Below are 52,455 nucleotides of genomic sequence, written 5' to 3' on the forward strand. Positions count from 1 at the left end.
TGACATGCGTTGTTAGTGTTGGCACAAAATTTTAATTTATTTTTCTAAATTTTCTAAAAAAGAACAAAAATAGTTAATAGCATCACAGAAATTTCAAAGTATTAATAACCCTTTTATGGAAATAGCATTAGTATAACTTTAAATAACATCCATACCCCTATTTTCTTTCTAAAAAATAAAATAATAAAAATAAAACTGCTAAAAGAAAAACTAAAACAAACAAAATCTAAACGATTTAAAAAATTAAAATCCTTTCTACTTTAAATCCTTTCTACTCTATCTAATAAAAATTTTAATCCTTTCTACTTTATCTGACAAAAATGTGTATATAACTATTTCGTATACTTACTTCAATTATAATATGATATATAATTGATTAAGATGATTCTTTATGTAATATATCTAAACTAATAATTAAATTCCAAAAGGAAAAAAGCTTTAACTCGCTCAAAAGATCTTTCTCCAATGGCCGCGTGCATTTGAAGAACGCGCTCTTTCAAAGCCTAGTAACTAATTCAAAGCCTAGTAACTAATGACGAAACGACGTTAAACGTTAAACGTTTCTGTACTAATTATATTATAGATTAAGCTAAAACTTTAATTAAATTTTACTTTTAAAAAAAAAATCAAAAACTTTCTTCCAACGTTTAAACTTGGAGATAGAACAAAATAATTCTAACCTCGCGATATATCGAATTCAGAGATTTTATTTCTAACGTTGCATTTTAGCCAGAATGAGTCTGCTTATCGTTAATGAAATATGGAAGCTAACCGATAATGAGTTACGATATGATTCAATATGTTTTGATACGATATTTCGATTTAAAGTTTTGATACGCTAATGCTTACCAATTTTCACAGAGCTGCAGTAGAGAAATTTTCTTTTTTCTTTTACGTATCAGAAAGCGTAATAAGTTTAAAGATGTCCAAAAATAACCCATAAAGTTGCGCAAGTAAGCGTTACGGGATTCAGATTTACTTATTTTTACTCTTGAAGTTGAACATCGTGTTTTAAGTTTTTATGAATTATCTTTTATAGGCAAAAACAATTTGAAATTTTTTTTTTTTTTTTACATTGTATAGAATTTTTCGCTTTATCATACGAAATAAAACTCTATTGGTTTTAATTAAAAAAATTTTAAGACGAGTTATAATGCGTTACTATGAGTTAATTATTTTAAATTTTACTCAATATCAAACTTCGTAAATAAAAATTTTAAACAGAAAATGTTGTTTTGCAGTAAAAAATTCTGCTAATGATGATCCTTTTTTTTTCAGAACTGAGTTTGTTAGTTCTGGAAGAAAGTTATGAAGTAAAAAACTAAAATAAAAAGGTTTTTTTTTTTTGTTTAATTAAACACACTTTTTATCTTATATGTTTATGTAATTGTTTGATAATTATTTGTTAATCAAACTTAATTGCTTATTAAGTCCTGATATAGATATGAGTCAGTCACATAAAGTAATAACTTAAAGAAACAATCTCAGCCAGTAAAAAAAGATGCCCACAAAGACGTCTGGAATTTTGACGAAACCGACTTCAATAGTGACTGCAGAATCAAAAAATACTCTGCAAATGTGGTTCCAAACGTCTTCTTAAAGTTAAACTGTTAAGGCTGGGTGTGTTTAGTATGCTTGCAAAAAAAATTTATTAAAGCAAAAATCAATTAATACTCTAGTAACTAGTAATCACGCACAAAAATAACTTTCAAAGTACAATTTTCTTTTTGTTCAACTTTTTTGAAATTAAATTGAATGTTCCATCAATTCATTTACAAACTTGAAAAATCAAAAAAAATACAAAGAAGAATATTTACTTAAAATTGAGCAGTTGAAAAACGAACAAATTAACTTTACCGAAGCTGTTTGCAAGCAAAAGGAAGAGGACAATTAATTCTCATTGAAAGATAAAAAGTTAGCCATTACTTCCGTTGATTCTTGAAGGCATATTGCAACACCTTACTTAGCGAATGGTGTGTCTTAATACAAAAGATTGTGGGGCCTTCACCTTAACTCTCTATGAGACAAGATTTAATCACCCTTATAAGCTAAAAGTATTATTACTGTTTCTTATAAGTAAAAATTTCTAATGGATGTATCACACAGAAGGATGCGTTATAAAGAAGTAATAAAAATTGCTTTCTTAATGGATGTTGTCCAGCTCAAACAAGAAGCATGTTTGTCAGCGTTATCTTTCCTTATGTTGTGTTAAATTCCATTAAAAAAACCATGCTTTAGCTATTTATCATGAACTCTGCTTTCATTATAAAAGCTAATAAAAAAAAAACCTGTATTCCCAATTGAAACTTCAAGGAACTTTCAACTGGGAATACCGGTTGAGACGAAATGAAACGAAACAGAGGATTTGTCGTGGGGGCAAAACTCAAGACATTCAAAACAACCTAGGACTGCAGCCCTTTACAAACAAAACACTTCCTCATTCGAAAATATAATTGAAGAACCGGACTTCTTTGATGCAATTTCTTAGTAGTTCTAGCAAGATATGCTATACCACATTCGAGAACAATTTTGATTGCACTTCACATGCAGACGTACTTGTATCGGATTCCGAGTTTGTTGATGATAAGAATTTGTTTTTTTATTTAAGAAAATATAAAGTGCTCGTACCTTACTTGAATTTTTTCACCTAAAGAGTTTGCAAATAAAAATAACTTTCGACTAAGGGAATTATATTTTTATCAATAATGCCAACATCTGAAACAAATACTTTATCAATAATGCCAACATGCATCTGAAACAAATACTTTTAATGTTCATTTATTTTAGTTTTCTGATGTTACTAACGTCTAATTGTTCGTTACATTAGAAAACCAACACATAAAATCTCTTTAAGAGATCACATCACTGGTTTGCAATTCAATTGTAGGAAGCAGAAGAAATCTTAAAACAGTTGTAGCTGCAAATGGAGATTTAAGAAATGATACTTCAGTTGCTTCAAGTGTTCTAATGGTTGTCGGTTTGTGATATTCTGAGCATCAAATTTGTGATATTCTGCGCATCAAATTTGTGATATTCTGCACATCAAATTTGTGGTATTCTGCGCATTCCATTCTGAGTAAACATGGTTTACTCATTTGACGAAAAAAAACGTGGGAAGATATTTTCTCACAGTTTTTTCTTGGAGTCACAAAGCCATAAGTAGCTTATGTGATTGAGTTCAAAGCACTATCTGGTTTAATATGTTTAAATTATTTCGCGTAGCAATTCTTGAGAACTTTCTATTTAATTACTAATACTATTTGTTGAACTGGACAGTTGGTTTTCAAAATAGTATATTGGGTTTTCTTTTATACTGGAAATGCTTTTGCTTCGAAAACTTTGCTGTTTAGCTATAAGAAACATTAAGTTTTGAGGGCAAATCACGACGTACACAACAGAATCAATCCACATTGCCACAATATAGCTACAATTTAAATAAGAAAACATGGCGAAGCTCCAATTTTCCATGTCTTCATAAGTAAAAATAATAATAATATCAGGAATCGTCATAAGCACAATAAATGCTAATAATACTACAGTTGTGAGTAACAATCCCTTAAAAACTGATCTGCAAGTTCTGGGAGAGGGCCGAATTTCTTTTGAATTAATGGATATTATTAACGCTGTGCTGTAAACGTAGATCGAGCACGTAATTATTACAGCATCAAAAACAATCAGTAAGATATATATCGCTTTTTCGTAAAAATGCCGAAGCAGAGTTCCGCTCAATATGCTAAATACCCATAAAACCAGAGTAAAAGCTGTTGTTTTTGCTTTCGTCCAGTAGATATTGTACTTAAAAGATAGTTTAATTCGTAAATATCGGTCGAACACCAGCCATAATGTTGCTCCGTAATTCCCAATCATGAAAATATCAGCAAACGCTTCTGCAATCTTAACAGAGTTTTTAGTTTTTGTAATGATTAGCGATGAATTTACAGTGAGAGTTAAACAGGAACAAAAGTTAAATATGCAGAGATTCATGATAATGTACCATTGAGTTTTGTCCATGTTTTTTTTTCTTAAGTTTAACAGAATATACAAGCCAACGCTACAAATAAAAACTCCAACAGATGAAAACGCTAATTCATTCACTGATGTTTTCCAAACCATTCTAAAAAAGATAGTATTTAATATATTCTTAAAGTAATCTTTTTTTTAAGAAATGATAGTTTAACTTGAAAAAGAAAGATTGGAAAAAACAGATGGATAAACCGGAAAACTATTGTTTTGAGGCGGAGTTCTCCAGAATTGTGTCCCGTATTTAAAGAACTGAATTTTTCTCTTTTTTACTTTCAAAACTAAAGAGGAAAAAAATAATAAAAATAAAGAATTATTTTCTCCACGTTTTTCTTTTTCCAATGCACTAATTTCCTAGTGTGATTTAAGCAAACAGAAGTTTAAATCAATTACTAAAAACGCAAGAAATTATTACATTTTTTCATAAGGTTTAACAAAATAAGCAGAGTTTAAAAAATCAAGCAAAGTTCCTGATCACTAATCTAATAAGTAAGTCTGTGGTCTAAATATCCAGGTTTAAAACAAAAGCTCTAAATTAGAGTTTGAGAAAAGGTGATGGCATTTGTTTCAATTTTGGATTCTAAACCATTGATTTTTATTTAACTATCCCAATTTATCTATTCATGTGACTATTGCACTACAACACATAGTGTAATATAACTACAACAAAAACTGCAGCATAAAAAATAAACAGTTAGCAATTAAAAAAAAACCCTTAAAACAATGAACAATCAAACAATTATACTTTATAGAAATTCATAAACACTTTTTAATATAGAAGTTTGCACTACAAATTGGTTTTCGTTTTAAAAAAAGAGTGAGTCGTAAGTCCCCAAAATTACACGAGATTGCAATCCCTATATTTATTTTTTACATTCTGTGCATCAAAATATTGCATTCTGTGCATTAAAATATTGTCAATGAGCATTTGAATTTGTGTTATTAACGTTATATTTTTCAAAGGATTAAAAAAATGCGAAATATATTCTTTTAATTTACCAAGAGTAGAAGATAACTACCATGTTTGAGGTCTCTAAACCTATGAGATGCGCTAAGTGTAAATTTTCATTTTTTACTTAAGCATTCAATTTTCTAATCATTTTTAAGTAGCTATGAAAAATTTTTTTTACCAAACAGTAGCTTTTATTTTTATTGCTTGGAACTCACAACTTGTTTAAACCCTTCTGCATTATCTGCTGAAGAAGGGTTTAATTTGCCTATAATCTATTAGTCTGCCAAAAGGTCTTGAGCTAAACGGATATTTCTCTCTTAGTCATTGTTTATACACTTGATATTTAAGACAAAATCCTTGAAAAACTTGAAACTAGGGTGAAGATCCAAAAATGTATCATCATGATCTCAAGACAATTTATCTTCCTTGCTATTATTTCAGATGAAAACCAGGGAATAGATGTTTTTGCCAACCAACTCAGGCTGTGTTTATCAAAGATGATATCATCTTTGATGCATGGTTTCTTTACTTTAAAGTAAGAAGTATTCTGTTGATGGGGATACTTCATCAGTTTCTGTTTAATTAACTTTTTTCCTCATCATCTCCATTTGGGTCAGCAAAAGACACAATAATTTTCTGACAACTATCATGTATGTTTAAGAAGGCAGTGCTTAAGACTTTTATCTAACATTTTATTGACTTCTTCTACTCTTTCAGTAACTTTAACAACCTTACGACTATTAGATGATCTCTGTATTAATTTTATGCCTTAATGTCAACATTTTTTGTAATCTTTGTTGTCAAGGTATGGTTTTTGTCGGTGAGTTGCAGCATCAGAAAATATTTCCCGTTTGCCATAAAACTACCATCACAGAAAGCAGGAGCTGCTGCGATATGTTCGGAACATCATCGTTTAAATAGAATGATCCTAGCTCACACAAACTTCTGTAGTCACTTGTTCTGGCTTATTTCATTGGACCTCCTACCCTGCTTCCATCTTTTATTTTCTATATGAAAAACGGGTAAAAGTTACAATTTAGGATATTTATTTACTAATGATTACAATGCATTATAATTTGTGTTGACACAGATTAACTGGACATTTTTACATGATAGGGTGGGGTTAGAGTAAAAGGTTTAGCTTTTAATTCAATTATTTTTAGAAGAAATATTTTTAGCTTTTTGAAAATTAATTCAAATATGATTTTTTACGCGTTTTAAATATTAAAATGTCAAACTTTACAAAAAATGTTTGAAAACTTCTTTATAATTGTTATTATTATCATCATCAAAAAATCAATTTTTATTATTACTATTATTACTATTAGTATTATTGCTGTTAACATTATATTATTATCAATATTATTATTATTATTTTTATTATTATTATTATTGTTATTATTATTATCATTATTATTACTATCAGTATTATTATTATTATTATTACTATTATTATTATTATTATTATTATTATTATTTTTATTATTATTATTATTATTATTATTATTATTATTATTATTATTATTATTATTATTATTATTATTATTATTATTATTATTATTATTATTATCATTATTATCATTATTATCATTATTATTATTATTATTATTATTATAATTATTATTATTATTATTATTATTATTATTATTATTACTATCAACATCATTTTTATTATTGTTGTTGTTGTTGTTGGTAGTGATGGTGTTGTTGTTGGTGGTGGTGGTGGTGGTGATGGTGGTGATGGTGGTGATGGTGGTGGTGATAGCATCTTAGGCATATAACCCACAATCCCAGATTTCCTTCGTACTTTCTCAATATGATCACCTACATCACATAGATGTGAGGTGATCTTTTTGAAAAAGTATGAAGAATATCTGAAATAGTGGGTTACTTGCCTCGAATATTTGTAGCACTTTCTTATGGACACCTCCATTATTATTAGTATTCTTCTTAAAATAAGCAAGCATTCGAACCTTTAGTCTGAGTTTGATTAAAATAATTATATAAGTTTTTATTCAATGTTGTTAAGGGAAATTGAAGTTGTTTTATATTTTATCTACCCTAGGAATCTTTTTGGCTTTCATTTTTACGACGACTTCTGTACCCTTTTTTAAATTGTGATAATAATTAAGTTTGTGTTAAAAGATTGTTTCGAAAACAATATGAATATTTTCAGGAATCATAAGGGCTTTATATTTTTGAAGAATTTCGTTAAAAGTGAAGAAAATCTCTGCCCAAAACTCTTTACTTTAAAGTATATAACTCTCCAAATTTGAGCATGTGCTCATTTTAGCTTAGTTTTTAGCGTCAATGGTGGTGCGGGCGATCTTTCTCAGCACAATAGTCTCTTTGAAACACCTTGGGGACACAAGTATCACAGTGACGAGTAGATCAAATGAACCACTACGCTAGTATTTGGAACAAAGCACCAATTTTTTTTTCTTTCTATCCATTTAATCCTTATTTATTTATCAGTATTAACGGATATTCAGCTAAACTATTTTTTTAAACATATATATGGTTTGTATAAATGCGTTTTAATATGCTTTGAACATATGATTGCATAAATGCAGTATAGTTAATCAATACTATATTAATCAAAAGTATAATTTACAAGTATTTAAATACTTAAATTAAATGTGTATGTTTATATTATGTAGGAAATGCGTATTCCACACATCAACGTAGTATGGTGGAAGCTAATAAGTAATTATTAGAGAGAACAATCTGGTTTAACGTGAGCCTTCCCTCTAATCATGTTTTCTTTTTGTGAACTTTCTCTTTTTTTTTTTGAGTTAAATTTTTAATATTCTATATTGCGCACCTCAGCCTTTTATAGGCTTTGGTGCACTGAAAAACATTTTTTTATCTACTTAAGTCTTTAATTTTAAACTTAAGGTCTGTCCAGTTGATTCCTGATATTAAGGCTTATGCTATACCTTTCTATGGCATTCATCTAGACCAACCAAACCAAACATATTTGTAAATAAAGTTATATCCATGGGCGCCGGCAGGCAGGGGCAAGTGGGGGCAGTTGCCCCCACCTGGAAAAGCAAAATAACAAATTTTAATATTCACATAATTTCTTTTAACTGTTAAAAGATTTTATTTCGATATCTCATCAATTTAACTCATTTAAAGTTTACTCACCGTAATGTAAATGACTACAGTTTAAATGAAATATTACTATCAAATGCAATAACTTCCACGATGGCGGAAGCTTTTTTATAAAGGCATATTTTATATTTTAAAAAAAAGATGTTTGAATAAAAGTGTTAAAAAAAATGATAGAAATACATCATAAAAAAATAAAAAAGGAATAAATAGAAAAAAATAATAGATAAAGGAGAAGTATAGAAACCAAAAAGAAGAGAAGAAAAAAAAAAAGGAAAATAAAGGAAATAATTATAATAAAAAAAAGAAATCGAATTACAATTACAAAGTTCTTACGCAAACAAATAAATTTCGAACTAACGAAGAAAGAATTGGATGCAGTAATCAAATTTTTTAAATTATTTTTTAATGTGTCAGTTTCATTTACTTTTTTATGCTGTTGTTTTTCTGTTTGTTGGCAAAATGTTTCTTGTTTGTATTGTATTTCTATTCATTTTTTTTCTAATATATTGTGTTATATTCATTTTAGTAATACTATTACCTTGTGTTTTTTGCTACCTAAATGTTAATTATTATAAATATATACATGGCCACCGAAAGGAGGAGGAGGGGGGGGGGGGGGGAGTGGACGGGGAAGATTCCCGAGGCCCCGTGAAACTTTTAAAAGATTTAAACAGTTTTAACTTTTAAAAGATTTAACTTTTATTTTTAATTTTCAATGACCAGAGCACGCTTCTTTTGGTCCTGGGTATATAATTGATCATAATGAGGGCCCCTTGAGAAAACTTCCCCAGGACCCAAAATTTCTCTCGGCTGCTATGATTGTATATATTTAATTTGATTAATTTGCATTAACCTGCTGTATTTTAATTTTTGTTTTGTTTTTTGGAATATGTCTAATTTGTATTTCATAAATCATTTAATATTTTTTAACTAATCATTATATTACTATATAATTTAGCATTATTAAGTATAATTTAGCATTAGCATTATGAGCGTTTGTCTGGGCTTTGCATGCTGAGCGTGCATCGTGAAAAAATACGCTCCAGAAAATCTGAATTTATGGAACAAATTGTAAATAAGTTTGGCAGTGAACGCAGACAACTACAATTTCTATTTACTGAATAACAATGATTTAATACTTGTGTTTTTTTTTTTACATTTTCTTTAATTTTCTTTTGTCACTGGTCTAATAAAATGACTTGATTAATTGATGCATTTATGTAGTTTTTGAAATATCACTGTTGAATTTTATTTTGCCCCCCCCTTGTAAAAAATCCTGCCGGCGCCCATGGTTATATCATACAGAGAAAATCAAGCTAAGTTCATTAAAAATGAAATGAAAACTAATGTTATCAGAAATTACGTCTACAAAAAAAAATCAAGCAAATCAAGCAAAAAATCTCTTCACCAACTTTTTATGTTTTAAATACGATTGGCAAAATATATTTTTTTATGTCATATCTGTAAAGTGATCTTTTAAAGCATTGTAGACCATATTGCTTGTAAATCTTCTGAAAAGATTTATATGCAGGCAGTTGTTTATGTAAAAAATGGCTTTGATGAAGCATCAACCAAAAGTAAATATGAGCAGAAGTATGGCACAAGCAATTTAGTTATAAAACTTAAGCATGAAGGAGGCTTTTTCAGTACAGCATTTGTGCCTTAATTTCTTAAGGTAGGAGATGCTGAAATCCGGAAAGATATAAAACGTTCAAGTAATCACTTTTGTAGACTTCTCAATTAACAATATACAAAAGAGAGTCCTATATTACACAGAGAAGAAGAAAAAGATCTAAAAAGTTTAAAAACTAGGTTAGAGACACTTGACAGAGTTATGAATAATGATGGAAGTTTGGTGACCTTTATAATCAGGTATATGATTGATTTAAAAATGTTTCATAATAATGTGGTTAATGCACTTACAGACACAAAATCCACTCAATCTTGCAATGTGTGCAATACTAAACCCAGCGAAATGAACAATATTGATTTAATAAATGCTAAAAATAAAAAAAGTCAGCCTAGCTCTTGGAATTTTAGTTTTGGACTGCTGGGTAAAGGGTTTGTAATTTATTCTTCATTTGAGTTATAAAGTGGAAATTTAAAAGTATAAGGCAAAAACAATGGAGGAACTTATTTGTAATCTCAAGATAGAAAGAGATTTAGTTACACTTACACAACTGAGATGACAGTTAAACCTATTTGTTGATATGCCTAACGCTGGGTTTTGCAATAGCTATTATGATGGCAATGCTGTCTAAAGAATTATGAAGTTTTTTTCAGAAGTTATTGAAGTTGTTTGTGATATATTTAAAAGATTGCATAATATTTACAATATCTTCTCGACATCCAATTAAAACTAACGACTTAGATTTTTACTGTACTGAAATAGCTTAACTTAGAGTGACTTTGAACGTCTGGTATGTTATGCCTCTTATTGTTCATAAATTACTACAGCATAGTTCTTCCATATCACATATCTTGCCTATTCGGGTATATTTGGAGAAGGTATTGGAGAGTTTCGATAAATAGATAAAAACTTCTAGACTTAACACAGAGTAAAAACATCGAGGCTAAATACCATAATGAGTCATATGTACTACCCCCATGTTAGGCCAGAACCAAAAGTATCGGGCATATCTTTTAGAAAACATTAGAAGTAGCAAGGAAAACCATTACCTGATAATTTTTTAAAATGATTATTTAATGCCTAACGCTCATTACCTTGTATGCACATAATGTATGCCTCAAAAGTGCATATTAAAAACACATCTGTAAACAAATTTGAGTTCTTTGAAACCTGAGAACTCATTTTTGAGTATAAAAAATGTTTATCTATGATGTTTTTCAAACTTTTTAAGTTATTTGCTGTTCTTTGATTATCCTAAGTCACACTGCAATGCCTACAAAACCGTGGATGACCAAGAAGTACAATGAAGATTTTAGAAAAACTAAGCTATTTAATTAGCGATTTAGAAATAAATGCTCGCACAGTCACGCATTGAGCTGCATCTTAAATATTAATGTAGGCGTTTTGATTTTTCGTTAATAGTTAATTAGCTACAAACCTCTACATATAAGTTGTTTGATGTAAATCGAATTTGAATTAGTTTTTAAATCAAGACCTAAAATGTTAAAAGGTTCTAGAGAAAAATTTGCGAATCCTCACATACATTTATTTTTGCTTCAACTTTTAAAGAAATTGTGCAGGCTTGATATTCGTTAAATCGTTAAATTCGTTAAATCCGTTAGACTTCGTTTTCAAAAATAAGTCTCTTTGAATTTAAACTTTCACACCGTAAAACCTATGCTAATTGAAACATTCAAAAGTTCTATTTTAATAAACTTCAGAACAATCGAATTATTTTGAATGACTAATATAGAAGTCAGTACTTCATTTGTTAATATTTGTTATTATTGGGGAAACCAAATGCCGATGCTTATTTCACATGCTTGGCAATTTCTCCCGTTGTTCTTTAGTTTTGAAAAAAATGCCCTTAAAACCTCGATTTTATCAGGACTGAAAAAAGTGTGGGATTCTCGATGCAAACTTTTTTAATGTTGTACGTAGATTGGTAATATGTACAAAAAATGTTATATAAGAGCGATCGAGAGAAAGAGAGAGAGATCCAGCAAAAATCATAACTGCTCTAAATTAAACAACTTTCCTAAAATAAAAGCGTTATTTTTTAAAAAACTTTTGTATAAACTAATGTCAGTTTTTTTATGAGTCATTCGATAAATTTCTATAAACATGCAATTATTTTAATGAATTTCTTTTCTCTAGTAATCTCACTATCCATAAAATTTTACTTTATTTAAAGTTTCTTTCAATTGATTTTCTTACCTCTTTAGCCTCAATCTACTTCAAACAGCTTAATAAAAAGTGAAATGCTAACACTTCTGTTTATTAACTTGACTGTACGGTAAGTCGTTGGAATTGGTCGTTGAATATAAAATATTTAAATAATGCTGTCAAAAAATCTGCATTAAAAATAAAAATTATTGTTCAATCGGATGGCTTGTCTTTGGTTTAAATACAGGAATTAACTCTCTTAGGGCTGCGGAATCAAATGGCATAAAAAGGCTTAGTTAATATTGCTTGGCAACTATTATACTTATAGTTGTTTTTCATATATTGCTACCATTTTGTTTTTTATTTTATTAGGTTTCAACACTTCTTGAAACATTTCGATTTCAGTATATAATTTGGTTTCGGTTGTGTAACTAAAATTAGTTTATCTAAAGCTATAAGTTTTAGGCGTTATTTTGTCAAACAGCTCTTTAATAAGATCTTTGAATCATCTATTGATTACATTATAGGAGCAACGAATATCTCAAAGAGTTTTTATTTTTACTTATTTTTTTCTTTTAAAGGAGAAACAACTTAAATGTCAAGTGTTAGATGTACACAATGACACATTTATACCGTGACACAAGTATGCAATGACAAGCAATACAGTGAAACAAGTAAACGGTGATTTGTGTATACAGCGATATGTGTATACAGATTATTTTTAAAGCGATATACGGTAGAATAAAATCACATTCTTTTACATAAACATAAGTAAAGTTATGGATTAAAACTGACAAAAGAACCTTAATACTTACCAGATTACAAAATAAACTGACCTTATTTTAATCATTAACAATCTTGTTATAACTGAAAAAGCATGAAGTTATAAAATATCTGCAGAACAGATCAGCTCACATTTAAACTCCATAAACGATATGCACACCATTTGACCCTCTCTCAGTACAAATTGAACTATGCAGTACAGAAAAGGACGGTTATAATAAATATTTTCCATAAAAAACAATTTCAATATCCTTTTAATAAGAAGAATTGATAACCGTTTTGTCGGTCATGTTATGAGTTTCTAGTGAAGAATTTGAAGTTAAAAAATGGTTTACTAAACGGTTTTTTTATGTAATAATTGTAAAAGACTTTTTAAAGAACTCACTTTTGAAAGCTATAAACTGTTCAGTTTCTCGTGAAAGTATCTGTGAATTGAATGATCAATTACCATCACTTTCTTCATTTGGATTTCTATTTGAGAAGTTATATGCTGATTTACATCATATTTTACGTTTCTCAAAGCAAAATCAAATTATATAAAGAATACATATTAGTATAAAAATAGTTCTTAACAAGAGTTTATAATGCTGTTAAATTATGATAAATAGTAGTAATACCACACCTACCTTTGAGAAAAATTATCACTAATACTTTTTCTTTTTAAGTCTTAAGCTAACGCAAGTGCAATATTTATTCAGTATAGGTATCTCATAATCTTCGTAACGATAGCGACAAAGATAAAGATTATAAAAAAATTTTTCTTAACCGTTTCGCATTTCGAATGCTATTAGTCTTAAATAAGATATTTATAGGAGCAAAAAAAATTAATTGTTATCAATATAATCACTTTAAAAATACTTTGTACTATGTTTGCTGCGTTTAACCTTATTGAACTAACTCTGCTTTAATTGAACTTTCTTGAATTAATTTTCCTTATATTACAACTTTGTTTCAGAGTTATTAACCAATAAAATGTTTTCGTATGCATTAAAATTGTGAACCCTACTTCACCTTATTTTTAGATATGTTTTATACGTATCTGGCATATCGCTATCGCTCCCCACGTGCCATTCCTTTCTATCTCTGTATTTTAACATCCATTTTTTTAGAAAAAAAATAATTTACTTGTAATGAAGAGTATAATGAAATATTTAGCATAAAAAAAATTTTTGAATTTTCATATTCCAAGACATTATTTTGGTCAATTTTTCAAAGATACGCACTTTTTCTCTCTCGAGAAACCACTAACCTCATGTAATAAGTACTTTTTCGTTTTTAATCCTCTAATCCCCAAACGGAGGGAATATATAATGAAAATAATTAGTAACTTAGAATTAAGATTAGGGAAATAAAAACGAAATAAATGCATGCTTAACTGTTCGTCGTGTAAACTAAATCTCAGGCATAAATATTTAGAAAGCAAGGGGTAAAAAATCAGATATTTTCAAATGAAAACATAGAACAATTTATGGTACAAAGAATGTGATTAGAGCAAGTGCCCTCTAAAATTTTTCATAAACAATTTAGATTTCATTTGAAGTAGTAATTGTCCTTTTCTATAATATAGAAGGTGTAAAAACGCAATAAAAATTCATATAGACAAGAGACATGTCCCGTCCAAATGTTATATGTCGTGGAGTTTTTATGCAACAACTAAGAAAATACGAATTGCAAGTGTAAACTCTTAAAAATTGATGGACCATTATTTCGTTAAATTCTCACATAATCTTATGTGTTCATGCAGGTGAGGGTTCAATCTAATTACAGGTCTAAAGATGTATAGAAAATCGCTGATAACTATTTGCAGGCATTTCTTTCTGCAACGTTTTACTATCTTCATCTTTTAAATATGCTGTTATGACTTTCTATTTGTTAGGAAATCTTAGAGTAAGTTTAAAAAAGAAAAAAACAGCGCGGATGATTCTTTATTTTATCACATTTAAGTGTGAAATTTTGAATCTTTGTTAAGTTCGGAAGATATTCTTTTTTTTTTTTTTACCTCTTCTTTAAAAGTAGATAATGTAAACCGAGCTTAAAAGGAAATAATCCTGCTAATATTAGGCATCACTTCCTGTATTAATTAAGTATACAAATATACTTAATTAATACAGGAAGTGAATAAATATTTCATTTTTTGTTCTTAAAGCTCAATATTTTTATCAAAATTTCAATGAAAGGAGTTATATAGCTTATATGTTTCTATAGCACGACACATACCATAAAAAAAACCGTCAAGAGAACTTAGTTTTCACACCGATTGTAATGAAACCACTTTCATTATCACAACAAAGTTTAAAATTTGCAGGCTGCACCGCTTATTTTCTCGTTTCCCTATGGCCAAATTTTTGTTTAGTATTGCTAATCTTAAAAACAGCTATTATGAATTACTTTAGAACTTAGAATTCTGCCAAAACTTGATTCTTCGTTACTTTAAGAATATTTAAATAAGAATAAAGTAGTTCGGAAAGGCTCATGACCTAAATTCGGTCTGTTAAAGCATACCCTGTTGCAATTCCCCTTTGTCTATCCTATATACAAATGTATTTAATGGTATTTAAAGAACGAGTGTCTTGTAATTATTAAGTGTTTAAGTTGTAGACGAATCAGTTAATTAAAGGAATGTAAAAACTTTCAGCGTTTTTAACCAAGAATGAATTAGAACTGTTTTAAAAAGGCAACGATAATTGTCTTTTATGTGCAACAGAGACTGATGGTGCAGCTTGTGTGTAAAGCAAATGGTGCAGCTTGTGTGTGAAGCAAATGGTGCAGCTTGTGTGTGAAGCAAATGGTGCAGCTTGTGTGTGAAGCAAATGTTGCAGCTTGTGTGTGAAGCAAATGGTGCAGCTTGTGTGTGAAGCAAATGGCGCAGCTTGTGTGTGAAGCAAATTAGTGCAACTTAATAAAAATTGTTATCGCTTTCGGCTCACAAAAACTAATTTTTGTATTCCCATAGAAAACGAACTTGTTTTAAAAACAAATCAGACAGATAACTGTCATCCCATTCTTTTATAGAACTCATGGCCTACTATATAACACGGCCGGATTTGTTGCCTTGAACGCAAAAAATTAGTGGGCCGATTCTAGGTTTTTAGCTTTTGAATCAGAACCTGAAGGTAATTCTATAAAGACATTAATAATATTTAAATAATTTGCTCTTAGCTATAATTATTACTATTACCAAAATTCTTAACCTTCAAACACTAAAACAGTTAGCTAATAATAAATCATGATTGCATTAAGCCGAATGAACTATCTATTTTAGCCATCAATTTTAATCTACAAAATCTTAGTCTTAAAATTATTGGTTCAAACAACTAAAATTAACAAAAATGTTAGTAAAACTAGCATAATTTTTAAATGTACACATTTACTGAAAGCATTTACATATATTACAAAAAGATTAATCAAGTCAAGTTTCTTTTGTTTCTCAAAAAAACAATATACATATACTATGTTGTTATGGGTTTATTCATTTGTCTTTTTTGGTTTGTCGAACTTTAAAGGCAGCAACTTCATTTTTTCTAATGTTTCCATTTTTAATTTGTTGCTCATTGTTAAAATATATGTTGGTAATAATTGTGTTTACCAAATGCCTTCCCCATTTCTCATGTTCTATACACATAAAATCACTATCACTTGGTTGATATTTTTCTAGCGCTAGCAAGGATGCATTTTTTATATCATGGGAATACTTTAATAACATTTTCTTTACAGTGTCCAGAATTATAAACCCATTACAAACATAGTTAGCTAATTCTTTGGAAAGTTTTGTTAAACCACCACGTGTAAGAATTTCCAGATATTCTGTTGAGACTTTATTGAAACTTAATGATTTCAGACAGTTAGAACAGTTATATTTATCCCCAATCTTTTTCGTGATGTAACCAGATATATTGATTGCAACTTCGTAAGAATCATGACAAAGCTCATTCTCTTGAATTTCATTGCTATATTTTTCCAATTTTATTAAAAGTTCATTTTTGTCAATTTTTGTATCAAGTTTAAGATTGCTCGTCCAACAATTGATATTGGCTTTAATTAAGGATTTCATGCATAATATCTTTTCAGAGCTTTGAACTTCACGTAAACTGACTAAAAATCTTCCACCGCTCATTTGTTTATATTTACTGAAATGTCTTTCTAATGGATCAGTTTGAAACCTGCTAATTAAAACATATTTATATCCTTCTGAAAATAAATCTTCAATCAGACTTGCAGTACCCTTCAGTGTTGTAATTAATGCATTAGTTGTTTGAGCAGATAAAGTATACTTATTACATCTTTGAAACTGCAAGTTTTTCCATTCATTAATCCATGTTGCAAAAACTCGAAAAAATTGTGACTTTTTGTCACCTGGAATAGCTGCATTACCAATCCTATTGTTTGTATTAAACATTACCTTTGAATTAGAAATAGTCCACCAAATATTAATAAGCCTTAGAAATCCAGCAGCTGCAGTTTCGTTTGGAAAATAGCTGATGATTGCAGCAGAGGTGGTTTCATCAAAAATATTTAAAGCTAAAGGAACACTTTGTTTGTTGTTTCCTGGATGTAAAGTTTGGGCAGACAATTTGAAAGCTTTTTTTAAGTTAGCAGGTAACAATTCATCTTTCTCATAAACATTATGCAATAAACTCCAAGAAATTTCTCCAGCTTCAACATGAATAATATCATCAAACTCAATAAAATCAAAAGGTGGAAATACAAATTGAATTTAATAAATTATTTCTAATGTTTTTCAGTAAATGAACACTGTCATATAAATTGTAAACCCGGTGTCCCATAAAAGTAAAATATATTTCATTATCTTGTTCACCAAACTTTAAACGTAGAATTTTAAATGCTGAAACATTTGTTGCATGATTGTCAGTTATTATAGCTCGTACATTAAAAGATGCTTTATATAAAGTATCTAACGTTTCTTCTATATGTGAACTAATCATAGAACCAGAAATTTGAAATTCTGGACAGGCCTTAATTACAAAGGGGATAGATTCTTTCAAGCTAACCACCATGAACACAACTATACCAGAATAGAAATTACCATCATCATCAGCACCAATTAAACTTCCTCCATGATATTGGACACCTTTTTGTAAATACATCTCATCAATTAAAACAACACAGTCAGCACTAATACTACCATTTTCCAAAAGTAATAATAATCCTGATAATGGATCAATGCCACCCTTTGAAAGTGATTTTAAATAAGACAACGAAGGAAGTGGAAACTCTTCTAATAGCAAAGTATAAGCCTGTTTTGATGTATATCTGTGCATTAGAGAAAATCTAATGATTTCATTTGTGTAGATTGGACGTCCTTGTGGTTTATAAAGAGATAATTTATATAAATCAGATAATACACTTTTTGATACGTTCTTTGCAACTTCATGCATATAAGAAACAAAATTAACAAGCATACTGGCACTGGTCAATTTACAAACACTGCCTTCTCTAAACCATTTAGGCAATGGAACTGGGATACCTTTCATATGTAGCTTTACATGTAAGTCTTTATCAATAGTAATACTGTCAATGTTAGGAGTAACATCCCCGTCGTCGAAATAAATTCGAAGAAATAACACACGGTTATCAACTAGTTTAAATGAAAATCCTGCTGGACAAAAACTTTCATTAAGATCTATAATGCTTTTAATTGTATCATGTTTTCTAAAATCGTATGTTTCATCAAGAAAAGGATGAGAATATATACGAACTGCAGGGGGCTTACGTAAAGCTGAGGTTGATTGAATTAAAGATGGCTTTGATAGGATGTTTTGGTTGGTAATAATTGTTGGTATAGGATTTTCGCAATAATTCAATGTTATACGTTTACCTCTTTTCAAATACACAATGCAACAAAAAAAAAAAAAATTTCTGTTTATCAAAGTTTTTTGATGTTTCTTAATTAATTTGAGTATGCTGAGTCTGAATATGACATTGGATTTTTTATTGCATCAATCGTTTGGTCGTAAAAAAAAAAAAAATCAATTAAACATATAATTAATATAAATCGTTTTGCAATCATGTTACATTATATTGTATTGTAACAGTCTCTCACAATCTCAAAAAACACTAAAAGTGAACAGTAGAACGAGGTTTTCTTTTATGAAGTTTCTCGTCATCGCGTATCAAACACCAGATGTAGTCACCCATCATAGCTGCATCCCATCTGCCCTGGTATCTTTTCTCCATTGCAAGAATATCCTGATGGAAACGTTCCCCGTGCTCTTCACTCACATCACCCAAATTTGGTCTGAAAAATTCCAAGTGTGAATGCAGGTAATGCAGCTTTATTGACATTCTGCATTTCATATCTGCGTACCGTACAATTAAGTTTTCCACTATCTCTTTGTAGTTATCACTCTTATTGTTGCCTAAAAAGCTATGAACAACATGTCTAAATGCAGTCCATGCTTCTTTTTCAACAGCAGACATTTTGTCCTCAAGCTCCTTACATGCCAACATAACTTTAATCTGTGGACCAACGAATATACCTGCTGAAATTTTTGCATCTGACACCTTTGGAAACATCTGCCGAATATGCTGGAATGCTGCACTATCTGGGTTTAATGCTTTGACAAATTGTTTGATAAGACCAAGTTTAATGTGAAGGGGTGGTAGTAAGATCTTTTCAACAGGTATCAGAGATTGATTAATAACATTGTGCGAACCAGGCTGTAAATGTTCTCTCACTGGCCACTCACGTCTTGTGAAGTGCTGGTTTGCAGCCCTGCTATCCCATAAACAAAGAAAACACGAGTACTTTGTGTATCCTCCTTGCAGACCGAGAAGAAATGCTAGCATCTTAAAGTCTCCACATACATCCCACTTGTAACTGTCGTAGTTGATTTTCTCAAGCAACAACTTCACGTTCTTATAGTCTTCCTTTAGATGAACGGAATGAGCAACTGGAATCGAAGGAAATCGGTTTCCGTTATGGAGCAAAACTGCCTTTAGACTTCTTGTTGAGCTGTCAATGAATAATCTCCACTCTTCAGGATTGTGAACAATGCCAATGTCATTGAAAAGACCACGAACGTCATGACAATAGCACAGTGATTCTGATACTACATAAAAGTATGCGAATGTTTCATGTCTTTTTCGGTATTTCGAGGTTCTGCAGCATGGATCTAATAAATTCCATTCTTTCAAACGTGATGTCAGAAGTTCTGCATTTGATTTAGTGAGACCTAAATCTCGTACTAAGTCATCAAGTTCTTGTTGGATAGGGAAATGAGGTGAATCATTCGGTTCCCTGAAATCACAGTCATCATTGAGTTCATCCGGTGAGTCTACTTCAGAATGATATGCAGCTGCTTCTTCGGATTGAGGTGGAGTAGGAACAGGCAATTCATCACTGTGTGGAACTGGTCCAATAGAAGATGGTGTACTTGGATAAACTAGAGTCAGCCTATCTTTCGGTTTTTTATACTTTGAAATGTCAACAATGCAGAAAAAGCAGTCATCATGATGGTTCGTCGGTTCTCTCCATATTCTCGGAATCGCAAAGGGCATTGACTTTCGGATTCCACGCAGCCATCCTTCCAGAGTTGATCTGCAGCTACCACAACTGTAGTGTGGTGCCCACGATTTGTCCTGATCTCCCATAGCCATGCCAAAATAAGCATGATATGCAGTAAAGAATTTTGTACCACTGACAATCTTATGTTTAGCTTGTGTTGGACTAATATAGTAACCACAAACATAACAGAATGAGTCAGGACAAAGCTTGCAGGATCTACTAGACATATTCACCACTTCATGTAACAGTTGTAATTAGTTAAACTGAAAATAAACACACGAATATAGTTAAAATCAGCATATATATATAATGTTTTAATTGCATTACACATATACGAAAACTCCGAAATATACTTTATGCTTTTTCTCAGGAAATCTTGATGATAGAGAAAAACCAATGGTACCACTGAAATCAGCATACAAAAATTATGTAAGAAACATTAAAAAATTAACATAAACAAAAATGTTGTTACATGGTGATATTTATCTTCAAAATGATCGATACATATAACTGAGTTTTCTGTGGGGCTCCAATCAGCTCGGTTGACAAACTTAATCCAACAATTTCGAAGATCTAACTGATTGCTATCAGGAAAACTAAACACAGTTTTGTATGTTACGTGGTTGCTGTTACTGGAACATTCTTCAATCTTTCGCTTATAATTACTTCTACAACCAACAACACAACACTTTTTTGGTATTGCAAAATAAAGTATTACTTGAATTAAAAAAAGTTTAATTTAAGATTGTTAAATCGGTTCATTGTAAACTTCAAACTCGTGTTTTTTCGGCCCACTAATTTTTTGCGCTCAAGGCAACAAATCCGGCCGTGTTATATAGTAGGCCATGTAGAACTTCGTTAAAGAAAAAGAAAAAGAGATAATTGTCTGAGAATCTATTTAGATAAACATCAGAATACTTATGGTGCATTGCAAAGTGCTATCTTTAAAGAGGCAATTTGCATCGCTTTAAGTTAGAACTATGAATTAAAACGAGTGAACTATAAGTTAAAAAGAATACAGTGGTTCTTTCTACTTTAAGGAATTTAATAATGGAAAATCTGCAATCAATAAAAAATTTACTAATATAGAAATTAAAGAGTTCCAAGGAATAAATAACTTTCAAGTTTGTATAATTGTTTATCGTTTAAGAAAAACTCTAGTTAATGTTTAGTAGAGTTATATATATTAAAACTTTTTTAGGATCTTTAACTTTATAAATTTTTGAATGTGTTAATATTTCTTCTTCGTTGTAAAACTTTTCCATTAATTTGACGCATTAAAACTATCAAAATGATAAAGGATAAATGTTCTTTTTTTTGTGTCTGTTTTCCATGATTTATTTTTCAAATAATAACAATTTTTTTAACAATAATGAGAAATCAAAGAAATATTTAGTTTCACTAAACTTTTGCGTTCCATGTCTTACTATCTGTAAAGTATATTAGTTTAATGCTAGGGAATGAACCAATACTTTTCTTTATTGTTTTTTAAAAATTATGAACGTCTTACTGTTGGTGTTTTCTTGGACCCACCTACTTCCATGGACAACAATCAGCACGCAAACCATTGTAATGCTCTTTACTAATTAAAAATCCATTAGTTGATGAAATTTTAATTCTGTTCACGTAAAATAGATTTTTTTGACTTGCTTTAACCCTTTCGCGACTGAGTTAAAAACATCTATATGACTGCGCGTAAAACTTGTTCGCCTTTTTAGCCATTTTTTAAAATTAATTTTTGATCAATCTATAAATGCAAATGACAAACGGTTTGAAGTATCAACTAAAAAAGTTATTCCTATTTCAGATATAAATTTAATTTTTTCTCAAACCCATATAGATATTCAGGAAAATTCAAAATTATTGATGAACCGCCAGGCGGTACGAACGTCATTTAAAAACAGATTTTATGCACCGCGGTGCATGAAATCGGTACCGTTGTGCGGGTTACGCGTCAGGAATGGGTTAAAGAGATATTATTTAGAGTATTTGATCAAAAAATAGTTTAGCGAAAACGTGATTAAAACAAAATCACTAAAACTTTTCTGATTTAAATAAACTTTTTAAAATACACTTTTAAGAAATGACCTTTTATCGTGAGGTTGGTTTGAAAATTATTGTGACTTGCTAAATTCTGAAGAATGAATATTATAGAGTACGTAAATGAGTTCTTCCATATTGAGAAAAATTTAAGAAAACATGTAGCGATGGTATGAGCAAGAAAAAGGCATGAGCTAAACTTTTCACCGAGCACCTTTTGTAGTTTACGAGATTAATTTAAAAGAATACAGTCGTACAAATGTACAAAAATCTGAATAAAAGATAGCAATAAAGAAAATTTTCAACTTTTACAACTTAAATAAGTCATTAAATAAGTAAAAATATGAATGAATAATGGGAGCTGAGTAGGGTATGGGGCAAAAGATCTTTTAAAAAAATTTGGACAAGGAATGCACTTAAACTGGAATAAGAATATTAAGAATCTGGGCTTAATGCGTTGACGGTCGTGAAAAGGAGTTAAAAGATTAATCCTTTTTATTCGATTTCCCAGCAGGCAAAAAAATGTCTAAAATGCATGTAATATGCATCTGAGAACTGGTCTAAAAGATGTCTAAAAATCACGTCGTGAATGAACGCTAAATAGATGTCTATCTTATAGACGTCTTTTAGAATCATTTTATTGGATAAAAAAATAAATCAAATAGACGTATATTGCACATCTTTTATGCATCTAAAATGATGCACCTTTATCAAATAAAATGCATCTAAAAGACATCTATATGATAGATATCTATTTAGCGTTCATTCACGACGTGATTTCAGACATCTTTTAGACTAGTTTTCAGATGCATATTAGATGCAGTTTAGATATCTTTTTGCCGACTGGGTTAAGATTAAAAAGTCTTTAAAAAATTACACAAGTAAAGAAACAATTAGGTTCAAGTTGTTGAAATTTATTTACCAAGATTTTAAAACAAATATTACAATAAAAAACTTTAATTCTGTATTGAGTCCGCCAACTCGCTGTTCCTCGGCATCAGTATCTAAAATTTAATGTAACAGCATGTAAGTAAATGCACTAATGCTTTAAAAGGCATGTAGAGTTATTAAAAAATCTGTTTACATGAAATATACATAAATTTTCATTCGGATTGTTGCCAAAATTTATAAAGACATCAAAGATATGAGATATAACACGTTTTTCTGGTACAAAGTAATCTTACTAAGCTTTTTTTTCCTATTTATTAACCTATCCATCTTCAATTATCTGAATAAGATATAATATATAATAATTACAATAATAGTTATTTTAAAAATATTTTATTGATTTTAACAACAAAGTATCACCAATTTACCTGTATTATACTTTTTTCTTTATCCTGGTTATAAGCGGGAGCATTTTGCAAAAACATCAGTTACAGATTTTTCTAGATCTTTTATTGATTCAACATTGTATTCACAGGAATCTGTCAAAATGAAAAAATTTTAAAATACTCAACATAATTGAATTTGGTATAGCTAAAGAAAGGTGGTGGAGACAAAAATACTGGTATGGCACAAAAACGAGCTGAAGAGTACATTTTTAATACAGAGAGCAGTTATATACACATTAAAACTGGACCTCCCAAAACACTCCAGACATTTACTAGGTTTTCGAGACTTATTTTTTTCCCAATAAAATACCAGGAAATTGTAAGTTTTCTTAATCTAACAAAATAAAAACTCATGCACTAATATTTTGTGTGTCCTCCTAATGCTTCTATGATTTTCTGCACACGATTCGGCATGGAATCCACAAAATTTTGACATATGTTTCGGATTTTTATGTCTTCAATCCAAATCTGAAGGATAGTGGTGGTAAGCTTAGTTTTAGTTGTGCAGTCATGTATTCGCAGTCTTTTTTTTAATTGTCCAGAGGTTTTCAATTGGATTAAGATTAGGGGATTTGCCAGGCCATTTAAGTGTTTTTATCTTTTTTTTTACCATGAATTTCTTGACTTTTTTGGATGTATGGAATGTGGCTTAATCCAGCTGTAATATTTCGTTTCCATTCGGAAACACTTTTAACATCTCTGGAATTGAATGTGTTTGTAGAGCCTCAATGTAAGTGTCAGAGTTCATCATGTAAGTAAATGGGTAGAGTCTTCCTTGTTCAAAAGCAGAAAAACAACCCTAAAACATCTTCTCTTCTGGATACTTGGCATATTGTTCAATGTGTCCGGGTCATATAGGCTCACCATCAGAACGACGAACAGACTGTGACCGCTGGCTTTGCACTTCAAAATGTGATTCATCTGGAAATAAAAGTCTGCAAACAATAAATAAGTTAACTGTTATCAAGTCCCTTCAATTCAACAGCTTCAATTTTTAAAAATAGTATTATTATATAAATATAATAAATAAAATAGCTGTAAAGTTAATAAACACATTTTGTCTTACCCTTCTCCATTGTTCTTTAGTCCACTTTTTGTATTCCTTCGCCCACAAGAGACGCTTCTTCTTCATGACATCTGTAAGTAATGGTTTTTTAGAAGGTTTTCTGGGAAACCTTCTAACAGCTATCAACCTTCTCCGCACAGTACTCGAGCAGACACGGATGTCATGCGTAGTTAAATCATTCATTAGTTGGTCACTTGTTTTTTTTGGATTTTTGATACTCTCCAGCATCAGATATCGGTCATCTCTTTCTGAGGTCTTTTTTTATCCTTCTAATCGCAGTTAATTATAGAAAACACAGAATAAAACAAAAAATAAAAAGAAAAAAATGTTTGATGCAATTAATTTGCACAATACTGTACCAGAATTGAGAAAAAACTGGAAAGTGAGTTCAGTTATTTTAATGCAGGATGGCGCACCCTCACAAGTTGTTGGCAGACTTTTTAAACAAATCTAGCCTCCTAGTTCCTTAGACCTTAATTCTTGTGATTACTGGCTCTTGGGAGAGTTGCAAGCAACAGTATGTCATCGCAATCGACCTTAATCTCAAGAAGAGTTAGTTATTGCATTGAGCAAGCAATAGTAAACAATTCACAAGAAAAAACAGCTAAAGTTATTGACAGTTTGATGGCTCGATTGAAAACTGCTGTACAAAAAAATGGAGGCCATTTTAAGCATCTAATATAAACTACGAAAAACATTTCAAATTTAATTGTTTGTTTTTTTTTAAATAAAAATTAGTATAGTTTAAATATTTTTTCTTTTTGGTTATGTTAAAGTTGGGCTTTACTTGTCGAACACCCTGTATATAATTTTGAGTTTTAAATGCAGCTGCATTTCATCAGTTTTCTTTTGCCAAACTCATAATTTTTGTTCTTAATGTTTAAAAATTGTATTCATTTTTGAAGTTAAAAGAGGGTATGTCTCGCTCCCTTTTCTTAAGCTCTGACGTCTAATTTTTTGATTTTCGACACTTTTTTCAATGGTTTAAATGTTGGCTAGCTTGTTGACTATTATATTAAGTACTTGCTCAAGAGTATATTGATATACTTGCTCAAAAGTTTATTGATATTCATAGGCTTCACGCTGATTAATTCAGATAGTTACTTAAGAATGAGAGCTTGATATTATTAAAGTAAAAACTTTTTAAATAATAAAATATCTGTGGGGTTTGTTATATAAATTCATGTTGGTTGCTGTACTATCTATTTAATAATAGTACAAGATATTCAAGAAAAAGTAAAAATATCCTAAATTAGCTGAAGATAAAAGAATCGAAATAAAGATAAAAAAAAAAAAATGAGCATAAAAAGAATTGAAATAAATAATCTACTAATTAAGCTAAATAATAAATTACTGTAAAATTTATTTTTTTTAAAAAGAAAAGCAAACTAATAATATATTGAACAAAAACAATCCGCTTCTCTAGCATTTTTAAAAACAATTGAAAACTCATTGGAAGACGGATTTGTAAATTATTTAGTAAGATAATTTTATAACTTAATTGTAATAATAATTTGGAAAATGTCAAAGATTTTAGGTTTCGCTGTTGCAACTTAAAAAATTTTACCTGATTAAAAATCGAATGAGTGTCCGCTTATCTTGCCCAAATGATTAATAAATAACTCATGAAGTATAACACCTCGAATATATACATTATTGAATGGGTTTTTTTTTTTTATTTACTACGCATTTAACATTTCTATCAATAATTTATAGAATCAAAGAATCAAATTAATAAAGGAATTGATGCAAAAAATCTATTTATAGCAAAAATTAACATATGAAAACCGTCATAAAATATATCTATGCTAATTTAATTCAATGCTCTTCCTGCTCAACCATGTCTGAATCTAGCTCAACCAAACTTGGAATTCAAGTGAGTACTTTTTTTTTTTATACCCTCATGACATTGCAGAGTATAAGTTCTGTAGGATATCTTGCGGATGTCCTAGTTTGAGTATTTTTTGTCATAAAATGTTCTACAGATGTCTTTTGCGTTGGGGACACCCAGTAATAGAAAATTTTAGTGCTGTTATGTTTTGCGGCCTAATTTATACTCCAGCACACTAATAATTGATGATATTGGAAGTGCCAGCATCTCCTTATTCAAAGTTTAGGTACATAATTGCAAAGTAAAGCATAGGACCGCGCAAAATCAAACACTAGTTATGAAAAGTATACTCAATGATATTACAAGGAGCTTATTTCTCGCTATACACACACAGATAACCAAGGAAAACTTTAGCGATACAACAAAGCAACTTATTTGAGGTGAAAAATTGAAGAATATCTGAGTAAAAAGTTCTTCCAAATGCTTTTACAAACGTATGTTATAAGCAAAATATGAAAAATATTCATGAAAACTCTCGATCTTGAACTTTGAGTTTTTGAAATAAATAACGCAGAAGCTAAATTTCGTCAACAAATTTATTAAAATACAATAATATATATAAATATATAAAAAAGCATATTAAACATAATATACATATCGTTATGTTAATTAAACGCAATACTTACGCATTTAACATAATTGTTTGCTTTTTTACAGGCTTGCACCCTGCTTTTTATATCCCTCTTTATTCGTGGAACTCATCGTAAGTGTTTTTATCATAAGTTGATGGAAATAGTTTCAATGATACATAATTTTTGTGATCTTATGTATAGTAATTAAAAAAGAGAAAGCAATCAAAACAAACTTTTTCTGCAAAATATTAAATATATTCAATTCAATATATATTTATTTACACCTCTTTGTTTAGGATAATAGAGCTTTAGCAGTTTTGAACATCAAATTTAAACTCATTAACTGTTAAAGTTAAATATCTTAGATTTCTTAAATGTAAATATCTTATATATCTTAGATTTCATTAATCTTTTTGTAATAAACGATTAAGTATAAAAACTGTACAAATATACTATCATAAAATCAAAACAAAAATAAACATAACACATATCTTATCAAAGATTTGCAATAAATAAATTCCTTCATCATTAAAGAAGAGAGAAGTTTAATTCGGAATCAAATACAGTGGCTTTCAATAATATAAGGTCACTTAGATTTTTGAGTGATTACTTTAATTATTTCCATACTTTTTAAATATCAAAAAAGAGAGCTTTTTATATTTATTTGGAATACATTATACAACCAAAATAATAAAAAAAGTAATATTATTTTGGTATTAAAGTAAATCAAAAAAGAGAATCAGATCAATAAACTGTAATAAAAAAATGTGTCAAAGTCATAAGGTCAGTTAATTTCAACTTAATAGTTCCTAATTGAATTATAAAAGAACCCTGGAAATCCGTACTTGCTTTGACTGATATAAATTAGAAATAAATTAAAAAGAAAAAATCAATTTCCAACCAGCAATTTAAGAGATACTGGTAAATTCATTTGGTAAATTCTGGCACACCAGAAGCAGAAAAATGGGCAGAAAATCAGTATAACAAGAAGTCAAATGGCAAGTAGTCTATACAAATTTATCAAATATACCTATTTGAAGATAACACAAAAATTTAACAAGAAATAGCATAATTTGTGGTGTTTTACTATGCTGTGTCCAAACAACGCTGGAAAAATACAAACCTTCATATGATGTAAAAGATTCACCAATAGTTGGCAGGCCAAAACTATATATGGGAATCATTTAATAATAAGGCTGAAATAACATTAGAGTTAGTTCTAGCACAATTAGAAGGTGTTAATGAATAAGGTTTTGATTGCTATGTTGCCGCCAGAAAACCACTTTTGAGGTTGAAAATAGGATTAAAAGATGTAAATATCGTAAGGAAAGACTTCACTGGTCAGAAGATTGGTCTAAGGTCATTCTTGGTGACAATTCAAGTTTTGAAATGGTTAATCATAAATCAAGATTTATCATTAAAAAGATTAACTTCAGAGAAATGTAAGAAAGATTTTGTGTACCAAGAGTAAAAGGCGGTGGCGGCTCTGTTGGTATATGGGGATGCATTTTTCATCAGGGGATAGGTTTTCAAAGTATCTACATAGGGAAAATTAAACATTACAATTACAAAGAGACCTTGGAAAAAAAGCTTTTACTCAGTGAAAGAGTGGTTTCAAAAGCAACTTATTAATCTTCTGTCAGCACAATCTCCATATCTGATCCCAATCGAAAATATTTACTTAACAATATTTCAATTGAACTTTTGGTCAAGAATAACCCAAGAAATTATCAAGAGAGAAGCGTGGAAAGCTTTGCGCAATTTGAAATTTGCGCGGAAAAAAATTTCAACAAAATGTTAGTAAAGTAACATTTTTTTTCAATTTTTTTTTTTTTATTATTATTATTTTGGTTTTACATGAATACAGTGTATCCAAATGTATACAATGTATTCCAAAAAAAATTTCTTTTAAAAATCTCGCATCTTTTTTTTATTTGTTTAAAAAGCATGAAAACAATATAAGTAATCGCTAAAAGGTCTTAGTGACTTTATATTTTTGAAAGCCACTTTACTTGCAACTTTTCACCAACATCCAAAATGTTACCAGCTATACTTTGAATTTCGTTTTGTAAAATTTCTGCATTTAACTATTGAGATGTGACCACGTACAAGATAGAATTCCTTTTAATTACATCTCAAAGTAAGGGTTTTCTTATAGTTTATTTGATTTATTTATAAATCTTATAATTTTTTTGTAAAATAACTTTATAACTTTTCTTATATATCATATCTAATTTTTGATTATTAATCGCGCCTACGAATTTTTACTTATTTGTTCAATTTCTCAGTATCCTAGCAAAAAATGTATTTCTCTCATGAAGTTTTTTGAAATTACCAAGAGCAATTTAGATATGTGCTTCATAAAGAAGTGATTCAAATCTTAATTAAGTAGAGAAGAGTTAAACAACTTTTAAAACTGATCTTTATATTCTGGTCAAGAAATATGTCATGTAACGGTAAAATTGCTGAGTGTTGTAATTGTTCTACTTTTAGTTTGTAACTTGTATCTTATAGATTCCTTCATCATTACAGAAGAAAAAAGTTTAGTTAAAAACCAACTAGTTGCCATTCTCTACAAACTTCCAAAGGAATATCAGCTTTCCTTTGAGTTTAAACCCATAGAATTTCTTAATGTCTGGGGAATTATAGCTCATTTAACTATTGGTGGAGATATGACCAACTACGGAGATAGAACCCCTAGTATTATGATATCACCAGAGAGATATTTAGTTGTTACCTCTGCTATAAATGGTTTTGTCAATTATTTTAAAATCTGCACCGAGATTAATATTCCGCTAAACGAATGGACAAGTATAAAGGTATCACAACAAATGATTGAAACAAAATATATTTTTACAATAGAGGTATCAGGACAACAAATATTCACAATAGAAAACACAGATGCGAGAGAGTTTGACCATGTAAAAGTGTATATGAGCGATCCGTGGGACACAGTGCAACCAGGGTATATTCGAAATTTGGAAATCTCCAACGTAGTTGCAGGTATATTGTTGCACCCAATCATTTAATTCGCTATTAGATACGCTCTGAAATTTTTTTTATTTTATTTTAATTTTTGCTTTTACTGTAGAAAAGAATTGCAGTTTAACTTCATTTATGTTCAGCACCAGCTTCAAGTGAGATTGATAAAATTGAAATTATTTTAATTTGTAATGGTAAACATTTCATTTATTACAATCAACTACAGGGGAATTAAAACAAAACTTGTCTGTTGGCTAATTTCTCTGATTTATAGTGATGAAATTCGAGTTCGTGGCAATATTTTAACAACACCAATTTGCCTCATCAATCTTCAGAACATCATCATTTTCCTACGTCATGAACCTGGGTTATCATTCAAGGGCATTACTTGGCATGGTTTAAATGTTACGTCGATCGACGAGGAAGAGAGATTTACTATGATTTATGTGAGGTCCATTTTAATGAATTAAATTTATACTTTTCTCTATGCAAAAAGTTCCTTAAAAATAAAAATTTTGTTTTTAGCTCAAAGAATTCTTCGCAGGTTCCTACTTTTATTTTGAAGCAAGATTTTATGTTGCTTTTAATCAAATTCCAGGAGGCAAGGAAAAATTCTCTGTTGCCGTAGATATCAGTTGGTTTGAATACTTTCTTCAACAACAAGTTTCTAAAGTTAATAAACAGCTCTTTTTGTCAAGGTTGAAAAGTCCTGAAACACCAGGTAAAATATTTACATTAATAAACCGTGTGCAAAACTGCAAACAAAACCATAATAAGAGTTTTTATTTCTGGTTACATGCAATTATCTTTTGATAATACCATTAACATCGGAAAACAATCTAATATTTCTATTATTTGCCGTGAAAGTTACGGCGGAATAGCTGTATAGTTGGTGTTTAAGTGAGTTTACTGAATTTGCTTAGCTAGCCATTAGAACAATACTTAAGGTATGCATTTAAATGTAATCACAATTTATTAGATATTTATCTAATACCAGGATCCCAAAAATCTTTTACATCGTGAAAATTTGGTGTAGAAGTGCATCTTATTGTGGACTAAACTTGTAAATTGAAGTGAATTAGGAAATACGATGAAACCGAAGAGCATGAAGTTCTCTTCGTAAAAGCAATTTGAGAAAGTATACAAACAGTGCAATAATGGGAACGTATGAACAAAAGAAACACTACTTTTTCATTAAAATGACATAATAATTGTTTGACTAAAAGTTGAACGAGGTCATGATCTAAAAAATGTAAATTATAGATAACCAAATTTTTAAAAAAATCTTTAAATTAGATCTATTTAAAATACATCCGGGAGAAATCTGGGATCAATACAGGGAAAAGAAAAAAACAGCCGAAAAATTTTTTGTTTTTTTTTATTTTGCTCATATGGTTCCTTTGTAGATTCCGTAGTCAAATCCCGTACGGGTCCCGTTTGACATCCCAGATAGTGCCTGTTTTGGTCCCGTTTGGTTGTGCTTGCTGGGGATTTATCAATTGATTTTAACTAATATTACTTTACAATTACTATATAGAATGTTAAAATTATTTTTTCTTTTAAAAGTCTAATTTATTCAAGTTTCAATAACTCTATATTTAATAATCTCTTTGTTTTATTATTTCTATAGAAACTTTTTACATGCTTCTATTTCTAACATATTTATACATATCTCTAATTTTAACATTATAATTTTAGTTCCATTTCTAAACTTCTACTGTTTAAAAAATAATTAAAAAAGAAAAACTATTTAAAGAAAAGTTTTTTTTATTCCAAATTAATTTAATTAAGTTAAAAGAGTAAGCTTTTTATAAGTCAAATAAATAAATGGTAAATTTTAATTTAATCCAAATTTACCATTTATTTATTTGACTTATATAAAGCTTACTCTTTTAACTTAACTTAGATAAATATGTAAAACTTTTTTCTAATTTCTCTTTTAATATGAATTTGATAGTGAATAAAGTTATTCCCATATGGAAGCCTAATCAACAAAAGACATTCTTCCATACTGCCACTTATCTATATGTATGTACTTCTATTAGCAAGAGGTAACCTTTTGATGTATCAGCAAAGTTTTTGCCATTTCTAAGCTTTTGATAATTATCATTTGTTATTTTGAAACAATTTGTAAAGCATTCCGAAAGCCCTGTAATAGTTTTAATACCTTTGTTTCACCTCTAAAACATCTTTAGCATCAAGTTTATTTCTTCTGTACCCCGAAGTTATTTTATTTTTAACCTAATCAAACTTTAGGTCAACATTTCAATATTAACCTAAAGTTTGATCGCCATCGGGCTCAATATTGTAGTAATAGGTATATAAAGTAATAATAACATTGGTTTCATTTTATTAACTCTGACAACAATACCTTTTTAGTGATTAAGATTAATAATAGACTATGCTGTAAGCAACAGTTTATTGTGTATAGTACATTATCGTAAAATACAATTTCAGGTCAATAAATTAACTGGGTGAGTTATGAAATGTTAAATACACTATAAACTTTTCAAATCACTGATAAGTATCATTTGATCTGTCTAGATCGTCATCACTATCATTATACTGCTCCTCTTTCTCTTGACAATAAAAAGGTATTGTTGTCAGAGTTAATAAAATGAAACCAATGTTATTATTACTTTATATACCTATTATTATAATATTGAGTCCAACGGCGATCAAACCTTAGGTCAACATTACTGTTAACCTAATCAATAAACGCCCACAAAGTGTATGTATGCATGTATGTATGTATGTATGTATGTATGTATGTATGTATGTATGTATGTATGTATGTATGTATGTATGTATGTATGTATGTATGTATGTATGTATGTATGTATGTATGTATGTATGTATGTATGTATGTTTGTTTGTATGTTTGCTCTAGATTGCAATCTGAATGTGTATTCAGTTGCTATAATTTAAAATGTTGCTATATGAGCATAACAACTAGAAAATAAATTATATTTACATTGATAAAATGATAATAGTTCAAGTTAGGTAGCTTCAACTTTGTTACTAGACTAGACCAGCGGCAAATGCTTAAAGAACTCAAAAGATAATTGGTAAGACCTGTACAGAGAAACATGAGATTGAATTTAAAATACTCGGATGTTGAAATCATAGTATCAAACAAAGGTTTTCAATACAAACCATTGCCAATATTGGAAAAATACCTGATTTAAGAAACATTAGTGGACACAAAGAGAGCCCGAAGATAATCTTTAAAAGAAAAGTAAATGTTTTTATGGTGCGAACATTAAAGTAGAAGAAAATAAATTTTGGATTCGAATTGTTAAAGGAATATAGTGAGAAAATAAAATTAATCGGACTTTTAAGGGATTTAATGTTAGGAATGGTTCCACCGTAATTAAACATTTCGGTGGGTGAGATTAAGAGATAATAGAAGTTAGTTCTTTTGAAAAAAATTTGGTTGAAAAAAAGTTCAATAACTCGAACCCCCCAATAACTGAAACATTCATTTAGTTGAAGCATTTTATCTGTCCCCGTAGATAATATTCTGCCGATAACTCTAACAAGTCATAGTGTAAGTTGTTACTTTTGTTTCTTTTTTTTTTTTCCAGTCAGTTAAGCTGTGAATTCGCATGACTGCAAGGTAAGTTGTGAAGGAGCTTAAAAACTTATCTTGCAATTACAAAAATCAAAATAAAAGCTAGATGGTCAGCGTACTGTTCAAAGAGTGGATTCGGAAAATGGATACAAAGTTTACAAAAGAAGAAAATAGTGTTTATCACACATAACTGCTCAGCACATCCGACGATCGATTATTTAAAATCTGTAAAGCTCATTTTTTTAACCGAATACATGATCTTATCTCATAAGAGATCTTTGAAATTTCTTTGACATTTCGTAACTATCGATAAAGGAAAAGATCTTTCTTTTCATTTTGTTGTAGAGGCAATTAAAATGATGATGCATAGCAAAAAGGAAAAACCTCTACCGCCGTTAATTGTTTTGGAAAAGCAGGAATTTCAGAAGATTAGTAAATATCTGTCCAGTCGGATGAAGATGACAATCCCTTTAAAGATACTCAAATCAGATAAAAAAACTTATGATTTTTAGCCGCCAGGTTTAACAGCTAAAGATCTCATTTTTGATGAAAACATATTGAACACTGTACCTAGATGAACAGTTGATAGAAGAAGAAAGAATGCAGCAAATGAAGATGCTGATAATGACGGAAGATAAAGATGTTAATTTTATGATGGACCCAGTTTTCCCCAAAGTTATTCATATTTAGGAGGTATTGCAAGTGTTGTATGACGATATGCTCTTCAGTCTCAGAGGTGAAGATATTCAACAAAATCCTAATGCAATCTCAGACTGAGAACATTTAAAAATAACTTCATTTATGATGTATTTTCTTTACCTTTTAGATGGAATTGATAAGAAAACTTTTGATAATTTAAATTAATTTCATTTTTCTGCAAAAGTAGGCGTTTTAGAATGTCTCGTTAACTCGAACATTCGCTAACTCGGGCATTTATAACTCGAACACTTTTCTTGGTCCCTTGATAGTTCGAGTTATCGGTAGTTTATTGCATTTGAGTAAAACTTTGGAATATTTTTTAAACCAAATGACTAGAAAGGCAGCAGTAATATTTTTTGTCAAGTCAGGTGTTATTATATTTATATTTTTTTCATTAAGATATTATTACTAAAGCTTTACGTTAATCTTATGTACGATTGCACGAATTACTACAAGAGCCATACTCGAATATTTGTGTACACACTAGTCTGATCCACAAAATAAATAGTCAAGTAAACTCGCATACACTACTTAGAGAGCAAAGAAGACAGTCAAACATAAATTAGTAACAACCATTGTAAAATTTACACTAATGAGTTTTGGTGAAAAAAGTTTTGATGTGGTTTTAAAAACTAGAATTATCTAGAACTGAAAACTTTCAACGTTTTTAAGTTTTGTTTTGTAACATTTTGCAATTGAAGATGCAGATGGTTGCTTATAGAAACTACATCATTTAAACACTGAATGCAAACCAACTGCAACATGCAATAGCACCAATGTTTAATAAAAGTTATGCGATGCACTTTGTAAAAATTTCATTTAAAGTATACATAAAGTTCTTATGTTATATTAGAATCACTCTTAGCCATATCTCAATTTGACATGGACATAACCCTTTAAAACATCTTACAAACAGTAAATACAACAAGAATGGCAAACCGCAAATACCCTTAAAATGTAAAATTACGTACTTAGCATAATTCTGTTTAAAAACTTTTAAATTTTATTTGTGTTGCTGCTACTTAGTAATGATATTTACTTTAGACAACAAAGCTCATGCTATCAGCAAAACAGAAACTCAGGAAAAATCATGAGTAAGTTTTTACATTTAATGATCTGCTAACTGGCTTTATTCAATAACTTTGGTGCTTATTTAGAATTGATATTACAACCTTTGACATAATGTATTGATTAGGTTTACTGATAACAAGTAGAAGGGAAAAAAACTCTCAACAGAAGTAAATTTCAAAATGGACTTAGGTCATACTTTTTAAATAAAAAGTAGAGTCTATAGCTTTAGAGTTTACTATAGAAATTCAAGCATTCTTATAAGGTCGACCAATTTCATTTTGTAAGGTGTGGTTCAGTAAGCCATTGCCATTGTTTCACTAGTAGAGTTCCTCAAGGCTTGATAATGGGTCCTTTATTATTTGTTATATTTATAATTATTTTTTTGATTTGGAATTGAGACATTTGAACTTGTTTACATTTATTTTTGAAGCGTTTTCTTTGATTATTTTAGCTCTGCCAATTCAACTCTTAGATGTGATTGGTTACGATACAAACACAACATTCCTTTACGGATACAATTATCGGAGTAAAATTGTTGAAGTTGATGTAAATAGAAAAAAACAGCTTGTTATTATATCTGATGTCGCATGGTTACAAATTAAAGGCAGTGATCATTTTTTAAGTGTATAAAAATTTATTTGCAGTTAGGTGGATGTTTTTCATTTCTATTCAAGCGCAAATGTGTGGTATGATATCTGGGCTTATACCTTTGTAAAATACCTAATATTTTTTCATTCTGTAGTGGCTTATAATAAACTGCTTGTCCACACAGTTGAACCACAGCATTTACTTTTTACCACAAAATGTTTTTTTGTTCACTGCAACTTTGGATGCTTACGAATTTTGCAGAGAGGTTATAATGAGTTTTTTTCTAAAAAGTATTTTATATTTTATATTTCACAAAATGTTTATAGCCTTCTGCAAAATTCTTAAGCATCAAAAGAGTTTTTTTAAAAGGTACTCTAGGAATGAGTTGCCACCTCCATTTTGAATATAGTTATACTAAGTAAAAAAAAATATCTCTTTATTTACATAAATTAGTTGTGGGTCTTCAAAATTTACATAAATTAGTTGTGGGTCTTCAAAATTTACATAAATTAGTTGTTGGTCTTCAAAAATACGGATTTTTGTAAAGTTGACTCATATTGTTAAACAAAAAAGTTTATTCTGTATTGTTTTATTATGTACTTTTAAAAACTGAAAAAAGACGTTTTATCTGCTTTAAAATATCATTTCTTATCAGCACTTGGTCCTTCTCACTCGGAATGGTCTCTTTTAAAGGATAACTTGGATATATCTGCCTTTCAATAAAAGTGATTAAAAGATATGATTTTAAAAGATTTACATTTTAAAACCGACTGTTTATGGGCACATTTTATTGTATGAACAAGCGTATAACTCATTGCATTTATTGAAATGCCACTTAATAAGAATATTACACGAGTGCAAAAATCAAATTGTTTCAAGTCTTTTAAACAGCCGCCGTTAACTGTCAAAAGCTTTTGTTGGCTCATTAAGTCATCAAGAATCGTTGAATGTTTAAGCAGTGCCGATTTGAGAGGTATTGGCTACAAGCAGTCACCAGCGGTCATATTCATGGGTCACTACGCACAGTGTGTCATTTTAACAATCTAAAAAGAAAAAATTCGTTTTTTCAACTTATTTTAAAGTGTTTATTAGTTTTATTTTTTGATAGCAGATAGTCCATAGTGTTTAAAAAGCAAACCAGATTTTTTTTGTAATGCGATGCAGCTGCTAATTAATTCTTTTGAGTATAAGTGAATTTTTAAAATCTTAGAACAGCTATGACAACAATAATTCAATGCTTTTAGTTATTGTAAATGTTTTTTTTCTGAAACTTCACTATGTCGAAATAAGGATCGTTGTAATCGTCTCTTATCGTTGATGTTTTCAGCTTTAAATGAGAATCTTTTGCTGACTCGTAGAATTATTTTACACTTTCTGTGTCACTTTTAACATGTAATATTACTGAATAACAGAACCAACGAATTTGTGAGCCAGCTGGAAGCTTAAATTTCAATCTATATCCTTCTTACCACAAAGTAAAAGCCAAGCGGTTATGTTCTTCTCAAGGAATTATGATAACAGAAATATCTACATAAAGATAATACATACGGCTTTATCATCAAGTAGGGATGCGATGGGTCGGAGCAGATACAATATAAGGAGAGGTTTACGGAGCAGGATTCAACCGATGAAAGTCTATTTAGTATTTCTATGGTTCCAATACAAATTTTCTGTAAAGTAAGGGATACCAATATCATCATTTGAGAAAACCCTGCCTCATCATCTTCTAGGTGTTGTCGCCCCATTAAACTAGTTTTCGCGAAGAAATCTGCAAATTTAATAATCAAAGTAGTCCATTATTTAAGGCGACAAACGCGTCCAAAATATCTCAAGGAAATTTTGACATCACAATAATACCAACTAAGATATTTTGAATGATAGATGGAAAAGTTTGTAATGCAATGTCATCATGTTCTTCCACACAATTCGTTTTAGTAGGATTTGTCCCACATATGGTGTTACATATGTGGGACAAATCCTACTAAAACGAATTATATAAAAATGTTATCATGAATAGAAATAGACTAAGAATATCTTTCCTTATGATTATCACCTTTTCATGCCTGGATTAGATTTTTAGAATGCGTTTCACATTTCATACTGCTTAAAGTAAAAACATAGCAAGCAAGTGGAAATGAAAATAAAGAAAAGGTGGCACGAATAAACTAAAGTCTAGGAAATGTAAAGACGTAAGTTGGGTTTTATAATTGAAGTACCTAAACAGCAAACTGGTAATACAAAAGATGGAAACTGTGCTCATAAACTTTTCAGAAATACTGAAAAATTGGCAGAGATTACAGGATTGCACTTCGAACTAATAAAGCACTTAGGAATTATTCTAGAATGCATAAACTCGGATTGTAAAATCAATTTGGTTAAATTAGAATAAACCAGAATGCTAATTACTTCAGATCGGTTATAGCAAATTTGAGAGCCCGAAAACTAAGCATGTTAAAATGAATCCTGAATTGTTAAATTTGTTAGAAAGTGAGCAAAATGAGAAAATTCTGTGGATACTTCTGAGGATTCGCAAGATGAACATGTTATTGTTAGTGATACCAAATAACTGAATAATAAATTTTTACCTCTTTCATAATGTGTTTCGTTATCTAATTGTAAAATATAAATTTAAATCTATATTTCATAAAAATTGTTTAATATTAAAATTAAAATCTAAAATCCTTAAATTCTTTAGGTTTGCTCTATTTTATAAAATTCAAAAAATGTTTTTTCATTTTACTTTTATTATTTTTATGATTACTATACCTATAATTGTACTTTAAGTAAACAAAGTTATGGTCCATATTTGCATTTGGAATTTTTTTCAAATTTAATTTTCCATTTAAATGATACACTGTGCAATGGACTGCAATTTATCAGAGCTTCTCTTGGTAGTCATATGACTATTATATTAGAAATTTAATACTGGTAACTTTTTCCACTATATATATATATATAGTGGAAAATATTTCTAGTATTATATTTAACTAATAACTATCATCGAATAGTTTTATGAAAAAAAAGATTTGGAATTAAACTTTTGTTAAAATTGTATTATTTTTAAAAAAGGTTTTATCACTCTTAAATAATACACTAAATATTTAACGGAAACGGAAATTTTTGATTAGGAAAAATGATTTAAAGAGATAAATTACAAGTATTGGCGTTTGGTTTTTTACAAATAATAACAAATTAGGTACAAAAATTCTATGTCAGTTATTTGAAATAAATCGAATTTTAATTTTTAGAAACTGAGAGCTACTTTTAGTTTCTTTAGCAAAAAATAAAATTTTTGAATATTAACCCTTTTAATGCACCAATTATTTTTCCATAACTAACATAACCCATAAAAAATCATCTACAAAATGACAGTGGTACTATGAAATGTTAAAATAGACTTTTTCTACAGCCTTTTTCATCTCTTTATAAAATAATATTGGTTTCAATCGGTTAGAATGCACCATATGAATTGCGGAAGCTTAGTTTAATTTGTTGTTATAAAACAACCCAGCGCATGAAAGGGTTAAAAGTTGAGTATTATATAGAGGAATGCAATTTTTTAGAAAGACTTTTGTTTCGGTCATAGCGTAAACTTTCATGACCGTTTTACGCGTCAAGGACAGGCAAATAATATTCCTTAAACGACTCCTTTGACTGATCATAAAGTGAAGGTTATTTTTGTTTTAAGTTTCCGATGCGCAATTCTATAAACAGTTTAGCATTGTGTAAAATATTTCGTGAGTATTTGCATGAAAACAAATTGGCAGAACTTTAAGTTAGAGAATTAATCATTGTATATAAAGATATATCATATACGAGTCTAATTTTAAGTTTTTAGAATAATTACTAGCACGCTTAGTTTCCTGTGTATTTGGGCATGATGAATTCAGTTCTGGTAAAAATTTTGCAAAATATTGCACCGTCATCACAAAATGGGAAACGAAATTATTTTTGCAAAATAATGATCACCGTCATCACAAAATTCTCTGCAAGGGCCATCATCCTCATTACAGAGAATAATTCTGCATGTGCACAAAGCAATATCTTTATCTTTGTTGGCCTTTCGACTTTATGTCGAGCTATTTTAGAGAATGCAGACCATATTTTTTCACCAAAAAAATTATACCATTCAGCTCAGGCTTTAGGAATACATAGGAAAATTAAAGAATTGAATAAAAAAAAAACATGCATTTGCATGATATACCCTGTATATGCCTAAAAATTTATACAGTAAGATGACGTAGTATTGTAAACTATCAATTATTTTTTTGTATTTAAATTACATCGCGCTACTTTAAATATTTATGAGTGAATGTGTTAAAGAACCTCAGAAAAATGTGATTTTAAGACCGCCTGTTTTAAGGCATTGACCACTAAGTTTAGGATCCTTTACTTTAAACACAGCAACCGTTGAAGGCCCGTCTAAAAATTCAGAAACTATAAAATAGAGTTTTGGTTGAAATTTCATTTGCTTCTAATCTTTATTTTACTTTACCCGATTATTAGAGTTGTATTTTTGTTAGTGGTGCTTATTGTTTTGATAATACAAGCCTCTCCCCTTATTTTTTTTTATAACAAACCGCTCCTTCACTGTTTTCATATAACAACTCTCCCTTTTATTTTTTTCAAATAACAAGCGTCACATCAATTAAATCGATATTTTTTTAAATTTCTAATAACAATATTTACAAACAAAATTTTTTTTTTCTATTTACAGCTTACAGTTTGGACACAAATAATTACATGAATTTTCATTTTTTCACATCTATATATATGATATTTATATTTTTTACTAAATTATATACAAAGCTATTTAAAAATGATGCTACTTTAGCTGTCATTACGAAATGTTTAAGAGAGTGATAGCAAAACGCTTTACAAAAATGCAAAATTAAACAAATAGTTTTTTTTTTTAATTTTAAATAAAAACAAAACATTTGAAAGCTTATAAGTAGCTTCCTCTCTCAAAAAATTCTGGTTTCGAAATTTTACTTCAAATGATTATTCTGTTTATTTTTAACGAACGTGCGCATTATCAAGTTTTTGTGAATTTGTGCATCGTGATGCGCTCCCTTTCAAGTTGAGTTTTACCCAAAAATTGAATTTATTATTTCACCTAAAAAAGAAGGATAGATTTGTGCTTATCACGTGATGCGTGTTTAAAATAACGTCGAGGTTTTCTTTGTTTGCTTGTGTCTCGATTATTTACACTGAAATATTGTTTCATACCTGTGAAATCGCGATTCTTTATCCTGCAGTACCCCGCGAATATCCTTTAAAGGTTGCTTGTTGTTAATTAACGGAAGAGATGTCATGTTTCCGGTGAAATGACTAGCATTTTGTTGATATGGATACGAATGCAATGGAGGGGGAAGAGCGTAATTTATATTTCCAATAGGTGCACTCGGGTGCTCAGGAGTTTGCGTCTGATTAAAATTTAATGTTGGTTGTTGTAGCTGCTGCTGAGGCTGTGAGGATTCTTTCAGCTCGTTAATACGCAAATCTTTGAGCTGAAGTAGGTGTTCAAGACGTCGAATTTTGGCGTGCAGGATCTATAAATAATTTCTATAAAAAATACACTTTTTTAACAATCAACTGGTTGTATAAGAATATTCTTTATTTTTAAATATGCCATTTATACTATATTTACTTTTAATTTATTTCAACTTCATAAAGAATCGCGTAGAATATAATAATTTTATCAATTTTTAAGGATTTTTATTCTTTGACTCCAGAAAAAAAATGTTGATTTTATTGATTGCATCTGAAGTTTCAAAAAAAAAATCCAATATTAATCATAATAAGTTGCAAAACATTTTTAACACAAAAACAAATTATTTTCCTTAAATCAATCCAATAGTTTTGTTTTCATTTGAGAGATTTTCAAATCGAAAGCAACCTAAAAAAAAAGACTTCTTTCTGTCACAAGAGGAAAACTCTAGTGACAGAAAACTTTAATTACCTGAATAGTTTCTTGCGAAGCTAATAAAGCTTGTTCCTTCTCTTCAAGTGCAACTCGAAGGTCACTGGTGTTATTTTTCAGATATCCATCATTTTTTTTGCTGTAGAAAAGTAAGCAATTTACATAAATAAATTTTACATAAAGGTAGTTACATCAAAAAACATCAATACTTTAGAAAAAAGGTATAATAATCAGGGCTGTATAGAAAATTTGGAGGTGCCAAACACCAGTTTAGGGCCTGACTCCGCTTCATAAAAAATTTAAAAAATTACTTTCGTTATAAATTTTTAATGCTTTTTATTTTGCAAATTCCTCAATGACATTATGAAATCAAGACTTCATGCTAATGAACACTCAATACTCAATTGGCAAGACCACTAGTTCATTCTCATCCCACAGGTGAACGTGACAAATTTTTTGATAAACTTCAATTAGTATTACTAAGAATACATGAAGCAAATACCATTAGTATAGAAAAAAAAATATGTAGCACAATCACTACATTTCTGTAGAGCTTCCCAAGTTTGATAACTGAAATCTTACTCAATAAGTTTAAAGGGGAGAGCGATTGTTCACAGAGCTGATCTATTGTTCACAGATCTGAAATGTTGTCAGTCAAATGAGAAAAAAGGAATCTGACAAAAATTCGCAGCATGAACTTGATTCATTGGAAGTTTTTTTTTTTTTTGTTAGTTCAGTTTTTGTCACGCCAGGTGAATATTTTTTTGAGAAACTCAAATAGGCATTCTTGATTTCTACCTAAAACAGTTTTTGAAACTGTCACTGTATGGTTGTGAAACAAACTGTATGTCCATCACAGAATTAAGATGTGGAAGATAATAGAGAAATGACTTCTTTTGCTTATTAGCAACAAATGATGAGAAACACTAATAAAATATTAGACAAAAAATAAAATGGAGTTTAATACCAGTAATAAATATTATCTTAAGACTGACTGAATTTAAATGCTCAATTGTTCCCATTTTTTAAATTTCAAGGTAAAACAAATAAAGATTTTATAAATGACTTTTTTAAAATTCGACTGTGGTTAGGTCCTCTAGGGGCCTGGACCTGACTAATTTGCTCTTGACCTCTCAAAAACACTGGATATAATGAAGATTATTTTAATTAAAAATTTTAGTTTGCAAAAAGATTAAAATAAAACAAATTTTTCACATAGTTTCTTCTCATAACTTTATTTTTTTGTTAAAAAGTTATTTACATAAAATGCTCCAAACCCAAGTAAAATGAAATGAAAACTTTTTTTTACTTGAAATATCAAATTTAAAAACTGGTAAAACACGACTTTCCAAAATGATGAAGAATAGATCAATAATTTCAAACCCAATTTCTATTGGGTTTGAAATTATAATTCAAGTTCATATCAACTTATTCTACTGACAGGGGTCTGCATAAAGATAAGTTACTTTTGCTTGATCAGCTACATGAAGGACATTTAAAAAAACTTTTAATTGTCAAGTTAAAGCATTGAAATAAACAAATGGAAAGTAATACTAGGAAGGTATCTTCTGATTGTAAACTCTTATTACTTAAATCAATATACTTTCTTACATAGTTTAGTTTAAAGATAGTCAAAAATTGCCAAAAGCAATCAGAAAACTACTTACAATTTGCCATTACAAAACTTTAAAATCAACACTTTTTTTAAGAAGAGGTTTAGAAAAATAAGAAGTACTTACGGTTTTAAATTAACTTTATTTGCTTGAGTAGCTGGGTTTAAGGGAAACGGGGGAGCCTGCTTTAAAGATTTGTTTGACCCTGGTGAGGTCACTTGAGCATCATTTACAAGGTGAGGCTTAAAAAAATAATAAAAAAAGATTTTAAATAAAAGGAAAAAAACATAAATACAAATAACTGAAATAAAAATAAACTAAAAAACTTAATTTTATATTTTAGTGGCAAATTAAATTTCATATTACCATTATATAATATCATGGTAGAGAATTAGTACATTATTCATTTTACTAAGCATTTAACATATAAGTTACAATAAAACATTTAAGAGTTAACTGAAACAATATCAGAATCAGATTACATGATATCTTTCTTTAATAACCTTTTCAAACTTGATTATAAATGACGATTAGATGAAATATCCCAAGTCTATTTATAATGTAGTTTAGAATAACCGGCCTTTTGCTATGCTGACCCATTTTATATGCTTTGTATATGACAAAACCTCAAATATAGTGTGAAAAACATGCACCATCACCTACATCATTTGATGTCTTTGACTCTTTTGGGTTCTCTTCTTCTTTGGCATCATTTTTAGCTTTCTTTGTTTTTTTTTTAGTACTGATTCCTAAATCATTACCAGATGGTTGGGATCGATCAGCAGTAGATTTATTTGAAACATGCTTACTGACTACAGACTGATCTTCATCACTTACATGGATTAATATCTTTGGTTGATGAATTTTTGGTTTAGCTATTGTTACATCATAGGATGTTATCTTTTCATTATCTTTGTTATTATTTTCCTTAAACAAAAATATTTAAATGTTACTTTTACTGTTTTTTATAATGATTAGGAATGTTTAAAATATGTTTTTAATACTTTATTGACTCATATGTATTATTAATTTTTTATTGTTTACTTGATATTTAACATACTAGTTAAGAGCACTAATCAAAACAAAAAGCTTACTACACTTTGATAATGATAAGCTTGATGCTGTGGTGGAATGAAAGGTTGATTATCATTGTAAGAAGGAGGGTAGTTGTAATTACCTTGCAGAGAGTTAGGTCCTATAAAAAAAAAGCCACTTCAATAATTTTGCTGTTGAAAAAAATAAGGGAGAAAACAACACTATATTACATACCTTTGTGCTATTCTTAAAAAATTATTTCGTAAAAAACATTTTTCCTATTTATTAAGAAACATTTTCCAATCTATCAAGAAACTAAAATATAGGCCATGCTTTTTATACATACCATTTTCTATAAGGTTTTTTTCTACAGCATCTGCTGTCTTTTTTCGAGTCATGTATGAATCAATCTAAAATAATGGCTATTTATTAATGCTATTTGTTGACAGTATTTTCCCAAACCTTTCTGTTGTAAGACATTACAAAATCCCTAAAGAGAACTATAAAACTATTATATTATAAATATCTATTAGATTTTATTAACTAAATGGTGTTTGATGAAAATTTATCCATAAATAATTGAATTCCTGGAACATAAAAATTTTGCATTATTTGGTATCATGATATAGCAAAAAAAAACAATCATTAAATCAATCAAATTTTTATTCACAATTTCCATCGTCATTAGTTGATATTATGTTTAAAGACTCTCACACTCATTCATGCTTACACTTTCAAAGTAAATTAAGGTTACTTGTGAGTAAAACAAGCAAACTTTTTAATTTCAGTGGTGTTAAAGTTTTCTTTATAAAAATTTAAGATTTTTTAAAAACTTCAAGTTTAATTCAATCAATAAACTTTAAAAGTTTGATTTTTGTTATAAAAAAACTTGCTTTTTTTTTAAAAAAGATTTATTTCTTTAATTTTCTTTAAATAAACCTTTTTTTTTTTTAAGAAATCAATCTAAAACTTAAACAGACAAACGTAGTTGAATATTTAAATGAATATTGATGAAGATTGATGACTTAATCATCTAAAACATCTTTTTAATCATTTAAATGATCAAGGTTTTGCTTATAACTGAAACTTTTAAAAGTTTTTTCAACTTCAATAATGAAAAATGTTAAGTAATGTAAACAAATAAAAAGTTAATAATATTTGCATAGAAAAATACTTTTTCTTATTTAAAAAATTTTTTTTTAAATAACAAAAAACATATTTTGAACAGTTTAATGATGCAAACTTGCTAATCTATTAAGTAAAACATAGCAGTAAAAATCAGGTAAAAGCTTTCTTGTATATTTGAGGAAATTACAAAACTGCTGAAATTTAGTACAATTATTTGGATTTTAATAAGAAATTTGTACAAAGCAAGACAATTCTACTATCAGCAACAACAAATTAGAGTCATTCTCTAAAAAATTAGATCTATTTGCATATTATTTTACAAGTATAGTTCTAGGCTACATAGCATAACTTTTTTTTCTGAGAACAAATAATACTTTAATCTTATGATAATTTAAGTATGCTAAAAACAAATATTGTTAGATAAAATTAAATAGAAGGCTCTAATAAAGAATCATTATTTATTGGGTTAAAAAATATCATTTACATATACATACATACATACATACATACATACATATATACATACATACATACACACACACACACACACACACACACACACACACACACACACACACACACACACACACACACACACACACACACATACATACATACATACATACATACATACATACATATGCATATCCATATATACCTAAATACTGTTTAATTACAGCTCAAATCACCTTATAGTTGTCAATATATCAATTCTTTAATTATTAATTACTGACTTGGAGGACCAATTAGAAAGGTTTTCATGTTTCGTCAGGGGATGTAAGGTACCTGGTTATATCTTTCTTTTAAACACTTTCATCAAACATTTTTAGATTTGCTTCAACTGAATATATTGCATTGTTAAATATGTTATCAATCTGAGAAACCATATAAGCATAAATTATGTTACTTAAATACATTATAGTAAAAAATAATTAAATACTTTATTTTTTAAATTTGATTTGATTTTTTTTATTTAAAAGTAAAAGTTAATTCCTAAGCTTTAACATTCTTTATGTTTTATTTTCCTTAACAATGTTTTTATTTTTCACTCATGCCACAGAGAAATCAGTCAATAGAAAACTAACAGTAATGATGATAAATGAGAGATAGGCACAATAAGCAGATTAGACTGGTTGATTTTATTTGATTTCAGAATCATTAAGCCTAAATAAATTTTAAGTAAAAAACCATTTTCAAACATTTTTTAGAAAATTCATTGCACAAATGTGACCAGAAAGAGACTTACATTTTCTCTTAATTTTGTCAGCACATGTTCAATAAAACCTGGCTTGCACATAACAATTCCTTTTATGTGATCTTCTTCAACAACGAAGGATAAACGATTAAACACTTTTCCTAAAATTAAAATATTTAAAAATCAAAACTCTTAAATAAAGGTAGACTATTCACAAAAGCAATTTATTAACAAAAAGTGCTTATTTTTTCATAGAAATTATTAGCTATAACTCTTTTATTGTACAAAAATGATTTTGGGTCAGCTTAATTATAAATTGGATTTATAAAAATTATAAAACAAACCTACTTTTACTAGACAAAACTTCACTTTATAATTAAATTTAATAAACAAGAGTAAAAATAAAAATAACAATATTTATGAACTCAACTGATGATTTTCTTCTTTTAAAATGTTTATAATATGTAAATTAAAAGAAATTTATAAAAACTACATTGCCACTTTATAAAACCCCTATGCTAGAGCACACGTGGTATTAAAAAATAACACACTTGATAACAGATTCCAATTATCAGTTTTCAATGATGAAGAATTTGCAGTGGCATAATTATGCAAATCCACAATGCTTGGAATAAAGTGTTTAATGATTTCAGCCACTAAAACTGAAAAAATGATAAAAAAAAAAACCTTTAATTATTTATAAAATTTATGAACACCATTTCTATATCACTTTAAATTGTTTAAATACTATCAAGCATTCAGGTTTTTATACTAATCTATATTAACACTACATAATTTAATTAAATTAAGCTACTTGACATACCTCCATCGCTAAAATCACGAGCAAAGTTCTTTTTAGGTCGAGAAAGTGGGATTTCATCAATCCATGTATACAACTCTTGTAAAGATTCTTCATTAAGCTCCCCAATGATAGACATATTTTTTTTAAACTTTCCTTTTATTTTACATGAAGATGATATGTTAATATTTTTTACCAAATTTATTTTAAAGCTGAAGTATATTTAAATAGATCTGGCATTAAATATAAATATAAATCTAGTATTTTACATTTTTTATGCAATCCATATCTTTAAGCTAAAGAAATTATAAGCACACAAACATCTTGAAGTACATTAAAGTTGGAGTAATTGTTTCCTTTATAAATTTTATAGTTTGAATGAAAAAACCTATTGCACAGAATGTAAATGTTGATAGTATATAGCTATATTCGATAAGTGTATATATTGTTTATTTTCTGATTACTCTGTTACCATCAACCATTTTCGTTTTTTGCTGCTGCGCAAGCGTAGTACGCTGTGCTAATACTTAATAGCATTTTGAAAAGATGAATGGGAGTTTTGCGTTTCTATTGGTGACTCCTCATAAAAATTGGATAGCTCTTCTCCTGAGATTAAACGGCATACTTTGAACTATTATTAAATTGACTATTTTCAATTGACGCATTTCGGAAAGTCCAAAACTCAAAGATTCTTTTTAAGTTCATAAGGATACTTCAGCTAAAATCAGGTATAAAAAAATGCGTAAAATGAAAAAAATTCTGCGTAGAATTTTTTCAGAACTTTCCTGCATATATACATATATATACATATATATGTGTATGTATATATATATATATATATATATATATATATATATATATATATATATATATATATATATATATATATATATATATATATATATATATAAACATAGATGTTCATAAAAAATATTAATCGATGCGCTAATTACTCTCTTTTTTTTTTTAACACATATCACATAATCTAAATAGTTATAATAGCCGAATTTATAATAGCCGAAATTAACAATCCACTCTATTATTTCAAACTTCCTTTAAAATTGCATTCGTCTTCGAGTAAAACTTTGAACTTTTTTGCGAATTAATAATAATTATTAGAGAACTTTTATTTAAATTGTTATAATTATTTAAAAAAATCTATGTAAAATGAAATATGAAAGTTAGTATCTAATTATCAACAACATTTCAGCAAGAAAAAAATTTAAATGACTGTAGAAACTTTTGATAATATGACAAAATGTAAAATCATAGCAATCAATAAACAAAACATCTCAATGAAAAAAATTTAAATGACTGTAGAAACTTTTGATAATATGACAAAATGTAAAATCATAGCAATCAATAAACAAAACATCTCAATGAAAAAAATTACGAAACTTATAAGCACAACACATGCAACTATTAGCAGAATAATCAACCGATGTAATGAATATAATACAACTGAAAGTGTTCCTCAACCCTGAAGACCCTGGGTTTCAAATGAAAGAAATGAACATTCAGTTATTCTCATAGCGAAAAAAATAGAAAACTATCATCTACTGATCTTAGTCGAAAATGGCGAGAAGTTTCTGGTGTTGTTGCTAGAGTCGAGCAATTAGAAGAGCACTGCAAACGCACAATTACATGTGGCGAGAGGCTTGAAAAAAAACCAAGTCTATTGAAAAAACATTAGAAAGCAAGAATTTGTTATTTAGCTCATAAAACTTGGTCTAAGAGCATGTGGTAAAACGTTCTTTTCAGCGATGAAATGAACGTTGAGGTTAGTTCAAGAAAAAACTGAGTAATGCTGAGAAAAACGCCACATGAAAAAATGCACCCAGATTGTTCTATGTTTAGAACAAAACAAGGTAGCGGCAGTATAGACATCTGGGCCTGCATAAACTATGAAGATGTCGCACAGTGTATCATTTAAATCTAGAAGGAAAAAATTCTAGAAGCAAATATGGACTATAAATTTGCTTCTTTAAAGTACAATTATAGGTATAGTAATCATAAAAATAATAAAAATAAAATGGAAAAACGCTAATCCCGTTTTTGAATTTTATAAAATAGAGTAAATTTAAAGAATTTAAGGATTTTAAATCTTAGTTTCAATATTAAACAATTTTTATGAAAAACACATTTAAATTTATATTTTTCAATTAAATAACAAAACACATTTTGAAAGAGGGAAATATTGATGATTCAATTATTTGGTATCACTAACAATAACATGTTCATCTCGTGAATCCTCAAAATTGTCTCACTTTGCTTACTTTGCTCACTTAACAATTCAGGATTCATTTTAATATGCTTAGTTTTTGGGCTCTCAAACTTGCTAAAACCGGATCTGAAGTAATTAGCATTCTGTTTTATTCTAATTTAACTAAATTTATTTTACGATCCGAGTTTATGCATTCTAGAATAATTCCAAAGTCCTTATTAGTTCGAAGCGCATTCTTGTAATCTCACCCAACTTTTTAGTAATTCTGAAAAGTTTATGAGCACAGTTTCCATCATTTGTATCACCAGTTTGTTATTTGGGTATTTCAATTATAAAACCCAATTCATGTCTAAACATTCCCCGGACTTCTTTTTTATTCGTGCCACCTTTTCTTTATTTTCATTTTCACTTGCTTACCATGTTTTAATTTTATGCGGTATGAAATGTGAAGAACGCATTCTAAAATTCTAATCCAAGCATGAAAAGGTGATAATCATGAGGAAAGATATTTTTTGTTTATTTCTTTTTTTGATAACATATTTATAATATTCGTTTTAGTAGGATTACCGCTTGGCTTCTTTTACTTTGTGGTAAGAGGGATGTAGATTGCAATTGAAGGTTCATGTTTGTTTTTTAAAATTTTACCTTGATTCGGAGATGCTAAAAAGTTCTTTAACAATGGAAGCTGAATCTCTTTTTCCTTCTTTCATTAGCTTGATTTCCGTGGCAATTCTTTGCTCTTGGTTACTTGACTCCAGGAGATGTTGCAATTTGTACTTTTGAACTTTAGTTGAATAGTGTAGTAGAATAGTAAGCGCAGTCGATGTCTCCCTATTTTTTTCCATTTCATCTTAAATGTTTGATAAAAACTTCTAATTTTAGTTTTATACACTTTAAAGCAGCTTCAGACTTTCCAATATCTCCTATTTCTTCAAGAACATATCTCATCATTGCATCAAACTTCGACATTTTCGTGGTTCGTACCCATGTTTCAAAAAGAGCCATCTGGGAAACTCGAAGGAGCTTTTCTATAAAATAGAATAAACATAATTAGTTCGCAAACATTCGCATAATACTTTTTTTGGTTTAATAACTTAAAGGTATGAAGTATAATTTGCATATAACCATGCAATTATATTCGGTAATATTAAATGTTAAAAGACGCACAGAAATTGTAAAGTAACTTAATGATTTGACAAATAATTACTCACTTTTTAAAAGAATTCTGGAAGCCATCAAAAGATTCTCATTAAAAGCTGAAAACATCAACGATCCTTTTTTCGACATAATGAAATTTTTTACGCGAAACGTTTACAATAATTAAAAGTCTCCAGATCTCAATTGCATAGAGAATTTGTGATCTTGGTTAGATCACAATCTTGGTAAAATTGAAATAAAAAATCTGGACCAGCTGAAAGAAGAAGTAGCAAAATTACTGATTATTGTTCCGAAAGATTTTACTTAGAATTTAGTGAATTCCATGCCGAAACGGATCAATGAATGCTTAAACGCTAAAGGATTGTAAACAAAATATTAATTTCGTTTATTTTTATTTGTTTGTGTTTTGTTGTTTTTTTTAATTATGGTTTGTTAATTTTGTTGTTGTGGTTTGTTTATTTTGGCCACATTTTTTTTTTTATCATATGAACACTTGTTTTCATTTCAATATTTTAGTTTTAAATTTATTTATTTATTATTATTTTATAATAAACTTATATTGTGATTATTTGATTTATTTCAATTTTAAAAAATTGAAGAAAAAATCTCATTTAATTTTTGAAATAATAATTTCAAACTTATATTCATACTAAAATAGCATGATGGATTGTTATTTATGGCCAATTCTGTATGCATATAATGTATAAGAATATATATGATTATATATGTTTTTACGTGTGTGCATATATATATATATATATATATATATATATATATATATATATATATATATATATATTATATATATATATATATATATATATATATATATATATATATATATATATATGTATATATATATATAATTTTCAATTTAAATTTACGCAAGAGGCGATGGTAGCTTTGCTGTTACTAAATACAATTTTTTTATAAGTTTGAGTTTTGAAACTAGACCTTCCCGCTCTGTACTTGCTCAAAGTATCCAATATTCCGTAGTTTTTTCTATTAATACGTTATTTGCAAATTAAACAAACGAAAGGGACAATACTGACGCTGGTACCATTTTTAAAAAACATTTTATAAAATAAGGTTGAGTTTTAAAGATAAAAAAACATCTTTACGTGGTCAAAGTATGCGTGCACATGTACATTTTCAAAGTGTGGATCGATAAAACTTAAAAGTGATATTGATATTTGGAAGTTGCAAGCAGTTTATTTTCTACTTGTTCCTTATTTTCAAAATTATTACTTTTAATCAAATACTGTTAGAATTACAAACAAAAAGTCTTACATAAATTAATTGTGTCGCAAAAAAGATACAATATTAACAAACTGCTTTTTTTTTTTTTTACAGACATTATTGAATCTGGT

At 28.8% G+C, this 52,455-nt stretch overlaps 2 protein-coding genes and 4 long non-coding RNA genes across 13 annotated transcripts in view; 2 read left to right on the plus strand and 4 right to left on the minus strand.

The window, feature by feature from the left end:
• Nucleotides 1-364, minus strand: part of LOC149888812 (uncharacterized) — a 1,594-nt gene extending 1,230 nt beyond the window's left edge. The window contains exons 1-2 of the long non-coding RNA XR_016452652.1: nucleotides 350-364; nucleotides 1-168 (exon numbers count right to left, since the gene is read on the minus strand). The exon at nucleotides 1-168 is cut by the window's left edge and continues 68 nt beyond it. This is a non-coding gene — a long non-coding RNA (uncharacterized LOC149888812). The remainder of the gene's footprint in view (nucleotides 169-349) is intronic.
• A 2,309-nt stretch (nucleotides 365-2,673) lies between these two features.
• On the minus strand, nucleotides 2,674-13,405 carry LOC149888813 (uncharacterized). The gene is made up of 4 exons (XR_016452799.1): nucleotides 13,295-13,405; nucleotides 13,054-13,139; nucleotides 12,722-12,857; nucleotides 2,674-4,114 (listed from the first exon to the last, which is right to left on the minus strand). It is a non-coding gene; the product is annotated as an uncharacterized LOC149888813 (long non-coding RNA).
• Nucleotides 9,240-14,577, plus strand: LOC149888814 (uncharacterized). Its single transcript, XR_016452800.1, has 3 exons — nucleotides 9,240-11,114; nucleotides 11,945-12,015; nucleotides 12,467-14,577. It is a non-coding gene; the product is annotated as an uncharacterized LOC149888814 (long non-coding RNA).
• Nucleotides 14,578-23,130: 8,553 nt separating this feature from the next.
• Nucleotides 23,131-26,255, minus strand: LOC145188043 (uncharacterized). 4 transcript variants are annotated; one of them, XR_016452627.1, is made up of 4 exons: nucleotides 26,201-26,255; nucleotides 24,634-25,169; nucleotides 23,550-24,488; nucleotides 23,131-23,237 (listed from the first exon to the last, which is right to left on the minus strand). It is a non-coding gene; the product is annotated as an uncharacterized LOC145188043 (long non-coding RNA). The 4 variants fall into 4 exon arrangements; XR_016452628.1 differs by having other exon boundaries at nucleotides 23,550-24,502; XR_016452626.1 differs by having other exon boundaries at nucleotides 23,550-25,169.
• A 171-nt stretch (nucleotides 26,256-26,426) lies between these two features.
• LOC149888815 (uncharacterized) lies at nucleotides 26,427-36,649 on the plus strand. 4 transcript variants are annotated; one of them, XR_016452579.1, is made up of 10 exons: nucleotides 26,427-26,509; nucleotides 27,182-27,227; nucleotides 29,611-30,099; nucleotides 30,188-30,233; nucleotides 30,353-30,524; nucleotides 30,604-30,799; nucleotides 32,036-32,129; nucleotides 33,666-34,714; nucleotides 35,396-35,445; nucleotides 35,874-36,069. XR_016452579.1 is itself a non-coding variant. In XM_090087802.1 (9 exons), the coding sequence occupies exons 1-9, from the start codon at nucleotides 26,474-26,476 to the stop codon at nucleotides 36,050-36,052; spliced, it is 1,308 nt and encodes a 435-aa protein (XP_089943928.1). In that variant the 5' UTR covers nucleotides 26,427-26,473; the 3' UTR covers nucleotides 36,053-36,649. The 4 variants fall into 4 exon arrangements, 2 of the variants coding, with proteins under 2 accessions (XP_089943928.1, XP_089943929.1); XR_016452580.1 differs by lacking the exon at nucleotides 32,036-32,129; XM_090087802.1 differs by lacking the exon at nucleotides 33,666-34,714 and having other exon boundaries at nucleotides 35,874-36,649.
• Nucleotides 36,650-40,654: 4,005 nt separating this feature from the next.
• On the minus strand, nucleotides 40,655-47,935 carry LOC149888816 (sperm flagella and cilia-associated protein 1-like). 2 transcript variants are annotated; one of them, XM_090087804.1, is made up of 10 exons: nucleotides 47,728-47,935; nucleotides 47,456-47,566; nucleotides 46,956-47,065; nucleotides 44,928-44,991; nucleotides 44,641-44,741; nucleotides 44,210-44,473; nucleotides 43,673-43,788; nucleotides 41,973-42,072; nucleotides 41,240-41,562; nucleotides 40,655-41,126 (listed from the first exon to the last, which is right to left on the minus strand). In XM_090087804.1, the coding sequence occupies exons 1-10, from the start codon at nucleotides 47,840-47,842 to the stop codon at nucleotides 41,123-41,125; spliced, it is 1,308 nt and encodes a 435-aa protein (XP_089943930.1). In that variant the 5' UTR covers nucleotides 47,843-47,935; the 3' UTR covers nucleotides 40,655-41,122. The 2 variants fall into 2 exon arrangements, with proteins under 2 accessions (XP_089943930.1, XP_089943931.1); XM_090087805.1 differs by lacking the exon at nucleotides 44,210-44,473.
• Nucleotides 47,936-52,455: the final 4,520 nt, after the last annotated feature.

This window comes from Hydra viridissima, unplaced genomic scaffold (genome assembly GCF_058129835.1).
Source record: "Hydra viridissima isolate aposymbiotic clone 2 unplaced genomic scaffold, HvirCarnegie_v1 scaffold_5, whole genome shotgun sequence".
NCBI classification, from domain to species: domain Eukaryota; kingdom Metazoa; phylum Cnidaria; class Hydrozoa; order Anthoathecata; family Hydridae; genus Hydra; species Hydra viridissima.

Coding starts and splice junctions, on each gene's coding strand:
- LOC149888815 (XM_090087802.1), top strand. CDS start 26,474: ATGTCTGAATCTAGCTCAACCAAACTTGGAATTCAA. Junction 30,800..32,035: donor GAAAAGTCCTGAAACACCAG/GTAAAATATTTA, acceptor TGAATTTGATAG/TGAATAAAGTTATTCCCATA. Junction 32,130..35,395: donor TGTACTTCTATTAGCAAGAG/GTAACCTTTTGA, acceptor TATTTACTTTAG/ACAACAAAGCTCATGCTATC.
- LOC149888816 (XM_090087804.1), bottom strand. CDS start 47,842: ATGTCTATCATTGGGGAGCTTAATGAAGAATCTTTACAAGAGTTGTAT. Junction 43,789..44,209: donor AGTCAAAGACATCAAATGAT/GTAGGTGATGGT, acceptor TATTTTTTTAAG/CCTCACCTTGTAAATGATGC. Junction 42,073..43,672: donor AATAAAGTTAATTTAAAACC/GTAAGTACTTCT, acceptor ACTTTTCTACAG/CAAAAAAAATGATGGATATC.